This window comes from Megalobrama amblycephala, linkage group LG23 (assembly GCF_018812025.1).
Source record: "Megalobrama amblycephala isolate DHTTF-2021 linkage group LG23, ASM1881202v1, whole genome shotgun sequence".
Classification (NCBI taxonomy): Eukaryota; Metazoa; Chordata; class Actinopteri; order Cypriniformes; family Xenocyprididae; genus Megalobrama; species Megalobrama amblycephala.
The window spans coordinates 4049999-4122087 of record NC_063066.1 but is presented as its reverse complement, the minus strand read 5'-3'; the positions used below and the strand labels follow the sequence as shown (position 1 = coordinate 4122087).

Sequence of the window (72089 nt, the reverse complement as noted above, 5' to 3'; positions counted from 1 at the left end):
TTATTTAAGTTGATTTGACAAGAGAAAAAATGTTATAACAAATCATGAATATAATTTTTTACAGTGTACTTAACGAATGATTATCGATAAAAGTACACTGCAGATCGATATATCCTTGCTTTTCTCAGCATTCAGAGCCTTTCAGATGTTTAGTGACTTCATTCTAATCAAGATAAATTTTGTCCAGGTGTGTCAAACCTGTTAGTGCCTGTCTTGCTCCTTATTGAAGGAAAACGTTCATTCCTTCTGGCATTTCTTTAGACTGAACATTGAACATGCCTTCAACATTAAATTTTAAAAAATGACCTTGGTCAAGGTTTGACTTAAGCGATCATTATAGCAGAGTACTTCCTCAGCCTAGGGGAAGACATTTTGTTGTCTACAATGGTGGGTGTGTGTGAGTTACCTTGCAGGGTGAGAATCAGATGGGATACAGGAAGCCGTGCTCCATTTTAAACATTTTTGGGAAACATTAATGCCTATGAGTTATGGGATGAAAAGCCATAAATGTCAAGGCCTGTCTTTGCTTTGGGCTAGCGGAGAAGATGAGTGGCTGTTCAGGCCGATCAGAGAGCGCTCTGCTGGACTTTGGTTCCCATTCTGTGTCAAATTTGGACAAGAACCAAAGTGACAGGCCAGAACCGCTTACCATGACCGTGTTTGGTCCCACGCATTTCCCATGCTCTCTCACACCAAACAGTGAGGTTTACCACAACTTGCTCTCTCTCCTCTCCAACTTCCTCCGCCGGTCCATGTGCTTGCTTTGTGCCATTGCACAAAACCCCCATTCTCAAGCCCAAGGTTTTTACACATGGGAAATCATTATCAAATGAGGACACTGTGTCTTAGGGTCCTTTTTTTTGCTTGTTCATTTGTCTATTGTCATCTTTTTGCTTGCTGTCTTTTTTCCAGTCTCTTCCGTACAATGGTTTTGTGCCGGGCCCTAGGCGGAGAGTATGTGCGTATACTGCTCTCTGCCCCATTGTCCCCTAATTGTACATGTTGTCCGTGAACTGTGTTTTCACATATAATGCCATGATCTCACACACAGAGCAGAGAAGAACTAATTAGCACCTGCTCCTCACACACAGGGACCTCTGTGTCAATGTCGTCATGACCTCTGACCTTCTTAATTGCAGTAATCACAGAATCATGGATAAGAACTCAATCAGCCAGAAACCACACACCGCAGAGACCCCCCGAGAGAATAACAAATACTGCGCTAGAATCCAATGGCAAATATTTGTACTGATTATTTTGTTGCAGTTTTTCTTAGCAGATTCATTATCAATTTTGAACAATATTTGATTTGCCTGTAAATTATCGAAACTTTGCTTAAAAAACTGTGGTACAGAATCTACTACATGCCTTCTGTCATCTAATTATATAGTTTAGCAAGTAAATGAGCTTTTAGCATAATTGTAAATATGTCCACATTCAGGTCGTGATACACCTGTGTTTTTGCTGTGAAATTTCTGATTTTTATTAAGTAAATGTCAGAATAACTTTCATATTGTATGTAATATTTCAAGATGAACACTTCCTGGACAATAGTAACTTTGGTTTACTTGATTATCCATACATTAGGGGTGTAACAGTACACAAACATGACGGTTTGGTACAGCAGGGGTAGAAAACTAAACATAAAATTGCTTCTTTTTTATTAAACAATAGTTAACTGAACAATTAGTGCATCTTTCTTTGAAAAAATTCAATTATAATTAACATCTTTTTCAGCTAATGCTGTAAACTATATACAGGAAACCTTTCTTGCACATTACTATAATATTAAAGATTATAAATTAACAACAGAGCCCAAACTATTAAATTCAGTTGCTATTTATTTTTAGATATAATAATCAACACTCAAATAAAAAAACGTAAATTGCAAAATTCTAAATCTAATTATATAATTCTTTTTCAATTATTTTTCTACTCCAATTCGTTTTTAATGATCATTTACACAGATACAGTCATAACTTGTTTTCATGACAAATTTATTAAAAAATATTTAATAATTAAGACATTACTAACAGGTATATTAAATATAATGAATATATAAGCTAATATAGTGCATATATTTAGACAAATGCTTCATTTATCTAGTGAACTAACATGCTGTGGACACTAAATGACTTGCCTGAGGTAAATGTAATGCTACGCAAGATATTGTTGAGCTGTTTTATTGTCTTTCTGAGGTTGAAACACTGGTTCAGAAATTGCACGTAAACATATTTATTCATAGATCTAGTCCTGTTGTGTCGGTTAGCAAACAGCATTACCGCATGCGCCCCTTTCTGGATTGGAGTGTGGATCGCCTGTGACTGACTGTATTCGCCGTCTGACTGTATGCACCAAACCGCGACACCTGTACTGTGACGGTTTGGGACGAATACATGTACTGTTACACCCCTATCATACATAATTGTAGGTGCAGGAAAGGTTTGATGTCTTTTCGATGTATTTATTGACATGTCACTTGAGCAGAGGTGCGTATTTACCTGTTAGTTTTCCTGTGCATGGCATGGAGGAAGGGGGTGAGTAGCTGGGATGCTCAGTTTCTGTTGACCTATCATTTCATTTCATTTCTGTTTATTTCCCATTTTCTACCTTACTGTCTTCATTCAACATGTTGCTGTTCTTTTCAATATTGTAAATAAAACCTCCTGAGTTTGCACCAAAATGCATCATGGATTCTACTACATAGCCAGCGTATGTAGAATTTTTCTGTAATTTTTCTCTGAGGCATATTCTATATATATATATATATATATATATATATATATAAAATATGTAATATATATGTAAAACAATTTGACATATCGTTCATGTCTGTAGCATAAACATTTATATAATTTTTCCTCTGTGTACACTAACTGCTGTAAATCATAAGTTTGTCAGTGTAATTTACATTCTGTGAGTGTGTATGACCTAGTTAGCGCATGAACAACTGGTCACTCTGAGGCCAGTACGGGATCAGCGCTGTCAGGCTGGTATTTCACTCTCTTGGCTGTGGAGAATGTTGTGTATGGCGGAAAGGTGAGGATCCAACACCCTTCAGCCTGCAGCAATCAATCCTTGTCCCTGCTGGGCATATTTCACATAGCCGAGCCTGATTCTCTGCTCGCTGCAGTGAAGTCTGCGCTCTGCCTCTGGAAGCAAAACGGCCCTTAAGTAGGTGTACGTGTTCAGTGGCCACTCACAGAAATGAGGCATGTATGTGCAAAAACGCAAGCTTCTCCTCCAAACACTGGGGTGGCACGCAGCTCAGGCCAGAGGAATGCGTTGTCCGTCTGTCAACAGGAGAGATTTTACACCCTGGCAGAAGCAGAGGATTTCATAACTTGGAGGATTTGGAGGACACCTTTTGCCATGGACCCAGCGCTCTGTTCCCCTCTGCACTGGAACATAAAGATCACTATGAAATAAAAACACGCATGGATGTGTTCTGCCACATATTTTTTTGAAGGGGCAACAGTGGCAGTTCTGGCTCACTTGAATTCTGTAAGACACCTGAAAGCAAAAGAAAAAAAACTACTTGGTTCTTCAAGTTTACGACAGGATAGTTAAAGGATTAGTTCACTTCAGAATTAAAATTTCCTGATAATTTACTCACCATTTCATCTAAGACGTTTATGTCTTTTTTTCTTCAGTCGAAAAGAAATTAAGGTTTTTGAGGAAAACATTCCAGGATTTTTCTCCATATAGTGGACTTCACTGGGGTTCAACGGGTTGAAGGTCCAAATGTCAGTTTCAGTGCAGCTTCAAAGAGCTCTACACGATCCCAGACGAGGAATAAGGGTCTTATCTATAGAAACGATTAGTCATTTTCTAAAAAAAAAAAAAAAATCATATACTTTTTAACCACAAATGCTCATCTTACACTAGTTCTGTGATGTGCCACGCATTACAATCACGTCGGAAAGGTCACACTTGATGTAGTACCTCTTTTACCAGAGTAACATTAATGAAGTGAGTAAACAGAAATACATTACCACAAATTAAAATGTTAACAGTTTCAAGTTGATCAATTATGATTCCATTTTGTCAATTATAATTGTTTTAGACATTTCAGTCTATTTTTTTAAATAGGTCAGTCAGAACCACAAGTGGTCATGAACCACTTGGATTCCTTCAGGTTTTGTTTTTGTTGTGTTATTTTTGTTTGTTTGTTTTGACCATGCATTTTGTTCACAAAAAGTATCTCTGTATTTATTTATTTCACAGGTAAATATAAGATTTGTAGAGACATGAGGGAGAGAATACGATGACAAATTGATCAAATGATCTATGGACTTGACTTGAGTGACCATATTTAGAAATGTGAACGTGATTTCTGCCACAGTTTTTAACACTTACAGTACAATAATAACACTTACACCTACAATAATCATGCTTAATTGTTAAAGATTCAAACATTTGATTTGGAAGTTGTATTTAAAATCCAATTGGCCAAATCTGACATGTCACGTGCCTCTGATGCCCTATCACTCTCACAATCTAAGCACTGATGAAGAAACTGTGGTTGCATGTGCAACCTCAGGACACTCAAAAGTCTGTTTGGTGTTTTCTGGCTTTCGACGTACAGGCATCACATTGGGTTCCCTCCTCTTACTCCTCCTCCACAGAAGCCAAGAGTTGATGAATGCTGTGCTCTATGTGGGGCCGCTGAATGTGGCCTAGGCCTGGCCTGCACCACCTGAGTGATGATTCTGTCTTCGACAGAGCGTCTCCAGCATGCCTGACCTGCTGGGAACACAGACGCACTCTGTGCTGCTCCTTCTGTTGCAGTGGCAATTAGAAAGTTCGGCACAGGGAGCACAAGCCCTGCTCTCATGCTGTCAGGCTGCATTAGGGAGAAGTGCTGGATCCAGGGACACTAGCTCCCCTGTGGATCCCTGCGAGGTCAACACTTTACTGTACAGGACGTGCTTCCCCAAAACTGCCCGGTGACTCCACAGCACTCACCTCACACAACGCTTACTGTCAGCCTCAATGTTTATTATTAGCCAAATGAACTTAGCATGCTTAATACTGGTTGTTTTTGGCACAATCTGTCACCACATATTATTACATTCTGTTCTCTCACTTCAAAAAAAATTCTAAATTTCTTGTTTGCCACAGAATTGAAAATTTTACTATGATAACCATAGTTTCTGCCAAAATACTAGAGTCACTTGACTTATTGTTAACTTCCTAAGCCTTGATAATAATAATAAGTTTGGTCACACTTTATATTAGGTTGCCTTAACTAAAGTGTAAAACACTTTTGCTGCTATTGGGGTGGATACGGTGGATAAGGTTAGGGACAGATAGGATTAAAGGTGAGTTAAGGTGTAAGGCATACAAGGGCGTAGCGGCCATGACATGACGAGACGCTGGCGTGGTGGCCATGACATGATGAGACTCTGGTGTGGAGACCATGACATGACTCTGGCGTGGCGTCCATGACGTGACGAGATGCTGGCGTGGCGGCCATGACGTGAAATGACACTGGCGTAGTGACCATGACATGATGAGACTCTGGCATGGCGTCCATGACGTGACGAGACTCTGGCTTGGCGGCCATGACGTGATGTGACTCCGGTGTGGAGGCCATGACGTGACTCTGGCATAACAGCCATGACGTGACGAGACTTTGGCGTGGCGGCCATGACGTGAAATGACACTGGCGTAGTGACCATGACATGATGAGACTCTGGTGTGGAGGCCATGACATGACTCTGGCTTGGCGTCCATGACGTGACGAGACTCTGGCTTGGCGGCCATGACGTGATGTGACTCCGGTGTGGAGGCCATGACGTGACTCTGGCATAACAGCCATGACGTGACGAGACTTTGGCGTGGCGGCCATGACGTGACATGACACTGGCGTAGTGACCATGACATGATGAGACTCTGGTGTGGAGGCCATGACATGACTCTGGCGTTGTGTCCATGACGTGACGAGACTCTGGCTTGGCGGCCATGACGTGATGTGACTCCGGTGTGGAGGCCATGACGTCTGGCATAACAGCCATGACGTGACGAGACTTTGGCGTGGCGGCCATGACGTGACATGACACTGGCATAGTGACCATGACATGATGAGACTTTGGCGTAGCGGCCATGACGTGACATGACTCTGGCGTGGCGTCCATGACGTGATGAGACTTTGGCTTGGCGGCCATGACGTGATGTGACTCCGGTGTGGAGGCCATGACGTGACTCTGGCATAACAGCCATGACGTGACGAGACTTTGGCGTGGCGGCCATGACGTGACATGACACTGGCGTAGTGACCATGACATGATGAGACTCTGGTGTGGAGGCCATGACATGACTCTGGCGTTGCGTCCATGACGTGACGAGACTCTGGCTTGGCGGCCATGACGTGATGTGACTCCGGTGTGGAGGCCATGACGTCTGGCATAACAGCCATGACGTGACGAGACTTTGGCGTGGCGGCCATGACGTGACATGACACTGGCATAGTGACCATGACATGATGAGACTCTGGTGTGGAGGCCATGATGTGACATGACACTGGCGTAGTGACCATGACATGATGAGACTTTGGCGTAGCGGCCATGACGTGACATGACTCTGGCGTGGCGTCCATGACGTGATGAGACTTTGGCTTGGCGGCCATGACGTGATGTGACTCCGGTGTGGAGGCCATGACGTGACTCTGGCATAACAGCCATGACATGATGAGACTTTGGCGTAGCGGCCATGACGTGACATGACTCTGGCGTGGCGTCCATGACGTGATGAGACTTTGGCTTGGCGGCCATGACGTGATGTGACTCCGGTGTGGAGGCCATGACGTGACTCTGGCATAACAGCCATGACATGACATGACACTGGCGTGGCGGCCATGACGTGACAAGACTCTTGCGTGGTGGCCATGACATGACAAGACTTTGGCGTGGTAGCCAAGCCTTGATGTTATTCACACAATCTAGTATAATTTTTCACGATGAGCATAAATTGAGCAACTCATGAACACCCATGTGACCAAGGCAAGGCTGGCGTCACCCACAGCACTAGAACTTTGGACAGGAACTCAAATAAAAGTGCCAAGGACTTGACGTCCACACACACAGAGTGGGTTGTGGTTAACAATGCCCTGTGTGGCTCTGGAGAGCAGTTAGGGACCCAAAACAGAGACGTGCTCAAAGTCCAGTGCTCTCTCCAAGCCTTCTTTGACGTGACTATGGTGTGGAGGCCATGATGTGACTCTAGCGTGGCGGCCATGACGTGACGAGACTTTGGCGTGGCGGCCATGACGTGACGAGACTTTGGCGTGGTGGCCTTGACGTGACATAACACTGGCGTGGTGGTCATGATGTGACAAGACTCTTGCGTGGCGGCCATGACGTGACAAGACTTTGGCGTGGCGGCCATGACATGACGAGACTTTGGCGTGGCGACCATGATGTGGCAAGATTCTGGCGAGGCGGCCATGACATGACGAGACTTTGGTGTGGTGGCCATGATGTGGCGAGACTCTGGCGTGGTGTCCATGACGTGACAAGATCTGTCTGTCTGTCTGTCATTGTCATTCATTCATTGACGTGGATGCTAGATTTATTTTTAACAAATATTTGGCATATACTACATACAGTATATTTGGCATATATTATTTTTTTATCTGATGGTGATAAGAAAAGAAAATTAATTCATTCATTCATGCTGTGAAAACTAAACACATTTTGTGAGAAAAGAAAGAAGCTGGAGATGCACCCAAACATATTGAAATTCATCTGAATATGTTGCACATGTTAAAGCAAAAATATTCCTTGACAAATTAACATTTATTTTGTTATTAACATAATAAATTAGCATACCCTTTGTTTTGTCCAAATACTCTAGAATGAGTTTATAATGAATTTACCATGCAGGCTACACATTCCAACAAAGTCAAGCCTTGATGTTATTCACACAATCTAGTATAATTTTTCACGATGAGCGTAAATTGAGCAACTCATGAACACCCGTGTGACCAAGGCAAGGCTGGCGTCACCCAAAGCGCTAGAACTTTGGACAGGAACTCGAATAAAAGTGCCAAGGACTTGACGTCCACACACACAGAGTGGGTTGTGGTTAACAATGCCCTGTGTGGCTCTGCAGGGCAGTTAGGGACCCAAAACAGAGACGTGCTCAAAGTCCAGTGCTCTCTCCAAGCCTTCTTTTGTCTCCTTATGAATAATCTATAGTCAAATGTGGTCATCAGACCTTCTAGACAAGACAAGCCTAGTTACAATGTGCATCATTTACCCCCATTAGCAATGCCGTTACCTCATTTCTTGGTTAAATCAAATTGCATGGAAACAAGGAAATGCCTGCAATCTGGACTAGGTCTACAGCGGTACATTATGACGGGGGCAATTACTGTTGGATAGGTGGACTTTGCCATTGTACGCCTCCTGCGTGGTCTGTGTGGCACTGGGAACCGCAAACAGAAGATGATGAGGTCATTATTGTGCAAACCCACATTTATTGGATATGACATAAACGGCAACACGATCCCCTACATTCACACACAGTTGCTCCAGCTTGTGCAGACGATGGCACAAAACCACACACACATAAACAGACACACATACAATCAATCAGTCTGCGCAAGAGTGGTTTACTGCATGGTTTACTGGCAATTCTTAAAACTTACGCTGTGCCATGGACTGTGCCAACTCATTTTTCCAACTGTCTTCATACTGGCTTGTTTAACAGAACACACACTTAAACGATTATAGTGTGGTTTTAGTGTCACTACTGAGATAAACAAACAATGGGACTAAAATATGTTTGTTTTTGGTTGCATGTCCTTGTGAAAAAGAAGTACACTTTACTATATTTTTAGTACTAATTACAGAAATAAAATACTTTAAAAGAATAGACTTAAGTGTGAACTCAATGGCAATTAAATGAAAATGTATTATAGTTTAAATCTATATTAAATGCAATTAGCTAAAGTGATTTTGACCAACTGAAGTAGGACTTAAAGCAATAGTTCAGCCAAAAATGAAAATATATTCATCATATACTCACCCTCATGTTGTTCCAAACCTGTATGAGTTTCTTTCTTCTGTTGAACACAAAAGAAGATATTTTGAAGGATGTTGATAACCAGACAATTGATGTAGCCATTGACTTCCATAGTATTTTCTTTCCTACTATGGAAGTCGATGGCTACTGTTATATTAAACTTTAATTAAAAAAACAGAGACATGTACATAGCAAAACATATAGATTAAACATAACAGATCCCTATAATGCCCCGGGGTGCTTTTAACGTGTATCAATAAAGGAATGGATAGCTTTTCTGATCTGCAGTATCCTGATAACTACCTCATCAACTTGGAAATATGAAATGAAAATATCAAAATGAGGTGTCATTAGTTGCCCCTTGAAATAAATAATTATTTTTTGAAATTTTTATGGAAATGTGTGTGGAAAAATTGTGTTTTATGCCACAATTGTGACCTGTGGAATAATGTGTAACATTACGTTATACTGAAAATATAGTTATTTAACACATTATAATAATATCATTTAATATCATTTTAGCGTTACTATTAAACATAAAAACCCTTAAAGGAATACTGAGATAAAACCATCTGTTGTTTTGTTGTGTTGGTTAGCACGTTTTATTGCAGTGAACCATTTCAGTTGTCTATGGGGATCATTAGGAATATGATAAAATGATTTCCCCTTTGCTTTCCCCCACCTGTTCTGGCATCCTGACACACAGCAGCTGTCCACCAAGTTGAAATAGTAAGGTTTGTAAGGTCTAAACATGTCTGGTTTTACATTATTGTTCGACCACTATCGATACCAATGCTACAGCCGCTCTAGCGCTCTCCTTTTGGCCTGCCAAAATGGCGGAGTTTAGATTGCGTGACGTCAACCTCCAGAGCTCTATACTTGAACTTAATACCTATACTTAATTTTTGTAACGGCACAAGGGTGTAAATTGAGGAAAATATATTTCTTTTATAATGGATATTGATCAAGAAACAAAACTTATGTGAAAAGAAGTGACAATAAAAGACAAAAGAAGATAGTGATGCAGTATCTTAATTAGAAAGATTATTTTAGGAAAAACACAGTTTCCTGTCCATTTATATTAGTTAAACTAATATATCTTGGAGTATACACTACAGACATAATGTATCTTATCAAATGAATCTCCATCATAATTTCAGTGTGAGCTCACTTTGCACATCCTTTGCAACAAATCAACAAATTCCAAACCCAAACCCAAGCAGTTTATTGCACTTCAGGCTTTCTCCTCTGCAACCTAAGAAGCTTTTTGGTGATCTTCCTGAACAGAGAAGTTATTTTTATGCTTTTATTTACCAACTATTTCCATTTTTTAGACATAGTGGCCCCTGCAATGTTTTAAAAATGACTAAATGTTCAAATGACCTTCAGTTTCATTTATTGACTTTTAATTTTTTTTAATATTATTATTTTAAAAGATTGTCAAATTCTACACTGACCTTAAAAACTTTGGGGGAAACAAATTTACCAACAATCCCCCAGCTACCACTAGAGGATGCTGTCTTACTTATTTTATATACCTTGACAATTCTTGGGCTGAATTTGACCATACTACTCTTGCTATTTGTGTCTCTCTATATGGCAGAAATCATAAAAGTACTATAGCAGTGTGCTGTTGGTAATTCAGTAAAATAATGTCAGCCCTGAGCATTTATGGCTGCAGATTTACTATGAAATGACAGCTCATTGTGTGTTTGGACTGAAATTTTGGACAAAATGATGTGCTTCATAGATTATGCAGTGTCTTTTGTATTACATAATCTAAGGCAGAAAAGCAATGTATTTTGCGCAGCTGAATCAGTCCAGTGAATCTGCAGTAAAGTGTTTGAAGTTAATGATATTAGCCTGCAGCCTACATGACTCTGCATGACTGTATATTGATTATGCGCTTTCCTGCTGATATTCTTCACAGAAAAATTGCCAACAGGGGCAATTTAACTTCAACACACATTGTTTTGCCATTGCCCACGACCTGCAAAAGCTGTTTTTTTTACAGTTATGAAGGTTAACATGGCCTGAGATCATCTCTAAACGAGAGTGTGCCAGAAAGAGGTAATGAAAAGGAGATGCATGTATTAGAAATGCATTATTGAACATCATTACTCACAGTACAGAGTGAAATAGTCTTTTTGTGTTGCATTTTCAACAGAGTGATTAAAAGATGACTCATTCTTTCATATTGTAGCTGTCACGGAATGAAGGGAGGATGCAGATGCAAGTTAAATCTCTTTAATAGAGCTTCACACCGAAGGTAGTCAGATTCAACATACACAAAGAACATATAACAGTCAGCAGGAGAGTGGTAACACAGGGACGTCGATGGGCGGTGAAGATCCGTGATGAGTGGTGACCGAAGAGCAGTGTCCGTGAAGTAATCCGTGAGTGAAGTCCAGAGAGTAATCCAATGAGAACACGAAAACCAGGAAGCAATGAATCAAAGTCCAGTCCAGGGAAACACACAACAAGCAACACAGGAAACAACACGCGGACACCGCACAACGATCTGACAAACAAGAGATGAAAGACAAGGCGTTATATAGGCAGATGGTAATTGCTCACAGCTGCCGCTGATCAACAATCAGCGGCGACGCCCACACAAAACAATCAGGTGACACACCCACACCATCACACAGACACCAGAATGAGACAGCGGATTCATGAACCGTGACAGTACCCCCTCCCCTAGGAACGCCTCACGGCGTTCCCAGAACTCCTTACCTGTCGATTGTAATCATCGATAAGGGAGTGATCCAGAATGTCTCTAGCAGGAACCCAACTTCTCTCCTCCGGACCGTAACCTTCCCAGTCTACCAAGTACTGGAATCCGCGTCCCCTCCGCCTCGAGTCCAGAATGCGATTAACCGAATAGGTTGGTTCCCCGTCTACGAGCCGCGGCGGTGGGGGAACCGGAGTAGGCGGATTAAGATGTGAGTGAAAAACAGGCTTAATTTTGGAAACATGGAAGGCGGGATGAATCCTCCTGTACGCCGGAGGCAATTTGAGTCGGACTGCCACTGGGCTAATAATTTTAGTGACAGGAAACGGGCCAATGAATTTGGGAGCTAACTTATTGGCAACGGAACGGAGCGGAATGTTCTTGGTAGAAAGCCACACTTTTTGACCCACGACGTATACGGGAGGCTTTGACCGGTGGCGATCAGTCTTAGCCTTGGTGCGCGCCCTCACTTGCAACAGAGTCTCGCGGGCTCTGTTCCAAGTGCGGTGGCACCTCTGGACAAAGGCGTGAGCACAGGGGGCACCGCGACTTCGGATTCCAGGCTGGGAAACACAGGTGGCTGGTAACCTAAACTGCATTCGAACGGAGAGAGGCCCGTAGAAGACACTGGTAACGAATTGTGTGTGTACTCAATCATAGAGAGTTGTTGGCTCCAGGAGGAAGGATTCTTGGACGCCAAACATCGCAACATACGCTCTAAATCTTGGTTGGCTCTCTCGGTCTGTCCATTGGTCTGGGGATGGAACCCAGAGGAAAGACTAGCCGTCGCGCCCAGCAGTCTACAAAACTCCTGCCAAAATTTGGACACAAACTGGGGACCCCTGTCGGACACCACATCTACCGGGAGGCCATGTAACTGAAAGATGTGGTCTACGACAGTAACCGCTGTCTCCTTGGCAGAGGGCAATTTGGTCAAGGGAATGAAATGAGTCGCCTTCGAGAACCGGTCCACTACGGTCAAAACGACCGTGTACCCCTGGGAGGGTGGGAGGGCGGTGACAAAATCTAGAGCGATGTGGGACCAGGGTCTCAAAGGGACAGACAGCGGTTGGAGTAACCCATCTGGAGGGCGGTTGGACGTCTTACCAGTGGCACAAACCGAGCAAGCCAAAACAAAACTGCGGATGTCCCGAGCCATAGCAGGCCACCAGAATCGTTGCTTAACCAAAAATCTGGTTCGATTAACCCCTGGATGACAAGCCACGTTGGAACAATGCCCCCACTTGATGACGCAGGACCTTAACTCCTCCGGCACAAACAAACGGTTCGGTGGGCACCCGGGCGGAGGCATTACCCCTTCTAAGGCTGCCAGGACCTTCGATTCGACCTTCCATGTAAGAGTGGAGACTACTAATGTCTCAGGAAGAATACACTCGGGAGTAGACGGGCGCTCGGATGGATCAAAAATACGAGATAAAGAATCGGGCTTGATGTTCTTGGAGCCCGGGCGGTACGATAGAGCAAAATCAAAACGTCCGAAAAAAAGTGCCCACCGAGCCTGCCTGGAGTTGAGTCTTTTAGCCGATCGAATATATTCTAGGTTCTTGTGATCAGTCCAAACGATGAAGGGTACCCCCGACCCCTCCAACCAATGACGCCATTCTTCCAACGCTAATTTGACTGCCAACAACTCTCTGTTACAAATGTCATAATTGCGTTCAGCGGGAGACAAACGATGAGAAAAATACGCGCAGGGATGCATCTTACCGTCCGAGGGCGCCCGCTGGGAAAGAACTGCTCCTACCCCCACCTCTGACGCATCGACCTCCACCACGAACTGACGCGAAGGATCAGGGGCGATAAGAATGGGAGCCGAAACGAAGCGACTCTTCAGTTTGGCAAATGCAACCTGAGCTGCATCTGACCACCTGAAGGTCGTTCGTGGTGAGGTCAAGGCGGTCAGAGGCGCGGCTAGCTGGCTGAAATTGCGAATAAAACACCGGTAAAAATTGGCAAACCCCAGAAACCGCTGTAGGGCCTTACGGGAATCTGGACTTGGCCAATCCACCACAGCCTTAACCTTGTCAGGATCCATGCGAATTCCCTCGGACGAGATGATGTACCCTAGAAAGGAAACAGACTGTGCATGAAATTCGCATTTCTCCGCCTTGACAAAAAGCCCATTCTCTAGCAGACGCTGGAGCACTCGTCTGACGTGTTGAACATGTTCCTGGAGAGACGACGAAAATATCAATATGTCATCCAGGTAGACATAAATGAACTGATCAACCATGTCTCTCAACACGTCATTGACGAGTGCCTGGAAGACCGCGGGCGAGTTGGAAAGCCCGAAGGGCATAACCAAGTATTCAAAGTGCCCTCTAGGGGTGTTAAAAGCGGTCTTCCATTCATCCCCCTTCCTGATGCGGACCAAATGATAAGCATTCCTCAAGTCCAATTTAGTGAAAACGGACGCTCCCTGCAACCTCTCAAAGGCTGAAGACATCAACGGCAAAGGGTAAGTATTCTTTACCGTGATGTTGTTCAACCCTCAGTAATCAATACAAGGTCGCAGAGATCCGTCCTTCTTCCCCACAAAAAAGAACCCCGCCCCCGCTGGAGAAGAGGAAGGGCGGATGAACTTGGCTGCCAGAGAATCAGAAATGTATTTCTCCATGGCCTCCCTCTCGGGAACAGACAGAGAGTATAATTTGCCCTTAGGCGGAGACTTACCCGGAACTAAGTCTATGGCACAGTCATAGGGACGATGAGGAGGGAGAGAAGCAGCACGGGACTTACTGAACACTTCCTTCAGGTCCAGATACTCCGCGGGCATGTTAGACAAATCCGCAGCCTTTTCCTGTAACACAGAGACAGACACCGTGGGACAAGCAGACACAAGACAAGACCTGTGACACAAAGTGCTCCACTCGGTGATGGTGTTGAGTTGCCAGTCGATCCGAGGATTGTGCTTGGTGAGTCAGGGGTGTCCGAGAACTACGGGTGCTTGCGGTGAGTCCATAAGCATAAACTGAATCCTTTCGTTGTGGTTACCGGAGGTGATGAGGGTGACGTAATCCGTGATCTGAGAGATGTTAGGAAGACGTTGACCGTTGAGTGCGTTGACTGTAACCAGGTAAGTGAGTGAAGAGATGGGTAGTCCGTGCTGTAGTGCGTAGCTGGTGTCCATAAAGTTCCCCTCAGCCCCGGAGTCGACGAGTGCATTGCAGGTGATGTTGTGAGACGCCCATCTCAGTCTTACCGGGAGAAGAGGTGATGGTGAGGACTTCTCAGCGGAGATCCCGCTTGGTCTTTTACTGGACAAGACCTGAGAAGATGTCCCGATGCTCCACAGTAAAGGCATAAGCCCAGGGATCTCCGCCTTTCTCTCTCCTCCCGGGAAAGCCGAGCTCTCCCTACCTGCATGGGCTCAGGATCTGTGGCGGGACCGACCGTATTAGCAGCGCTGGCCGTCCGGCCCTCCGCTCCCTGTAGTCTGGTGCTGGGGGCCTCCAAAAACTCCAGTTTCTGGAGGCGGGAATCCACCCGTAAAGCGAGATCAACCAGCCCGTTGAAAGTCTGAGGAAGGTCCAGGGTGTAAATCTCGCGGTGAATACGGCCGGCCAGCCCATGCAGGAACACATCCCACTGCGCCTCCTCGTTCCAACGGCACTCCGCCGCGAGGGTGCGGAACTGGATGGCATAATCCGCGACCGTGCGGCTGCCCTGCTTGAGTTCGGTGAGCTGGCGAGCGGCCTCCTTGCCTGCAACCGCACGGTCGAACACCCTCTTCATCTCGGCGGAGAGTGCCTGGAACGAGGAACAGCATGGGTCTTTATTCTCCCACACCGCCGTTCCCCATAAGGCCGCCTTCCCAGTCAACAATGTAAGGACGAACGCCACCTTGGATTCCTCATGCTCGGACGTACGAGGCTGCAGAGAAAAATGCAAGGAACACTTATTCAGAAAAGCTCTGCAAAACTCTGGCTCACCGGCGTAACTCTGGGGCACAGGCAGGCGGGGCTCCGGTAGATCGAACAGGCGGTGTGGGTGGCGCAGTGGGAGCGCGAAGTTGTTGAAGTTCCCGGGAGAGCTCGGACACCTGTGTTACCAGCGCTTGGACAGCGCGTCCGGTGGAAGTGATGCTCTCCTGCTGCTGGTCCATGCGGGAGATGCTGTGGTTGATGAACTCCGTTAAAGCTGCTGAACTCGCTGCATCCATGTTGGTCAGATCGTTCTGTCACGGAATGAAGGGAGGATGCAGATGCAAGTTAAATCTCTTTAATAGAGCTTCACACCGAAGGTAGTCAGATTCAACATACACAAAGAACATATAACAGTCAGCAGGAGAGTGGTAACACAGGGACATCGATGGGCGGTGAAGATCCGTGATGAGTGGTGACCGAAGAGCAGTGTCCGTGAAGTAATCCGTGAGTGAAGTTCAGAGAGTAATCCAATGAGAACACGAAAACCAGGAAGCAATGAATCAAAGTCCAGTCCAGGGAAACACACAACAAGCAACACAGGAAACAACACGCGGACACCGCACAACGATCTGACAAACAAGAGACGAAAGACAAGGCGTTATATAGGCAGATGGTAATTGCTCACAGCTGCCGCTGATCAACAATCAGCGGCGACGCCCACACAAAACAATCAGGTGACACACCCACACCATCACACAGACACCAGAATGAGACAGCGGATTCATGAACCCTGACAGTAGCCTGATCATGAATTTAAACACAAATGTAATGAAGGAAAATGACAATGAACATTTCTTTTGCATCTGTGTGCCCACATACACACATTTTAAGTCATATTTTTATGATATTACTTTTATGCAATAAAATGCTATAGGGGAGAGTTGGGTAAGATGAGCCATTTTACTTAAGTGGTCCTTGAGATACGTGAAAATAAAGCTGAAATACAATGAAAGTAATTTCAAGATGTTTCCTATCATTTTAAATGATCTGAATAAATCTATGACAAAGGGTTCTAAAAATATGGCTTTTTATAAAAAAAAAGTGTTCATGTGGCTCAATTTACACCAGGTTAGGGGTAAGTTGAGCCGAGTCAGTAGGTGGGTGTAAACTGACCATCTAACTGAATCTGAATCAAACCCATGTGAAATTGTAAAGATAATTTACCTATTTTAACTAATTTGATAAATGTCCTTTTACAGATATTCATATTTCTTTTCTTAAATAAGCTAACTTAAACAACATAAAACCAACCAAATTAAGTTGAAATTTCAATATCTTTAATTGTTCGCATTTCTGAAAAAAAATATGTTGAACACCAAAGTTGTAACCTTCCCAAAAACAGACTAAATAAAGAGTTTGTTGAATAAAATTAAAACTGAATTAGAATGAATGAAAGTCACTGAAACTAATAAACATTTTAGTCAAAAGGTTCTTGGCATATGGTAGTTTTTCTGCAATGTCGACCATGTTAGGCCTATAGGGACATCAGGTGAAAAGATATATATGATTATATATATTTATACTTCAGACATTTAACATAACTTCAGTGCCTTATGGTGAGTTAAGTTAAAACACTGGTTCAATTTACCCCACAGCATTTGGCTCACTTTGCCCCATAGCTGCCATTTTGGAAAAACAAGCTAGCTTACCAATTCATGCTATTTAGCTAAATGTTTGCATGGTTTTATACATTGCTACATCATCAATATGCATCATAATATTTTTAGACCTGGACAAATTTGCTTAGATGTAACATCTTTTACATCTGTTATGCTAAAATCTTACTTTGACGAGCCAAAAACTGTTTTTAAAGTAAATGGGCGCCTTTCACTCCTCCCATGTGCTTCTCCTTTTCACAGTCTGGCAGAAATTATGGGCGGTTCCAAAATATATGGTCACATGACAATAAAAGTGTACGGTTGCCAGGATACAGGGGTTGGCTCATCTTACCCCACTCACCCCTAATATTATTATTTAATGTTTACATATTAAATAATATATTATATTAATAATTTTTAGCTAATCTCTGATCACTGCAGATGTACGGTTTTACATGAGCAGTTACTTGTATGAGTGTATTCCTCAGTTGTGCGTGGGGCGAACAGGACTCAGAGAGTGACAGATGCTGAGGCTGCAGTGAGGGGTTGTGTGCTGCACGGGCTGCCAGCTGCTTGGCTGCTTATCAGTCTTGGTCTCACGTTGCCATTCTGAATAAGAGAGGACACTGTTGCTATGGCAGCCATAGTCCCATCAGGCATGACAGATTCACAGTTCCGAGACAGGTTATTATAAGGTGTGTGATAGTATGCATTTTAAAATGAAATGTGGTTGTGATTTATTAATGGCAAGGTGGATGTCTGAAAACGATAAATTCAATTCCTAGTTGATATTCCTAGTAGGAATTTTTTGTATTATTATTTGTCACTGTTTTCTACCCAAATAACTGAAGTGATACTAACCCATCTAAAACTGTTACTTAAACTTCTCCACAGCAACTGTTCTTTCAGAAGTTGTGAAATAAAACATGCTTTCCAAAGCACAGCCCTCCCTTGTGTACGTCTGTATAAAGATGCTATTTTAGAGTACAGATGTTCCCTCCCTTATACTTGCCCTGGTTTGCTCAAAATATCTCTTCATTTATGCTACGAATTAAACATCTGTGTCATTCTAACCACAAAATAATGCATTAATCTACAATTGTATGTGACTAAGCTTGAAGGTTAACTATGATAATCATGACAAGGTTTCCAAGGAAACAGTTTCATTTTGCCATAGACAAGGATCTTTGGTTCTTTCCCTCTATCATTTACTGTAAAAAATATGGTTACACTTTATTTCGGTGCTCCACTTTATGCTCTACTAACTATAAGTAAAACTGCATCTTCATGTCACATAACTCTCTTTAGAGTGTTAGTAGACTGTGAGGGATAGGGTTTGGGTTAGTAGAATAATTTGAAATGTAGTTTCAAAGTTACTTAGTAGAATGACTAAAGTGGACTTAACAAAATGTGATTTTTCTAAAATTATTTTTCTTCTTTGTAATAATTTGTCAAACTTGGCAGCAATTTCCAAGTGAAATCTGTTTCTACAATTTTTTTTATTTATTTATTTTTTTGTTCTGTTCAATATATAAATAATCATGCTACACTCTAAAAAATGTTGGGTTGAAAATGGACAAACCCAGCAATTGGGTTGTTTTAACCCAGCAATTGGGTTAAGTGTTTGCCCAACCTGCTAGGTAGTTTTATTTAACTCAACTATTGTTTGAAAATTACTATAATGCTCACTTAAAATGAACCAAAAATAGGTTGGAAATGAACATTTATTAATAAGTTTAATAAATAATAATTAAATAATAAACATTTATTATGGTGAAGTAATTAGTGTCTGATTTTTTTCTAACCTATTTTGGGTTCATTTTAAGTAAGCCATACAATAATTTTTAAACAATAGTTGGGTTAAATAAAACTGCCCAGCACGTTGGGCAAACATTTAACCCAACCACTGGGTCAAAACAACCCAATCCATGTTTTTTTTTAATGGTTGGGTTTATTATTATTATTTTAAAAACTACTATTATTTTAAAAAAATACAATTCAACATTTTCCTACACTCTAAAAAAATGCTGGGTTGTTTCAACCCAAATTTGGGTCAAAAAAGCACAAACCCAACCATTGTGTTAATTTTTTTAATTAAATTTTTAATGCAACTGTTGGGTTTGTTCATATTTGACCCAAATTTGGTTTGAAACAACCCAGCATTTTTTAGAGTGTATAATGTATGCCTACTCCTAATTTGCTCCATGCTGTGATATTTTATTGTTGTCGTGTTATGATGAAAGAAGGTTTGACATTGTCATCTACTTCACTCCACTATTTATGGTTTTAACTTCAAAACAGAAGATCCCACATGCTCTCCTTTAAAGAACACAAACATCCTGACACAGCAAAACATAGTTTTTGCTAAGTAAAACACACAGAGGAAAGGACACATGTTGTAAATCAAAGGCCTTTCGGAGAGAGAGAGAGAGAAACTAAAGCTCCCAGGATCTACATGGGCCATGAATAAGTGATTAGGAAGGCCTGATGAATAATGAAGGTGGTTTGGAGATAAAGCTGACAGCAGCTGAAATCCCATTGTTCTCAGGTCTGAGGGTCAAAGGTTCAGAAATAGCCGAGCTATTTGTGTTTGTATGTTTACTTGCTATTTATTTTAATTTTGCGCATGCACAAACCAGGATTCCCCATGCCTTCACTATTATAGATCCCAGCTAAGACCTTAGCAGGTCAAAACCAGTTCTTGACAAGATCACTTCAAGACGTTTGACCAAGCCAACCACTTAAACACTGTCGATTATGCACAAACACTAAAATCGGAGACATTTCTGGGGGCATAGACTCAAATCTGAGTTTGAAGTCCAGGTTTATTAGGATCTTGATTTACAGATGTTTATGTTTGCAGTCATAAATCTGGTCATACATGTGCCATTATTCTGCCCTATATGCAGTCCATTAGTGTGTGTAATCAGTTCTCACACGGCGCGAGTGCTTCTGCAGGTGGAATCTGCAGACTAAAGCAGAGAGCAGTGCTTCCGTTGAGCTATTTCTGTTCTGTTCACGCACTCAACCCAGATAATACAGCACACGCTGTCTGGCTTATGCTCCTTTAGTCTACATGTCGTCGGCCAAGAAAACGGCATGCATGTGTGTCTGGGTGTTGGTTTTCCACCAATAGCTGAGGAATAATAAACATTTATAATATAAAAAATAAAAATTCTACAATGGCTTTTCTAATGACTAATAAAATGGCAAATCTGAGTTCAAATTTCCTGTATGGTTAATCATATATTAAGAATAGTTTGCACATGAAACTTTGGTTAAATGAAAAACAATTTTTGTTAATGGTTTTTAGAAGACTTCTCATATCAGTATCATGTGCATGTTACCTGTCAATCCAAAATTTGCTGAGTGTGCATGTATTCAAACCCAGTTTTTCTCGCTCTCACTGCACTACTTCCTAGCAAAAGTAAAAAGAGGCCACAAGCACACTCTAGTCGTAGCAAGACTGGAAAAACATAGGAACGCAAGCCAGTTTGTGAGCCTCGGGCTTAGGTGTGTGGCTCTGAGAACACTGAGAGAAATCGTTGCGTTCCACTTGAATGAAATTAGACAATATCAGCACTTTTGAAGGCAGGCTGAAACAGTACAACATATCTCTCACTTTCCTTTTCACTTCCTTAAAACATTCACACAGACAGATAGATTATCGCTTTTTCAGTATTACTTAGACTTAACCTACTCTGTCTGCAGGGTTTAATACTTTGGCCTGGGTTAAAGTGGACTTAGATGTACAATACTGCTGTGTTAGCTTCAAGCCTGAAGACTGAGAAACCCAGTCAGGTGTAAAGAATAGAAAAATGGCCTGTCTCCATTGATTAGACCTTCTAGAGGAAATGAGTGCTCAGATTCAACAGCACATCCACAGGGACAGTGAGGCGTTCCAGGTCAATTGATATAATTAGCCACTGCAGCTATTTATTTGTATTGCATGCAAGTAAACAATTAATGAAGTATTTATTTGTGTAATGGAATGTTAGTTTTATAATGAACTAACCAATGGGAAACAGAAGCAAACAGGGCTTGACATTAACTTTTTTGCTTACCAGCCACTGTGGCTAGTGGTTTTCCAAAGTTTCTAGCCACTCAGCATTTTCACTGGCCACAATTTTGACATTGATACCATTGGGAAAACTGCCATATAGATATTTTTAATATTATCTCATAATTTGGCAGCAGGTATATTAGGCTGCTGTCACTTTAAGACCTGACACACAGATCTGTTACACATGCGTTTTCTTTCTCAACTGTTTACGTTCACTTTAAACATAACTGACTGTGTTTACGTGAATACTCACCAAGAATGGCATTTTGACATTGTTTTGTGTGTATTTGACTGTTTAAGCAAATAAAACCACTCAATTTAGTACTGAGGGGTGGCTTTATGTGTGCACACTTGTGTGAGCACAAAATCTGCGGGAGTGAGTAAAATTATGCGCAATACGCACAATCCCACAGCGAAATTAAAGCCCTGTAACACCAACAATATTCATCCGGAGCAAATGAAGTGGTTTGTGTGTCGACTCGCTGTCAGAGAGATGAGAGAGAGAGAGAGTGGCTGATATTGTGTATCTATTCTGCGGAAAATTATTATTGGAGGCGTTTCAAATACTTCACTATTGTTGTGTACCGAAAAATCTATATTTTTGACAACACTACATTGCACTTAGTTTATTTCAGATGCCTTTTTAAAAGACTACAATTGAAAAATTTATATATTATATTTAAAATTCCAATATACTGTTACACATGTGTTTTCTTTCTCAACTGTTTACGTTCACTTAAAACATAACTGACTGTGTTTACATGAAGACTCACCAAGAATGGCATTTTGACATTGTTTTGTGTGTATTTGACTGTTTAAGCGCAATATTCAGCAAATAAAACCACTCAATTTAGTACTGAGGGGTGGCTTTATATGTGCACACTTGTGTGAGCACAAAATCTGCAAGAATGAGTAAAATTATGCGCAATACGCACAATCCCACAGCGAAATTAAAGCCTGTAACACCAACAATATTTATCCGGAGCAAATGAAGTGAGTGAGTGAGGGGAGACGGGTTTGTGTGTCGACTCGCTGCCAGAGAGATGAGAGAGAGAGAGTGGCTGATACTGTGTATCTATTCTGCCGAAAATGATTACTGGAGGCGTTTCAAATACTTCACTATCGTTGTGTATCAAAAAATCTATATTTTTGACAACACTACATTGCACTTAGTTTATTTAAGATGCCTTTTTAAAAGACTACAATTGAAAAATGTATATATTATATTTAAAATTTAACCCACCAAAGTGGCTAGTAGGAGTGACTGTGTTACACACCACTGCTAAAATCCACCCGCATTTGGCGGGTTGGCAGGTGTTAATGTCAAGACCTGGAAGCAAACATTAGATAACAAATTGGCAACACAGTGAAGTACATTACATTAGTATAACAAAGGTTGCATGCTCTCAACAAGGCACAGGGAGTGAATCAGTGGTCAATAAGTACTACGCTGACCTCCCTTCAGAGATATTGACTGACCCATCCAAGTTCCAAATTGATTTTTTATGGCCACAAGTTCCATCAATGCTGTTCTCTTTCATTTTCTGATTGAATTATCTGATTTGTTCTGTATCATTTGAGCACAGAGAAACTGATGCTATTGTGTTTAAGAGATCTATAATCTTTAATCAGAGGAGATACTACAGTATAACTTGACACAAATGAAAATGCACAATCACAGCTTATTTTGATAACTCAAGAGTTTTTGTCTTCTGCAAAGACATTTTTTCTCTGATTCATGAGCTGAAAGAAAACCAACAGTACAAACAATTGAATGGATGTACGTATCTGCACAGCCTCATTTGCATTTGTGTTTATAACATCTGTCATTACTGGTGCATTCCACTAAATAAAATATATGCTGGATTCATATAAAGCATATCAATTTAAGGATTTTGTCATGCACAGAGCTTTGTTGCTCAGTGCATGACTTGTGAAGTGGATATTCAGTGCAAGAACAAAACTGTCATTGTACTCCTGCAGTGTGTCTTGTTGCATTGCGCTCGGTGTGTGTGTGTGTGTGTGTGTGTGTCTATGTGTGTTATTGTTTATCCTCTTGCGCTGTGACTCTCCTCTCTGCTGCCAGGCCAAAGCAGAAGTTCTCACATGGCCAAAGCCCTTAGTCACATGGCCTGGGCATGTGCCACATAGCGCTAGCAGTCAATGCACACCAACACTAAAGCTTCTCCCTTTAACACAGATAAAGGACGGTTTAAAAAAGAACAGGAGAGAGACGGAGACCTGAGGCCAAGAGCTCGAAGATTTTAATTGAAACCGAGAACCTGAAAAAGGACTGCAGGGGAATCGATGTGAGAAACTGAGGAAGGTCAAAGGAGGGGGGAAAGAGAGAGAGAGAGAGAGAGAGAGAAAGGCATTGCATGCTGCTAAATTGCGTGGTCATCTTCCCAGCTGTCCCTGTACATACATTGACATCGGCTTAGCTTTAAGCCACACATCAGAAAAAGACAGAAAGGGAGGGAGAATGAAGAGTGTGTGCGTATACGTGTGTGTTTTGTTAGTGTAACATTGGAGGAACAAGAGGGAGGGGTCCTTTCCCAGCTGTTGCAGTGTTTGCACATGGTTTATGACACTGCAGTAAGTGTATCTCAATCCCTCTTCTAGCATGGCTCACTGTTTACCCATCATAGGCTGAAAATGTGGCAAAGATCTGCTGAGGGTCAGATGGGAACTTTGGAATTTGGGTTTAAGAGCTTATAAATGCCTTTCTGATTGATATGCTTTAATCAGACTATACCCTAAAGATGCATCTTCTACCAAGCTCATTTTTGCTTTTCAAAGCTTGCATTTTAAGAAATTTAATAAGCTTGATTCATGAAATTGTGCCCTTCACATCTTTAACCTTGAGGGCTACTGCATACCGCGTGCTATTCTCTGCAGCCTACATTTCAAACCAAAGTCAGTCATACTGTTGCCATGGAGAGATATTAATTGCTTTATTATTTCAGAAACACCCATGCTGGCAAGCATTGAGATATACGACATTACAATAGCAGCAAAAGGAAATGTATCTTTGTAGTTTTATGGCAAATCTTTTGAATTAAGGACACACGCTCTTCTTGAATCATTGAGCAGCATGTGAAATAAGGTAAAACTGATTGCATCACCTGGGGCGATGTCTAGCGAGCACCTACAACGCAGCTGTGTCAGACAGAACAACACTGTGAACTACAAGTGAGGATAGCTGCCTTTTTAATCCTCTGAGCAGCCCCCTCGCTCTACTTGTCCTTCTGCAAGATGACCTTGTGCACAGTATCTTGTGACAGACCCACAGACAGACTGATGAAAGCAAAGACCACAAATGGTTATTCAGGTCCCGGCTCGGCCTGTTTTCTGGGAAACAGAAAGTGAGTGATGTCAATGATGGATGCATTTTAAACACGGCTGATTCATATGAGGCTGTTTATGCCTGCTTTTTTAATATGTGCACTCTAAAAAATCTTGGATTATTTTTTCTACCCAAGTCCATTTTTTGGGGGTTTATTTTTCCAGTGTTTGGGTAGTTTTTGTGTTACCTATGTCCTGGGTCAGTCGTAACAACCCAGTGTTTGGGTAATTTTTGTGTTACACAGATCCTGGGTCAGATGTAACAACCCAGTGTTTGGGTAGTTTTTGTGTTACCCAGATCCTGAGTCAGACGTAACAACCCAGTTTTTTGTGTTACCCAGATCCTGGGTCAGACGTAACAACCCAGTGTTTGTGTTACACAGGTCCTGTGTTACACAACCCAGTGTTTGCCCAGCGCCGATACGGTGGAAACAAGACAATAGAGAGTGGTTGATTACACTTGAATTACTTTTCCTATTCAGTTTTTACTTCTAATATTTGTTAAACGGGCTTAAAAGTAGGCAATATGCATTAAAAATAATATAAAATATACTATACTATAAAATATGATAAAAAATAAAGGAATTTTTGACACAGGAAGTTTTTGTGTTATCCAGATCCTGGGTCAGACGTAACAACCCAGTGTTTGGGTAGTTTTTGTGTTACACAGGTCCTGGGTCAGATGTAACAACCCAGTGTTTGGGTAGTTTTTGTGTTACCCAGATCCTGGGTCAGATGTAACAACCCAGTGTTTGGGTAGTTTTTGTGTTACACAGGTCCTGGGCAGATGTAACAGCCCAGTGTTTGGGTAGTTTTTGTGTTACCTATGTCCTGAGTCAGACGTAACAACCCATTGTTTGGGTAGTTTTTGTGTTACACAGGTCCTGGGTCAGACGTAACAACCCAGTGTTTGGGTAGTTTTTGTGTTATACAGATCCTGGGTCAGATGTAACAACCCAGTGTTTGGGTAGTTTTTGTGTTACCCAGCTCCTGGGTCAGATGTAACAACCCTGTGTTTGGGTAGTTTTTGTGTTATACAGGTCCTGGGTCAGACGTAACAACCCAGTGTTTGGGTAGTTTTTGTGTTATACAGGTCCTGGGTCAGACGTAACAACCCAGTGTTTGGGTAGTTTTTGTGTTATACAGATCCTGGGTCAGATGTAACAACCCAGTGTTTGGGTAGTTTTTGTGTTACACAGGTCCTGGGTCAGATGTAACAACCCTGTGTTTGGGTAGTTTTTGTGTTACCCAGATCCTGGGTCAGACGTAACAACCCAGTGTTTGGGTAGTTTTTGTGTTACACAGGTCCTGAGTCAGATGTAACAACCCTGTGTTTGGGTAGCTTTTGTGTTACCCAGATCCTGGGTCAGACGTAACAACCCAGTGTTTGGGTAGTTTTTGTTTTACCTAGATCCTGGGTCAGATGTAACAACCCAGTGTTTGGGTAGTTTTTGTTTTACCTAGATCCTGGGTCAGATGTAACAACCCTGTGTTTGGGTAGTTTTTGTGTTACCCAGATCCTGGGTCAGATGTAACAACCCAGTGTTTGGGTAGTTTTTGTGTTACCCAGCTCCTGGGTCAGACGTAACAACCCAGTGTTTGCCCAGCGCCGATACGGTGGAAACAAGACAATAGAGAGTGGTTGATTACACTTGAATTACTTTTCCTATTCAGTTTTTACTTCTAATATTTGTTAAACGGGCTTAAAAGTAGGCAATATGCATTAAAAATAATATAAAATATACTATACTATAAAATATGATAAAAAATAAAGGAATTATCATGCAAACCAGTGGTTGTGTGGAGTATTTAAAAAAAAAGTTTAGAGAATTTAAGTTAATCTATAAACAATTCATGTGTGAAGTAAAAATAAGCAAGTATTATAGTAAAAATGATTCTGGGTTAAATAAACAACCCAATTTGCTGGGTAAAATGAACCCAACATGTGTTCTGTCCTATATTTACCCAGCCCTTAAGTTGAATACAACCCAAATTGGGTTGTATTTAAACTGAATTGAATTGAATTGAATTGTAATTGCTCAATTTGTGGAGAACATATTAAATATATGTAATAAAAATATGTGCTATTCATTAGAGAATATAAACAATTAGTGAATGTTAAGGTCATTAATTATCTAACTTAATTCAACATTATTTTAATTTCTTTAATTAACATGAGCATAACCCTGCACATACATGGTTAACTTTAGACAAAGGTTTAAATTAGCTTTATTTGATATATTCCCATTTCAATAGACGGACCAAATATGTCATTTCTCCTTCACGTAAATCATTAGTCTGCATACAAACTGTAAAAACACTCAAATTGACATATACACAAAAATGAATTACTTGAGTCAGATTCATCCAATGGATGTTGCACACTTTTTTAATCCAGTGCTGCAGAGAAATGGATTGATTTTGATCTGGTCCAGGCATGAATAGTCAAGCGCTAAAACTCGATTACAGGCTGAAAATAGTAGCAGCTTACTTTAATGGGATTGCAGGCTGCAGTGAGCACTAGAACTGGCCTACTGAAGGCATCCCTGAGCCTCTAAACCCATCATTAAAAAGATATAGACTGTGTCTACCCATTAATAACAGCAATGTGCAGACTGAATGAATGTGAACAAAAACAAGGCAGGGATCTATCATCCAATATTTCCTCTTAAAACCTGATAGAAAATTAGGCTGTAAAGATGTCTGAAGCATACACTTTCCAGATAAAGAAAATGCTTAAGTTCATATAAGCTCATATTTCACTCTAAACTACAAATGTGACAACATCTATAATGATTAAAAAATAAGATGCTTTTCATTTATAGACCATATGAACACAGTACAGGCACTCAGTAAATGAATTATATATATTTTATATTGTTATATATCTTATTGTTTAGAGAAAGACTTGGTCTAGGCAGCAAATATTTAAACATTTCAAAGACGGTTCTATTAAGTATTTACATTCTGGGCAGGTACAGTCACCCTTCTCTCAGTGATACAAGGTAACTGGTTGAGAAAGAGGTGTGGTTGGAATTCTCCAGTCCAATCAGAGGCCGCGTTTGCTCAAACCTGGGCGGAGATTCTACTATACAAGGGCGGGGTTAAAGACGGAAGTTCAACTGGATTGGTTGGTCGGTTGCAACACTCACAAACCATGGTCATCCGCAGCCCGTCCTTGCAACTTGGAAACGTAAGAAAACCTGTATCATTCTCAATGTAGATTCTGACAAATCTTTAGCAAAGACAACCAAAATGTGTCGAGTGTGAATTGTTGGCCGACGATGACGCGTGATCGTTTTTAGCCGCTGTCTTTATTGTAACGCCGACTGCGATGCACGGTGTCATTAAGTAACCAGAACACGAACGCTGTCGTTTGCAGTGTGGGATCTGAAGTAATTTAGCGTTGCTTATGAAGCAAATGTACCAGAAATCCACCGGCATCACAACCGTAGGATTTAATCGACGCGTCAATGTAAATTTGAGAATTTATAAGGTAAAATTTGGACTGAGGGGGGACCCTATCGCACATAGACTGAAACGTCATCAACATTTTCCTGTATTTAAATGGTTGAGAGAGAGGAGGTCATTGCTGAAATAAGGAAGAACGCCGGTAGGTCAATTGCATTTTCTTGAATCATTTGCGATGACAATGCTTTAAATGCGTGCGTGAAAATCCTCCATCGGCGAGCGTGCTGAATTATTAGATAAGGTGGCCTGTGTCATGATGACTAGTCGTGATGTGTTTAAAGACGACCCCGTTTTGCTTGGAAGATGAAATCAACAATGCACTCCCCATGGCGTTTCTCTTTTCCTCTTGATTTTTATTAAGATTGAAAACAAAGTGCATAAATCCATGGCAAAGGTCGTAAGTGTATATTAGAAAATGCATATGGCCCTGGACCACAAAACCAGTCATAAGGATCAATTTATTTAAAATTGAGATTTATACATCATCTGAAAGCTGAGCTTTCCATTGATGTATGGTTTGTTAGGATGTGGCAGAGATACAACTATTTGAATATCTGGAATCTGGGGTTGCAAAAAAAAATCAAAATATTGAGAAAATCGTCTTTAAAGCAATGCATATCCACTCACAAAAATAATTTTTTTATATATTTATGGTAGGAAGTGTACAAAATATCTTCATGGATCTTTACTTAATAGCCTAATATTTTTTTTTGGTATAAAAGAAAAATCGATCATTTTGAGCCACACAATGTATTGTTGGATATTGCTACAAATATACCCGTGCAACTTATGACTGGTTTTGTGGTCGCATATGAATGTATTAATGCTTGGATGATATGATTCTTTAGCTGTTTAGTATTCTAAATATTTCTCAAAGGTCGTAAGTGTATATTAGAAATTGCATATGGCCCTGGACCACAAAACCAGTCATAAGGATCCATTTTTTTTTTAAATTGAGATTTATAAATCATCTGAAAGCTGAGCTTTCCATTGATGTATGGTTTGCTAGGATGTGGCAGAGATACAACTATTTGAATATCTGGAATCTGGGGGTGCAAAAAAATCAAAATATTGAGAAAATCGCCTTTAAAGCAATGCATATCCACTCACAAAAATAATTTTTTGATATATTTATGGTAGGAAGTGTACAAAATATCTTCATGGAACATGATCTTTACTTAATATCCTAATGTTTTTTGGCATAAAAGAAAAATCGATAATTTTGAGCCACACAATGTATTGTTGGATAATATACCCGTGCAACTTATGACTGGTTTTGTGGTCGCATATGAATGTATTAATGCTTGGATGATATGATTCATTAGCTGTTTAGTATTCTAAATATTTCTCATCTCTCTCTCTCACACACACAAGGGTATTAAGAGAAACTGAGGGAATTACACACAAGTGAAGATTTACACGATTAAGCTACATAAATGGGGGATTACGGCTTTCTGGTTAAAAACAACGCTGCAAACAAATCAGTTTTTCCGGTAAGAGTTCATCCACACCTGCAGCATACGGTCCACCACCAGAACGCTCCTCCAAGCCCTCCAGCTTTCATCAGCAACAACAACACTACCAATGGTGGAAGTGTTGGGTCTGCTTGGCTTTTCCCAGCTGTGACGACCCACTCTAACATGCAAGATGATATTTTGGAGTCTGAGACGTCCAAGGCTTCACAGCCGCAACTGGAGAGTCAGGAAGGACAAGACAAGCAGACACTCTCTCCACCGGGTCACCAAGAAGCACCAGGAATCATATCGGATTTGGACAACACCATGCCAGAGGAGAATCAGTTGGAGAAAGGGACCATGGAGAATGCTAACGGAAAAGAGGCACTGCGGCTCGAATCTCCAGTGTTATCAGGCTTTGACTATCAGGAGACGTCTGGTATTGGTACTTTAGCACAGTCCAGTAGCTCTTCTTCATCGTCCCTTACTGGCTTCAGCAGCTGGTCCACTGCTATACCCCCTAACCCTTCTACCTTGATTGAAGAGGTTGGCTTTTTCAATCAGGCTGCTACTACTAACAATGCTCCTCCTCCGCTGCTATTTCAAAGTTTCTCTCATCACACCAATACAGGATTCGGGGGGAATTTCTCTCACCAGATAGGGCCTCTATCTCAGCACCATCCATCTCATCATCCCCATTTCCAACACCCTCATAATCAGCACCGCAGGTCCTCACCGAGCCCCCATCCGCCTCCCTTTTCCCACCGCAGTGCTGCTTTCAACCAGCTGCCCCATTTGGGAAATAACTTGAGTAAGCCTCCATCACCTTGGGGAAGCTATCAGAGCCCCTCTTCCACCCCGTCTTCAACTTCGTGGAGCCCAGGTGGAGGGTATGGAGGCTGGGGGAGCTCTCAGGGACGGGAGTATAGAAGAGGGCTGAATGGAGGGGTCAATCCCCTCAACTCGATTTCGCCTTTAAAGAAGTCTTTCCCAAATAACCAGACACCAACGCAAAAGTATCCCCGCAACAATTCCGGCTTCAACACTAAACCTTGGATGGAGGATACCATAAATCGCAATGATAGCATCTTTCCATTTCAGGTAACTAAACCTCAGTCTCTCTTAATCGTTAGCTATTGATGTGGGTCAATGACGTGACGTTTTTTTTTTGTTTTGTTTTTTTGTCCAAAGGCCTTAATAATAATAAAAAACAAAGATATGACATCCAAAGTATGTAAGGTAGTACAAATAGATCTCTTTTACTGAATCCAAAAGGTTTTAATTATATTTTGCTACATATAAAGGTATTTTAAAGATTTTAAAGTGTCATTCGGTTTAATCGTCTAAAGGCCAGTACAGCCATTTCATTTGTGATTTAAAATATCTTAAAATGTAAGAAATGTATATATTTTTTACTCTGGCAGGATTTTATAACATCATATATCAAGAAGGTATTAAAATTATGTGTAGAAGTCGTTGTTTTGTTATGAGAAAGAATGTCCGGAAAAAATAATTTCATTGATGTCACTCGGAAAAAACAATATAAAGGGACCATTTTGGATCAAGTCATGCGGTCAGTATCACGTGACATCATTCAGACACCTGCAAAGGACCACATGGTCGTGAAGTAAAGTAACTCTCTTTTAACTATTTGAAAAATTAATATTTTCACTTGCTCATACGCATGTCCCGAAACATCAGGTCATTCGGTGCAACCGCTATAAAACATGGAAAATGTTGTAATATTTTAAAAATTTGTACTAAATATAAAATGTTTGACTGTCCTTTTGCTAGCTAGCTAGATGTCAGCCTGTTAGCACTGTTTGAAAATATCGTCATTCGGTATAACCAAAAGCATCATTTGGTAAAACCGAAATTTTGGTTAAATTAATGACCTTTTTGGTGACAAATTTTGTCCATCTTGTAAAAAAAATGACAAAAGTAGTGTTAATTGATTATTAAAAACCACATAATCTCATTGTTAATGCTTAATGAAACTTCAAAATTAATTATATCTCCATTATGTTTTTTGTTTTGTTTTTTTAAACGCATTTAAAAACCTTATTCGTCAGTAACCCGTGTATTGGGGATGAGATTCTTTCTGCATTTGCTCCCTTTGGCCTAATCTAATCTGATAGTGACAAAGCACTCATGTGCCTGTTTGTTGGATAAATGTGATAGATCAAAGCTTAAATGAGTAATGCAGTGTTCAACTCCGTGTTCAGTTGCTCCACTTCTGCAAGCTGTGATTGTCAATGATATAAAAAGACATGGATGAGTGAGTCAAAATCAGGGGATGGCACACTGCACAAGCAACAGGAGGGGAACTGGAAAGTCTGATACTCGTTTAACCACTCATCATGTTAACACAATTATCAAGATATTAACATTTATAAATATCAGAGAGGGATGTTGCCAAATTTAGTCAAAGAGGCTATTCTGATTCCTTTCATATCTTTCGTAACAGTGGATGATTTGATAAACAATAACTTGTGATTTGAATTTGACTACTTTTAGAATTAGTATTTCTTATCTGGCATTATTTGTGGTAATTGTATGATTTACCTGTTACCAGTGAGAGAACTGTATGTTGTTGTTTGAACCACTCGCTGTTTCACATGCTCAGTGTGTCCTCCCTATTCAGTTTGTAGCCTAATACCAAGAACAGACCTTGTATTGTTTGTAAGGCTTTTTCTGTTGGTAAGCGCAGGATTGTTGTGCTGAAACACCCATGGGTAATAGTGCATTTCATCAAAATAAGTGTTTGTGGTCAATCCAGGCTATGAGGGCACCCTAAATCAGGTGACTACAGACGGCACGTACATTTTTGAATTGTGAAAACATGGGTTCTTTTGCAAGCAAACAGACTTGTTACACAGAGAATTAGGAAGGAATCCTTGATTGACGTATTCATTTATCTAATGGCACTATTGTTGTACACATCAAGTGCCCAACTGTGTCAGTCTCTGTATGTTAATGTGGGCCCTAGCTGGTGGCATGATGAATATCTGCAATTTTACTGATATTCAAGTTCAAAACAAAATTATGCGAATTATGGTGAGTTTCATAAACTGTTAATGTCGCTTAAACAGAACTTTGTCCATATTATTTTATAAAATCCATTTATTGCTTTTAAGACAGAAAGACAAAGTCTAATCACGTCTCCCTTGTCGTTTTTGCAGGAGCGCAGTCGGTCCTTTGATGGTTTCAGCATGCACTCTCTAGAGAACTCTCTGATCGACATCATGAGAGCCGAGCAGGATTCTTTGAAAGGTACATTACTCACTGCCATCATTACAGATCCTGCCTCACATTCTGTCTGAACGAATAAATTGAGTATCTTTTGAAAATAAAAATGATTAATCATTTAAAGTTTTAGGCCAGGCACAGAAAGTCAATTGTCAAGTTTATGACTCAATGTTATTCATAGCAAATGCTCAGTATAGCATACTTAAATGCATTGTATTGATAGCCTTGGTTTACTTGGCTTAATGCTTATATTTGCAGCATCATGCCTGCTTTTATTTTTATTTTTATATATTATTTTTTTTTGGATTCCTTTTTGATATTTTGGGTCTTAATCTGGATTCACGGACAATCTCATCTCAAACACACATTAGTCTCAGTGTGTATGTTGCATCAGGCTTTGCAAAATAAATTTTTTTTGTTCATATTTGCTGTATTATAATGCTTGATTTCCCCAAAACTATTCACCAACCAAAGTAAAAAAAAATACGTTTGTTATTTCCATTCTTGTCATAACCGATATGACAAATAAAAACTGTCCCCTATACTAACATTTTCCTTGCGTTCAAGTAACCCACATACACAACCCAGTTCTATGTTTAGTTTTGAAATATTTTAGGGATTTGTGATGTATTTGCCATAGGATGTGTTTCAGAAAGCACAGCCACAGAATAGGTTGAAAGAAGGGGCATTGAGACGCTCCCAATATATCACCTAAGCTACCTTCAGGATTTGAAGGCTAATCTAGGACAAACACTGGGGAGTTTGACGTGGATTTTGCTCAGAACTGGTTTGGTTGTTTGCACATTGTTACATAATTTATGGTACTTTTTTTAGATCAAGGTGAAGAATTCTTTATAATATAGGATTATATATTTGAATAGCACAATGTGGCAAACCAAATGATCTTTCAGTGTTTGCTTAAGGTTACCTTATGCTTTCTAATACCTGTGGACTTATATGTCTACTAACAGTATGTGCTATTGTGCTTTTAATACAAATATCATCCATTTTTTTTTTTTACCAACAGTGTTTTAGACCAATAGCATCTGATTGCAATTTCTAAGTCTATGCTTAAGTTTATTCTGTCTTATTTCACATGCAGCAAGGAATTACGGGAGGCGACGAGGTAAAGATCTTGGAAGTGTATTTATACTTTGTCTGTTTGTTCACGTAATTCTTCTCAAGTTACAGCATGCCTTTGTGTTCAATTGTGTTGGTTGCCAGGCAAGGTTTCTGTACTCTGTTGTGTTTATAAACTTTGATCTCTCATTGTATTCAAATGTAGATGGGTGTTAATTCAGGGTTCCTTCACATTTTCCATTTCAAAATTCCAGTTTTTCATACTCAAATTCCCAAACCTTGACCATATTTAACATTTAAATGGTTCATACAGCATTATTATTACAAATATTTTTATATTATGAAATTCTTAAAGAAATATCCTACTATTGCAATAAATTGTACTGTTAAAAAAAAAAAAAAAAAAATTATCATAACAGCAATAACATTTGAACCTGTGATAACATGGTGTCCCACAGATGGCACTGCGAGCTCGTGCAGCGCTGTCGGAAGCAATCTGTGCATGAAATAAATGTACAAGTAAACGTAGCATTTTGCAGTTTTAGTAATTGTTTCTCATTTCAATGGAAAAATCACATCCCTGCTGCACATATTCACCTCTGACACATCAGTTTGATACTGTAAAGCACCGTTCACACCAAGAACGATAACTATAACGATATTTGCGTCCACACCTATGAACGGTCTATAACGGTCTGTTTATTCTGCGGCTTCAAAGTGTGTAACGTACATGTTTTTAACCAGCAGATGTCCTCGGCATGCTATGTTTCTAGTGAATAGCTAGTGCGGAGGTCAGCAACCTACGGCTCTTTAGCGCTCCCCTAGTGGCTCCCTGGAGCTTTTTCAAAAATGTATAAAAATGGAAAAATATTTTTTGTTTCATATGGTTTCTGTAGGAGGTATGTTGATAATAACCAGTCTCATGACACAAACATTCTTAACGTTTTCCAATGCTGTAAAAATGTGCATAATAAATATTAAATTTCAACATTTCTGTCAACGAAGATTTGCGTCAGCCTGCGACACGTTTCAGCGCGGCGCAATAGAGAGTATGCATCGACGTCACTTTCCCGTCGAAAGCGCGCTCCCTCAGCTGGACTGAGTGGCAAAAGAACTGCTGCATGACTGGATTTAACAGGGGAAACTGAGAATACGCGAGTAAAACAAACGAATTACACTAAAGGTTGGACTCGAAAGTGTTTCTTACAACTTGTCAAATAAACCTAATCCATGGATATTGACATGCAGCCAGGAGTCGTGTTTCCTGACATTTATATGTGCCCGATTTGACGCCGGGGAAATACATAAAGCAAATCTGCCTGTGAATATTTTATATAACTACAATATAGGTAGGTTTAAATCCGCGTAATCACTTATATCAATGTTATATATATTGTCATATTGTCCAGCCCTAAAACATATAGTTTTATAGTATAGTTTTTGTCAGTGTTTATTTTAAAACACAAAATTATGCAGAATATAAGATGGAAAATATTTAATTGATGATTTGTCAACATAATATATTACAATACAATATATAGGGTATGATTTTACCTTAAAATCCAACAATTTGACACAAAATGATAACTGCAAATCCTTGTTTCTCTGCCTGGAGTCCAGCTGTTTCTGTGAATTGCATCGATCCATTTGCTTATTTTGTTCTGTAGCTTTCAGCAGTTTTTAAATATATACCTCGGGGATACCTCATTATGTATCTGTACCCTACTTAGTCATTTTGATAGTAGGCTAATATAGCTAATATAGCCTGTGTTGCCTTCATATAAGGCTTATATAAGGCTTTTAATTTTTTTGCGGCTCCAGACAGATTTGTTTTGTTTTTTTTGGTCCAATATGGCTCTTTGAACATTTTGGGTTGCCGACCCCTGAGCTAGTGTAATCGATCTAATCTAACAGTGAATTTAGCTGACGAATTCAATATAGTGAATTAAAAGCAACGCCTAGTCTTTTTCACTGCAACTTCAAAGGAAGCAAGGCAATGTTGTCGAAATACCTGAGATAATTTTATGTTGCACTGTTTGCTAGCTTGGTATATATTGTTAATACTTCTCACCATTTATTCCGAGGGTATTTTCTTCAAAGTATCCTTGAAAAGAGGGTTTGACTTGTCAAACAGTGGTGGCTTTTTCTGGACCTCAGCAATTAACTTCTCCGCAATCAAAGTCCCTTTAAGACAAGTCATTTCACTCGGCGGCCATCTTTGAAACGCCTCTCGGGCATCCTGGGCATCATGCAATCTCTTTGAATGGGGAAACATCAAATTCTCCAAAACTGTTTGCCAACCTTACGATTTAAATTTCATATTTGAAACCACTAATGAAATCTAACAACAACCGGCTTATAAATTTAGTTTCTAAACGCTCGAATCATGACAAAAAAAAATATTTTTCAGGCTGGATCAAGCTAATGCGCATGCGCAGACCTAAATGCGCGTCTCTTCGGAGGCGTGCATCTGACTGTTTCTATAGAAACCGGTGATTCTAACGGCCGCTTAAGTGACGCTATGACTTTACCAGTCGGCGATTGGCTCTTATTTAGAAGGCGGGACTTATTCCGCCATATTGCGCGTTACACTTTCTCCCATTCAAAACAATACGAGTGACACGTCTTGTGTTATTCTATAGTCTTTGCCGCAATGTCGACAGCCATTTTAAATGTGTGAGCCCTTAAATTAGAATGGATTCTGATTGGCTGTCAGTGTTTTATTATTCAACAGCTTGAAAAAAAAACATTCTGTAAGTGATCCCAACAATATCGTTTTGGCATTTAGGCCCCGTCCACACAGACACGTTTCTGTGAATACGCACAATTTTTTTTATCGGATAGGCATTTCGTCCACACAGATCCGGCGTTTTCGAAAGGTGAAACCGCTATTTTTTTTTTTTTTTTTTTTTTTTTTTTTTTTTGAAACTGGGTCCCAGAGTGGAAAAATTTGAAAACGGCATCTTTGCGTTATCGTGTGGACGGGGCAGTCCGTAAATTTTCTGAAAATATGTCATCATCACCCCACGTGTCGACCCTAGTCAGATGCGCTAACACCACAAAACAGCACCAACAACAGCAAAAGCAGACTCTACATGCTTCCGTTCGTACTGCAGAAGCTACTGAGCCAAAATAAAGGGTTATTTCGAAGCTTTGCTATAGTTTGTATTCCGCGCACAAGGTTTATGCACATGCTCCAAGTCTTCTTCGCTGCTTTAAGTGCATTTCTGTGACAGAATTACAGCGCCACATAACGGTCTGGCATGTATACTACTTCATTTTGAGTCGTTTCAGTGGTTTCGTGTGGACGCAAAATTTTTTGAGACGAGGAAAAAAAAAGATCGGTTTAGGGTAAGCTCCGGCTTCGTGTGGACGTAGCCTTAGTGAAGTTCAAAAGAGACTCGCTTATGGTAAAGACAAACGTTTTTGCATAATGAAAATGTGCACCTTAAATTCATTCAGTCATAAACTTTTGCTATGAAATCACTCTGCTTGTATGATTAATTTATTTTTAGAGATTCTTAATTTTTATATTTCAGCAAACTGAATAAGGGAAATACTCTGGAAACACTCCATTTTCTCTTTTCCATACTTTTCCAGATCTGGAAATTACTCAAATCAAATTCCATACTTTTCCAAACTGCGTAGGAACTCTGTTAATTGCTTCTCTATGAGATCTACAGCAGCTTTTCTATACATATAAAGGTTTGTTAGGCGACTTCAGCATCAGTTCCACTAAATGGCTTTTGGGGCTCTTGTGTGACAGGTCACTCATCGTTGTTTCCCATGGAGGATGAGCGGAGTTACGGAGAGGATGAGCGGTCTGATCAGAGTCTGAGTGGACTGGGCTCACCACACGGTTTCCCTCACCAGAACGGTGAACGCATTGAGCGATATTCTCGTAAGGTCTTTGTCGGTGGTCTACCTCCAGACATAGACGAAGGTACTACGGGATAAGAAGGGTTGCTCTCCAGGTTTTTTAAAGTGCGCAACAACAAACGCGTCACGTGTATTGTGTATACAATTTCAGATGAGATCACCGCCAGTTTCCGACGCTTTGGACATTTGTTTGTGGACTGGCCTCACAAAGCAGAAAGCAAATCTTATTTTCCACCGAAAGGTGAGTTCATTTGCAAGGACATTTATGAAGAATTGAGTCATGCAGACATCAGCTTCTCATTTTAGCTGATTAATTCTGTAATCCTAAGTAGATGCAAACCATTGTTTAAAGCCAAGCTCAAGATGAATAGCATCAGTGGGCCCTAAGCAAAGGCTACTCGTGAAGGTTACTGAAAGTGACTGCTGGTTGCTTTTTGCATACATACCCTCAGTGAACCCGTTGTCTTCCAGGTTATGCATTCCTCCTGTTTCAAGACGAGAGCTCAGTCCAGGCACTGATTGACGCCTGTATGGAAGAGGACGGGAAGCTCTATCTCTGTGTCTCTAGCCCTACAATCAAAGACAAACCAGTAAGACATAAAATGAAGTTACTAATGTAGGTTCATGAGGAGTCCAATCATTCAGTCCTGTCAATCATCATTACAAGCGTAATGATGTCTTCTAGCATCCCCTTCTCTTCCTCTATTTCTCTTATTATACGTAAAACAATTTTGGGGGTTCGAGCCTCCTTTGAAGACCATAAGCCAAGTTCGTTTACCATTAGCCATCAGGACTGGATGGGCAGGCGACCTCATAAAATGTCTGTTGTTCCTGTCTGATTTTATTTTTAAGCTCTTATGCAAGTCATGAATAATTAGTAGAGCATTTTAAAGTTAAATATAAACCTGAAAGTTGTAACCTGCTCCAACACATAGACCAGTGGAATTTTGTAGAAACACAAAGTGATATTTGCCGTACAGATTCTGTTATGTTAAATGTGTATCTTTAGGTCCAGATACGACCCTGGAATTTGAACGACAGTGACTTTGTGATGGATGGCTCTCAGCCCCTTGACCCCAGGAAAACTATCTTTGTTGGGGGAGTTCCACGACCTCTACGAGCTGGTTTGTTTGGCTTTCAGATAATCCCATGAATTAAAATGTTTTAGCATTTTTCTTTTTAGTTGTCATGGTATAGGTTTTTGCAAAGTGTTGTAAGCACCATCTAGTACATTTTATTCAAGCATGTTGTAGTACAAGTATTGCATTATGCACTTGATGTTTTGAGTATGAGAGTGTTTTTGGGAGCCATTTTTAAATTATTATTTCTATTTATTAGGGGTTCAAGCGCATAGTGCTGAAACTTTAATTGTTAAAATTTCCAAGGATCATCTTTCTCCCCTAAATGCTGGCACAGAAAACCGAAAGACACTTGAAACCTTGAGGGATGAAAATTTTTGGGTGTGTTCATTCGACTGGCTACTCGATGGCGCTATAAAATGGAAAAAAAAAAAACACGAAAACTGCTATAGCTATGCAACATTCAACTGCTTCACTACCATAGTATGATGCATCGTTGAACAAATCAACTAGCTAGTCACGACTGTTTCCTGAAACCGTATTGTCGTTCAGCCACGGTGAACGATGTTATGCATGTGGTGGAGTAATAACTTCTTTAAAGGTGCCCTAGAATTAAATATTGAATTTATATTGGCATAGTTGAATAACAAGTGTTCAGTACATGGAAAAGACATACAGTGAGTTTCAAACTCCATTGTTTCCTCCTTCTTATATAAATCTCATTTGTTTAAAAGACCTCCGAAGAACAGGCGAATCTCAACATAACACCGACTGTTACGTAACAGTCGGGATCATTAATATGTACGCCCCCAATATTTGCATATACCAGCCCATGATCAAGCCATTAGACAAGGGCAGAACATCTGGATGTGCACAGATGAATCATCAGACTAGGTAAGCAAGCAAGAACAATAGCGAAAAATGGCAGATGGAGCAATAATAACTGACATGATCCATAATAACATGATATTTTTAGTGATTTGTGAATTGTCTTTCTAAATGTTTCGTTAGCATGTTGCTAATGTACTGTTAAATGTGGTTAAAGTTACCATCGTTTCTTACTGTATTCACGGAGACGAGAGCCGTCGCTATTTTCATTTTTAAACACTTGCAGTCTGTATAATGCATAAACACAACTTCATTCTTTATAAATCTCTCCAACAGTGTGTAATGTTAGCTTTAGCCACGGAGCACCATCAAACTCATTCAGAATCAAATGTAAACATCCAAATAAATACTATACTTACATGATCCGATTGTATGCAAGCAGTATGCATGACGAACATCTTGTAAAGATCCATTTTGAGGGTTATATTAGCTGTGTAAACTGTGTTTATGCTGTTCAAGGCAAGCGCGAGCTCCGGGGGAGGGGGAGCACGAGAATTAAAGGGCCAGTAGCCCTGAATCGGCTCATTTATAATGATGCCCCAAAATAGGCAGTTAAAAAAAATTAATAAAAAAAAATCTATGGGGTATTTTGAGCTGAAACTTCACAGACACATTCAGGGGACACCTTAGACTTGTATTACATCTTTTAAAAAGAAATTCTAGGGCACCTTTAAATGAATCCGTTTGAGATCGTAATTTATAGCAAAAAAATCTAGCATTAATTCGGACATGGAATCTGAGAACTAATTATCATTTTTCTCAGTTATTTTGCTTTATTTCCAGATTCAATCATAGGCTCATTCTTGCGTACCAGAGCACGTACGCATGTGCTTAAAATCTCTTGACAAACTAAAATATGTAAATGACACTGTACTTGATGTCAGCTTGCTTATTTTGCTCAAGATTTCAAATTAAGTCCACATGTCATTAAAACAAGAAACTATGCTTCTAACCACAGCTCGAGAGCTGTCGTTCCAACTGCACAAGTTTGCGAACGTTCGTTTGAACTATTGTTTTGGGAAACGCCAAATCGTTGAACTGTTTGTAATGACGATGTTAGTTGGCTAACGATGCTTTTGGGAAACGCACACCAATCCTATTGACTTGAAAACTGGTGTCTTTGTCCAATGTGCCATGATGTTCTACAAGGACATTCGCGTTTCTCGAAAAACACAGTCACCGTCGGCCAATTAAATTCGAGCGGCTATCAGACAAGGTTAATAGAAGCTGATTGGAACGAAACTCGCTGGGCCTGTTTGACTCACGCCCCTGGAGGCCTGTGAGAAATGTGAAAGAAATTGGCCACTGGGGGGCACCTTTGCATTTTGATAGGGTGGTATATCACGCGATTTTTCGCACATGCCCACGACATTCATACCATATGGTAGAACTCCTCATTCTGAGCAACTTTGCCTCTAGGACCACTGCTGTCAATTGGGTCGTTCATTAAATATCGGAGATTATTTTAAAAACCTACTTTTGCAAACTAGTCCTGGATTTTTGGCTCAACCTCAAAAACTGTTTAAAAAGCTTTAAAACAGATTTCCTTAGTAAATTGCATGTTTTGGCTGAACATGGTCTTTTATGATCTAGGTGGTAACAGGCTTGCTAAATAATACATAAAACCTTTTTTTACGAGCCCTTAAAGCACTTGAACCCCGTTAATTGCTGCTCGCAGCTATATTATTATTATTATTTTTTTAAATTGATGTGTTGCCCCATGACAGTGGAGCTCGCAATGATTATGGACAGACTGTACGGCGGGGTGTGTTATGCTGGCATTGACACTGACCCTGAGCTGAAGTATCCCAAAGGGGCTGGACGGGTGGCCTTCTCCAATCAACAGAGCTACATTGCTGCTATCAGCGCTCGCTTTGTGCAACTGCAACATGGAGAGATCGATAAACGGGTGAGTGGGGGTTGGAGCTTTAAGCAATGTATATGCAAACTGATATAGTCAATCTCATTTTGCTTCGCTGAACAAAGTTCTTTAGCTCTTCCATATATCAAATGTCAGCACCATGTACTGCAGCGTTTTCGTCTGCAGACATTTTTATATGGCCTGATTCTATAAACTGCTTGATTTTTCTTGCGATGTCTCTGTCTAGATTTTGCGCAGAGAGTGCAATGTGGTTCGCATTTAAAGATCTGCAGTCTAAATTCAACCCATAGTGCAAACTTAAGCTCCAAGTTCTCTAGCCAGTCCCTTTTGAAAGAGTTTATGTCTGGTCCCTGAACTTAACTCTATGTATTATTTAAAATAAACACAGTAAGGTTGTTTAGTTTGGTAATGTCTCTCATGTTAAAGTGTTACTTGCAGTGTAAAAAGAAAAGCCTCTAAAAGAAAAAGCCTGTTTCTGCCACTAAATAAAAAAAATAAAATGGGTAATTGTGACTTTTTATCTTGCAATTGCGATTTTGCTTCTCACAATTTTGACTTTTTTTCTAAGAATTGTTTTTTTTTTTGTTTTTTGTTTTTTAAACTCGCAATTGCATCAGAATTGTGTTAGAAATTTAGTTAATCAGAATTATGTGATTTAAAAACTTGCAATTGTGAAAAAGTCAGAATTGCAACTATATATATCAAAATTCTGACTTTTTTTCTTAGAATTATGAGATATAAACTCAACTCTGAGAAAGTTTTTATATCTCGCAATTCTGACTTTATCATGCAATTCTGACTTTTTTTCTCAAATATGTCTTATAAAGTCAAAATTGCGTGTTATAAATTTAGTTAGTCTGAATTGTGTGATAACTCGCAATTGTGAGGGGGGGTGAAAGTCAGAATTGTGACTATATATTGCAATTCTGACTTTTCTTGCAATCGAGTTATCTCACAAATTCTGACTAACTAAACAATTTATATCATGCAATTCTGACTTTATAACTAGCAATTGTGAGTTTATATCACGCAAGGAAAAAAAATTAAGAATTGTGAGATTAAAAAGTCGCAACTACTACTTTTTTTTTTTTTTTTTTTTTTTTTTTTTATTTAATGGCGGAAACAAGCTTCCATAGAGATCCAATCTACTGTATACTACAATAATGTCAGACTCTTTGCCTTATTTGTTTCAATGGTTTATGTTCCTAATTCTTTTGTTCTTCATGGCCAGGGCCAGCCTTCCTTTACATGTGCTAAGCTAAAAGTGTCTACCTTTCCCAGGTGGAAGTGAAGCCATATGTACTGGATGACCAGCTGTGCGATGAGTGTCAGGGCACGCGTTGTGGGGGCAAGTTTGCTCCGTTCTTCTGTGCTAATGTCACTTGTCTTCAGTACTACTGTGAATACTGCTGGGCAGCCATTCACTCGCGTGCCGGACGGGAGTTTCACAAGCCTTTAGTGAAGGAGGGAGGAGACCGGCCTCGCCACATCTCCTTCCGCTGGAACTGATCTGGGAGGCCAAGGCTGTGCTATTCGTATACATGCACTTTTCATTTTGCTAAGTCCTTTTATTTAGAGTTCTTTTTTTAAGTCTAAAATTGTATTTATTCTTAAGTTTTTAATTTTTTTTTTTTTTTGCAGAAGAGAATGCTAAAAGAAAATGGTGTAATCCTGATTTTTGTTGAAAAGCTACATTGGTGCGCATGAAGACTTGAATGCATTAGATTTAAAAAAAAAAATATAGATGTTTAGCCTGACTTGAATTACTGTTCTATCTTTATTCTCTTGGAGCGTCATCTTCTGTTTGTGATGGGTCATATTTTCACTTGAATTTGTTGAAGGCTATCCACAAAGAGGCTGGAAATGTAAGGGTTCAAGCCTCATTTATATGACTTTAATGTTGAGATTTGCTATTTCACTGACTAATCTTAAATGGTTGCATGACAAATGTGGAATCATAGTTACTCCTTTCAACAAAACACACAGTAACAACTAACAAGAGACTGCAACCTGTTGGATTGGATTATATGGACTGGTTCTAACGTGTAAGGCAAATCTTTGTGATTTAGCCAAAAAAAAAAAAAAAAAAGGATGTAGTTATTAAAATCCTTTTAGAGGTTCTAATCCTAACAATGCTCAAAACACTGAAATATTCAGGATACAAATCCTGAAGCATTCTGTAAAGATTACTATTAAACTACATCCAATTTACCTATTACTTAATCGAGCATAAGACTTAAGGACAACAACTCACAACAGCAGAGAGGCAGTTGTGCTTGATACACAAGTTTTTTTGGTCGGGCAAACCAAAGATGAGCCTTAGAGATGTCCTACTGTTTATGATACATTTGAATATCTAATATATATATAAAGCTTAAAATGATAGAAAGCTTAAAAACACAATTGGTTTTGATGGGTTTAAAAAAAAAAAAAACTGAATTCTATTCACTAGTATGTATGATTCTTGTAATGGTTATAGCAGTAACTTTGGCTCATTTGTCAGGGATTTTGTGCTAAAAGCTAACTCAATGTTGTATTTGCTAATGAGGAAGTACCATGTGTTGCATTGATAGTGTTTTACTGCATGGGTTTTGCCATGGGTTAATCGGTGTTCTAACTGAGCATTGCAGTAGCTGAGCACATTTCAAAGAATTTGAAAAACAAATATTATTTTTTACATGGTCTGCTGATTTTTGTACTGTGTTTTATAGCTAATTATTTTGTCATGGACGTAAAACCATTATGCACTACTTTTCTAAATATTGTTTTTCAAGTCACTTTTTTCCACAAATGGAAAGTCCTTTTGTGATACTTTTTTTTTTTTTTTTCACTTGTTGAATATAGATTTTGTACCTTTTGTTACTAAGAGATCTGGTTAAAATGCAAGCATACCTTAAGGAAAAGAAAAAAGATAATATAATTTTGTTTAGGTTTTTATGTATTTACGTTCTCAAATCCCTAGATTGTCGCATATATATATATATATATATTTAGGTGACTGTATTGTTGAAGCTAATATCTAATATTTGCAAAATGCAAAAGTGTTATTTTCTATCTTAATGGACAAAGTAAATCTAGCATGACACAAATTCCTTAAAATGTGTGGTACATGTAGAAATATATACCTATCCAGTACCTACCCTCTATCAGTTATGAGAATGATGATACCTCCCTCATTATTGGCTGTAGAAAATAAAATAATTAACAATGTAAATTAGAGTAACGTTAGGATGCACCTTGTATCACAATGATGAATGTTCCATATTGAAATATCAATGTTTACTGTTATGTATAATTCTGAGAGGCAACAAGGTTAATTTCTTCATTAGGTACGCATGAGCTAAATTAATAAGGTTTAATTATTTTCACTTGCTTTAACAGTAGTTTTGTTTCAACCCTTTTTCAACATTTTGAGTTATGTACCTTACCCATGCACGAACCGTGCATACCCCACTTTACTGTGTTTACTAGTTGACAAAAAGAAGAGGATGATTTAGTCATATATTGATTCAGGGTTTACTTGAATACACTTTCAAAATATTGACAGTGAGATCTGTGCAATACTTCTTTCCCAGAGACCTAATATAACCACGTATGTGCAAATCCATTACTTTCAACATGTCTCACCTCACAAACTCTCCTTCAGCCATTATAACCTTTATACAGTAAAAAAAAAAAATAAAAAATACCACTGGAATTATAGGTGTTTTTACTTTTATGTATTCACATATTTTCCTACTTGAGTTCATGCTACTGTGATTACAATGTAAATATTAAGTGAATAATGTTTCAACCATTTACTGATATATTTTTAATTGGAATGTAATAATTGTCATTTTGATTATAGTTTTTGATCAGTACACTTATTAGATTTTCTAGTTTTAATAATCACTATATTGTGCTTCATGTCTACAGAAGGATAAGAAAAAAAAATATCAGAAAATTCTCTATGTAACTGCTTATTTAAATTGACATAGTTTATAACTGTATGGGAAGGTGTATTTATCAATAGATTTTTATAAGAGGAACAATTTTTTTGCTATGTCATTTAAAAGTTTTAATTTTTATATTTTACATCCATATGGAGTTTATGTAAAGAAAAATATCATTTAGTCATACATGTGCTTTGGTAGTCGAGTCTTGATTATTTGCGGTTAAATATTTATAACAGAATGCTTCAAGTATTTGTAATGTGAAATGTTGAATGAATAAACTTGATTGCAGGAAATGCTGGGGGTCTTTGTTTTAACCATGAAAGTTAAAATTGAATCCTTTGGATCTGTAATTCATGTTGTGTTTAATTGAACTCAACCTACATAAAATCAAAGTGTTAGGCATCGTCTTTTAACACAGTGCAATAGGAAATGCATGTAAGCTTCTGGCACACTGACTGCGAATGGGGTCAAATCTATTTTTAGCTTGTCTGATACAGCGCATGCTGCCTAAAAGACAGTATTATGATTACGAGGAGGACATCAGGGTGAGGCCTTGGTTATTCTGGAATTACTAAGATTGATTACTGTTTTTACTACAGCTTGAAGGTGTTTTAATGGAGCTGACCTCATGATATATGTACAGACGTACATCTAAATTGTCTATTCAGTTGCATCACTTAGAGCCTCTCATGCTGCAATGCAATGCATATTAGTATCTGTGAGTCATCTAGTGCAACAGTATAGCATTTGACCATGGTACTTAATGCAGGCACTCTGATCTAGAGGTCACTTACACACGATTACTGCAGAGACACACACAGCACCCTCTGGCGGTAGTTTAGTATAATCAATACCACACAAAATTGTGGTTTAGAAATGGAAGTCCTTTTGTTGTGTGGTAATTAAATTTTGATATAAATATATTTATCAAAATTAAAAATGTTTTTTTTATATGGATTTTACACCAGTGGCTCCTCATCTTGGTATTACGATTATGATAAATTTAAAAAACTTTTGACTATTTTGGCATTTCATACATTGATATCTCAGACAAAATCTAACTTTTGAGGTCAGTTAGAAAGAATATAATTGATGTGTTTGTGTTTCGTTGTCATTGCTATAGGCTATATTAAGCAAATTACATAAAGTCATACGGGTTTAGAAAAAGAAACATGAGGGTGAAAAAATAATTAAAGTCCCCCTGTGGTAAATTCAAGATTTCAGTGTTGTTTATATGTCTATGTGGTGATATTTTTCTGTTGATATAAAAAATTGGATAGATAATTATGTAAATTACGATGTTATGATGAACTATATATATTACTTACATTGATAATGTAGTCAAGCAAAAGGCTAATCATATTAATTATCGTCATATGTATGACATTGTAAAATGCCATACCATTGTGCAGTGTTTACCTCAGTTGACCGAGTGGATCTCTGAGTGGAGGCGGAGCTAATTAGCATATCATAGATCCGCGTATAATAAATGAAGCAAGGGTGTAAAGCAGTGTTGCCAAGTCCACGGTTTTGGGCTACTTTTACACTGTTGCCGCGGGTGTTTTTTCATGTCCGCAGGTTGAATCGACTCAAAATAATGTGATATTTAGCCTCTGGAATGCGAATTTTACCAGGGGAGCCCATCTAAAAACGTGAATTTTACCCCTGGAAAGTGATTTTTACCCTGGGATCCCCCTGAAATGCAATTGGGCTAGTTTTGAGGAGCAATTGATCTTTTGCTGGGAGTTTGATTGACAAGCAATCTAACCAATCAGAACACCGAATCTGCCATTTTGTCCAACAAAGCAGCAGCCGTTAGAAGATTAACCTCAGTGGAAATGGTGTGTACTGACATCTTTGCGCATTTGAAACAACATTCCTTCTGATGTTCATTCATGTTTATTTGATGCTATAAATGAATTAGTAGGAAGAGATGATCGGTTTACGAGCCTCTTGAGCTGAGGCGCTACAGCAATCTGTCACGACACATTAAAGAGCGACAAAACGTGTTTTTTTTGTTCGAATTTCTTAAAAAAATTACATAATTTGAAAGCTGGGACTTTGTTTAATATCATAACCTACTATGTCTTGTCTGTCGACGTGTTGGCAGTGTCCTCTTTGCTCCGCCATATATTTTTCACTGCGTGTGGCGTGACAGTTAAACACATTAATAAGTTTATATTGTATGCATTCTTTATGTATTGTATTAATTTTAGTATCTTTAACTCTTGTGTCCAAGCACTTTTAAGACAATGATCATATGCATTTAGCGCCATCCCCTGACCATTATAATGAGATGAATTCATTAAAGAATCCCTGCTTTCTCATTTATTTAATTCTGAAATAATATTTGACCACAGATGTTTTTCGTGACTTTTCTCTCTGTAAAATTAGGTATTGGCAATTAGCAACATTGATAAGCTACTCATCAAGTCCTCTCTAAATTGGACTAATCAGTTTAGCTAAACGTGTGTTGTTTTAATGAGGGGATTTTAAGGCTTCGCGTCGGGGGAAAATAAATTGTGTAAGGACTGCCATCTTGGCTTATTTATGACCCTGTTTTGATTTACAGTAAATGGAGTCGAGGAGTCCATTCCATTGACTCCTACAGTGGGAGTCGGGAGTCGGAGTCGACTCCAAAAAACCTGGAATCGAACACCCCTAGTAACTAAAGGCCCCGATATACTTCAAACAAAGTTCTTTTTCATTCTTCGATTAGGGGTAAAACGAAGTTCGAAATGCGTGACCAGCGATATACTGTAAACGAACATCTGACACCACCCACAATGCTGAGAGCGACAGTTAGATTAATAAATATGTGCCGTGTACTTTCTTCTCAGTAACAAAATAAACACAACAAAAATGAGAAAACAGCAAGCATTTATTATAGAAATCATAAGAAAAGCATCTGATCATAACCAAAGTCCCTTTAAGACAAGTCATTTCACTCGGCGGCCATCTTTGAAACGCCTCTCGGGCATCCTGGGCATCATGTAATCTCTTTGAATGGGGAAACATCAAATTCTCCAAAACTGTTCGCCAACCTTATGATTAAATTTCATATTTGAAATCACCAATGAAATCTAACAACAACCGGCTCATAAATTTAGTTTCTAAACGCTCGAATCATGACAAAAAAAACTATTTTTCAGGCTGGATCAAGCTAATTCGCATGCGCAGACCTAAATTCTTTGGAGGCGCGCGTCTGACTGTTTCTATAGAAACCGGTGATTCTAACGGCCGCTGAAGTGACGCGATGACTTTACCAGTCGGCGATTGGCTCTTATTTAGAAGGCGGGACTTATTCCGCCATATTGCGTGTTACACTTTCTCCCATTCAAAACAATACGAGTGACACGTCTTGTTATTCTATAGTCTTTGTCATAACAGCCTGTTAGCACGAGCTCTGCAAAGTAGCACTCCAGTCACGTCACGTCTTCAAATAGCACTTTATTCAATAGATTGCTTAAAATCAAGCAGCTTTACAGTATCAAACATGAAAAACAGTGTTAGTGCCTCATTTCCTGAAAGTTCGCTTTGGCGTGCCGTTTCGAACATCCAAAAAGAACACAAAATGAACTTCGTTTTGGCCTGATTTTGTTCGAAATGACGTCACATCAGTTCGTTCTTCGATTTCGTTTGAAGTATAGACCTTATGTAGCCCCGCCCCTTTTCAGCGCTGCGCTCATTGTCTTTTGACTTCCGGCTTGTATTTCCACAGCGATCTTATGTATATGAATGAACTGCTCATTTTAAAATCCTCCCGTTCTACTGACATTTGTTAAGACACCCGCTTTAAACATTACAATGCTCATGATAACTTTTGTTAACTCTACAACACGTAAATACACTTCATCAGCTAATTATTCTTCAACAGCGACGCCATAGAAATATACAGGGCTACCGCGAAAACGGAAGTTCAAAGACAGTATTCTAAAGATGGCGGCGCGCATGTTTCTCTGGAAAATAAGGTCTATACCAAGCGGCAACCTCCCCCATTTTCTCGTGAAGCCAATACGGAAGTAACTTAAACTGCGATTCATCGACTGGCCGCTAGGGACAGGCTGCAAAAGGGAGCAGAATCTCATTGACCATAATGTTAAAACAGCCAAGTTTACAGCAGAAAAAAACATGTTTACACTCTGGTTCAAATTGTGTTTTGGTCTATACTGCTAATTTTGCCCTTCATGTCAACTCTGAGGGGGGTGAATTTTTTTATAACTCATCCGTTTAAATTATATTAAGCCTTAAAGTTCTGCATAATTAAGGGCGTGGTCACTTGAGTGACAGGTAGATTGCGCTGCTGTCTGTGAGCCGTCACTTTACCTCAGCAGCTAATTTCAGCCACTGAATTTGGCATCTCAGTCTGTGTACATGTGCTCGCATGCAGAACACACGTTGCTGGATCGTCTAAAAGCATTGGCTAAAAGTTTTGTTCCTGAGATTTACTACAATGACAATACCAGGAGGATATACAACTCCGACAGCACTGCTTGGATATAACTAAAACTGCTTCACTATTTTGAAAAATTATACTTTGGACACGTGCTTATTAGTTTGAGAGAACATTATACAGATATCTGGTACCTATATATGTACATATAGAGCTTTACATTATAAACGATGCTCAGATTGCATCATTTCTTGAGATATGTAATGCAAACGATGGATAATATATAAAGATTTCATGGATTTAACGCTTTCATGAACAAAAAGTAGTTTTTTTATGTTTTGAAATGGACATTTTACCCAAGTGCAACGGATTGGATTCATCTCGTGATCTCTATTTCATTAAAGGTATGAAGTCCCAGTTGATTTTGTTATTTGCACACCCCACACAAATTAATTAGCCTACTGGTGTTAGAGCATCTATAACGTTATCTTACAAAACACCGTAGATTGACAGTAAACCTTTAGTACTTTCTAATGATATTGTTATCTTTTTTAATATTTTAGATAGTATCTAAGATAGATAGCTAGGGCGGGCGTGGTTTCAGCAACAAGTCGCATGGGCTCCAACTTCGTCCCGCCTCTTTGCCCATTTTCAGTTATCCGGGAGTGACGTGCGGTGACGCGCAGCTAAGATGGCAGCGGCCTCATTTGCGCGTCAAAACTGCTGTTCAGAACTCTATGGGTGACAACACGGACACTACGTCCATATTTTTTTACAGTCTATGGTCTATACCGGGGCCTTAAGGGGGCGGGTCTTGTTGTGAAAACCTGGCAACCCTGGTGTAGAGTTACATTAAAGCTATTTTATGGCATTAAGAATTTTTTTCAAAGGAAAAAATGTTTAAATATATCATTTTGGTGATCAGAGATAAGTTTTAATGGATAAAATTATTGACTACAGGGGGACAACGAACTCTCGTTATTATGTTAACTGTTCCTTTAAGGGCATCGGGTTATTTCTGCGTACAGTTCGCGCCTCAATTTCAAACGTGAAGTGACCGTTTATAAGCTGGACCTCTTCTGGTGGTAGGCTAATAAATTTGAACAGTTTAAGTTTCACATTAAGAGAAACAAAACTTTTTTTTAAATAACTTAACAATGGCAACTTACCGTAAATTACTCTACACACCGAACTTCAGCTCTCAGACGTCCCAAACGGACAAGACATCATGGTGGACCGGGGAAAATAACAAACACAAACTGAGTAGGAATATTAACAGGCTAACTGAGGCGACTCCCTCACCCTTGCTCTTCACCAAAAGTCCAGAAATAACACCTCTTTTTTTAAAAAAGATGAAAACAAACCATCTTTTGAGGTTTTACTCGAATATGAGGACCTCGCAGAAATCTACGGTTAATCTGAGGGCATCCGAAGGCGGGAAAATACAGCGCGCCGAACGTGACGCTCATACAGGTGCGCGCGGAGCACAACCTTTTATACAGTCATATAAAACGCGCAAGTCTTCATATAAGACTCAGTTGTGTTCATCAGAATGAATGCAATTACATTTCTCTGTTTGTGTGTGTATAGGGCCCTCATGTGATACTTTTGGATTCCCACAAAGAGATGCTCAAGCTGAGGAAATGGTGGGTTTGGTATAGGTTTTTTCTTTTTTACCATTTTATTTTCATTATCATGACCCGTGTTGTTTTTCCACGTCAGTCCCAAACAAAACAGGATGTATTGAGGACAATCAAGAAAATGGTAGAGGAGAACAGGGTCATCAGAGAGCGGTTACTCACCTTGAGGCAGCTGAGTCAAAGCAAATGAGGTTTGACCATTGTCTGCAGTTAAAGGGACAGTTCTCCCCAAAATAGAAAGTTCTGTCACTGTTTACTCACCCTCATGATGCTCCACACTGAAATGTTTTTTTGTTTTTTTTCATGAAAGACAAAAGGAGAATTTTTGAAGTTTTTAGTTCATACTGACCACGTGTGTCAATCTCCAAAAAGAACAAAAATAAAAGTCTATGACTCTGTGACTGCACTTGGCTATATAAGCCTTCTTTAGTGTAAAACTGAAATTATGTATGAACATTAGGGAGAATAAATGATGACAGAATTTTTTACTTAAAGGGTTAGTTCACCCAAAAATGGAAATTCTGTCATTTATTACTCGCCTTCATGTCATTCCACATCCGTAGGACCTCCATTTATCTTCGGAACACAAATTAAGATCTTTTTGATGAAGTATCAGAGGTTTCTGTCCCTCCATAGAGATCCGAGGCAACTACCACTCCAAGATCCAGAAATGTAGTAAAGACATCATTAAAGTATGCCATGTGACTCCAGTGGCTTAAACTCAATTTTATGAAGTGACGTGAGTGCTTTGTTTGTGCAAAAAAAACAAAACAACATAATTTACCACTTTATTTACAAAATAATATTATCCAAGGTGTGTTCACGCAACAATGTCAGCTCTCACGTGAACACAAAACGCATGCGTCATGATGCTCTTGTGAACACTCGCACATTTGCGTTTTGTTGCTCTCTTGAACACTCGCTCTTTTGCGTTGAGTTGATGCGAAAGTTTGAACAAAAAACGCATGCGTTGTGATCTCGTGAACACTCGCGATTTTGCGTTGAGTTAACACTCGAGTCTGAACACAACGCGCATGCGGCGTGATGCTCTCAAGAAGCATTCGCATGTGCGTTGAGTTGACGCGCAAGTTTGAGCCCAAAATGCATGTCGTGACACTCGCTCGTGAACACTTGCGTATGTGCGTTGAGTTGACGTGAGTCTAAACACAAAACTCATGCGTCATGATGCTCTTGTGAACACTCGCATGTGCGTTGAGTTGACGCGCAAGTTTGAACGCAAAATGCATGTTGTGACGCTCGTGAACACTTGCGCATGTGCGTTGAGTTGACATGCGAGTTTGAACACAAAATGCATGCTTCGTGATGCTCTTGTGAACACTCGCGCATGTGCGTTGAGTTGACATGCGAGTTTGAACACAAAATGCATGCTTCGTGATGCTCTTGTGAACACTCGCGCATGTGCATTGAGTTGACATGCGAGTTTGAACACAAAATGCATGCTTCGTGATGCTCTTGTGAACACTCGCGCATGTGCGTTGAGTTGACGTGCGAATCTGAACACAAAACAAAACTCATGCGTCATGATGGTCTCGTGAACACTCGCGCATGTGCGTTGTTGACGCGAGTCTGAACACAAAACTCATGCGTCACGATGCTCTCGTGAACACTCGCGCATGTGCGTTGTTGACGCGAGTCTGAACACAAAACTCATGCGTCACGATGCTCTCGTGAACACTCGCATGTGCGTTGAGTTGACGCGCAAGTTTGAACGCAAAATGCATGTTGTGACGCTCGTGAACACTTGCGCATGTGCGTTGAGTTGACACGCAAGTTTGAACGCAAAATGCATGTTGTGACGCTCGTGAACACTTGCGCATGTGCGTTGAGTTGACACGCAAGTTTGAACACAAAATGCATGCTTTGTGATGCTCTTGTGAACACTTGCGCATGTGTGTTGAGTTGACGTGCGAATGTGAACACAAAACAAAACTCATGCGTCATGATGCTCTCGTGAACACTCACGCATGTGCGTTGAGTTGACGTGCGAATCTGAACACAACACGCATGCATCTTGAAGCTCTCGTGAATGCAGATCAATTTTTTGTGAGTAAAGTGGTAAATTATGTTCTTTTTGTGCAAACAAATCACTCGCATTACTTCATAAAATTGAGTTTAAGCCACTGGAGTCACATGAAGTACTTTAATGATGTATTTTTCCTACCTTTCTGGACCTTGGAGTGGTAGTTGCATTGGATCTCAATGGAGGGAGAGAAACCTCTCAGACTTCATCAAAAAGATCTTCATTTGTGTTCTGAAGATGAACAAAGGTCCTATGGATTTGGAACAATACGAGGGTGAGTAATAAATGACAGAATTAACATTTTTGGTTGAACTAACCCTTTGAATGCCATTTGAAACAGCCTGCTGGCTTCTAAAATCCTTTGAATATACAAGACCTTCATGTCTTCTGAAGAAGTCAACATTCTTGAGTGTCGAGTATGATTTACAACTGATTTTTATCTTGTTATTGTTTTAATTTCAGGTGGTACCACTTGCAGTGAATTTTAAAGAGGATTTAAAGAATGCTGTTCACATGGCAAAGTCATTTATAGGGCAACAGGATGAGCTTTTATTTGTGCACCTTTTAATATGATTGTTCACAAACAGTTATATTGCCTAATAAGTTCCATATATGAGTTTAAAATCTAAATTCTCAGTACAAAAATGGAAAAAGTACTTACAGATTACCACTAGATGGTGATATTTCCAAAATTAAGAGCAGCTATAAACTGCAGTGAGGCTCCAACATCCATGCTTTACTTTTTAATTGTATTTACTAGTTGTTGTTTTGTTATTTATTGATATTCACAAAGAGAATGGCCTTCCTTTGTGTTTTTTGTTAAAGTGTTAATTCATGCCAGTAAAGTAGTAAACCTATGTTGTTTGATAAATTAACATTAAATGACTTAAATGACACTGTTCCTCTGTTTTGTTTCCTTCTCAGCTGTAGTGTGAACATTTGTTAAACTTTATAGTGACAGCATTTATTTTATTTGTTTTTGCATGTCAAGTCGTTTGTAAAAGAAGGAAAGAAAAGCTCATAATTTTACCTATTCTGGAGGCTAAAAGCAGCAAGAAAATTTATTGGAGACTTTTAATTTAATTTAGTGAAAACAATTGGCAGCAAATGTTTTACCCACATTACCCACAATAAAATTGCATTACATTTCCAGTGTAGAATGAGCTCAAAATCTTGCTTAGGCAGGTTGTGGGTTTGTGGCAGAAGTCATCAAATAGAGAAGCTATTGTCAAAAACTTGTCTTTAAATTGAGATATATTAATCATGTTGTCAAGTCAAGTCTGTATAATGGGGCAATAAACCCAAGGCTTGATTACAGACAATGATGCTTATAGTTTATTCCCCTCTCCAGGGCGCCTGTGATGATTATGTGTTTTCCTTGAGCATCAGCTAAATGGCAGTGGTAGATCTCTAAGATTAAATGCCGGTTAAATGCAACTTCTGTAAATGTTTGTTGTAGATTAGGATAAATTATAGAACTCAGGTAAGAAAAGGAATAGTTGCTCAGGGATGTTTAGATCTCTCACAATAACCAGCTAAACATGTATTTCACAATAGATTATATGTCCTTTACAACCTGGTTCTTGAAATCAAATATCTCACGATGAATCAGCAATAAATTGACAGCAATATGTCATAAAGTGGCATAAAGTGTTAAGCCAAGAACAATGCACTGCAGTTGCATGACTGCGTGACTTTCGGGCCTTTAACATTTGATATGGATTCCAACAATGAATTAAGCTGTAATTATTTTCACCACCAGGCTCATTTAGGTTCATGTGTTGAAACATGCTAAACAAGTGGAGCCACACCCTCTCTTTAGCACTGTTATGAGTCCTTAGCCACAAGCAGGGGTTGCTTAAAGTAATTTTTGTAATGATGTGCGGATAAACAGGGAAAACACAAATTATCTCTCAAAGGATGACAGTAATATTGGACCACACTGCATCAATATACACAATTTCCAAATGCTGAATGACAATTACAGCTGTTTCACACATACAATTTGTTCGGTTTAATTTTTCTCTCTTTTATTTTTATGTCTATACTGTAAAAAATGCTGGCTTGAAAATGGACAAACCCAGCGATTGGGTTGTTTTAACCCAGCAGTTGGGTTAAATGTTGCCAGTTTCGTTTAACCCAACTATTGTTTTAAAATTACTGTATTGCTGGCTTAAAATGAACCCAAAATAGGTTGGAAATTAAAAATCAACAATAATAGGCAACAATAATAATCAAAAGGCGAACATTTATTAATAAGCAAGTTAATAAATGTTTTTTGTTTAATTATTATTCACTAAACTTATTAATAAATGTTCATTTATTAAATATATTAATAAATGTTCATTTCCAACATATTTTGGGTTCATTTTAAGCAAGCAATACAGTAATTTTTAAACAATAGTTGGGTTATATAAAAGTACCCATATTGCTTGCTTAAAATGAACCCAAAGTATGTTGGAAATTAACATGTATCAGTATGTTTAATAAATGAACATTTATTAACAAGTTTAATGAATAATAATTCATAAATAAACATTTATTAAATTGCTTATTAATAAATGTTTGCTTTTTGATTATTATTGTTGCCTCTAGTAATTATGTGTCTGATTTTTAATTTCCAACATATTTTGGGTTCATTCACAAGCCAGCCATATAGTCATTTTTAAACAATAGATAAATAAAAACACATTTAACCCAACCGCTGGGTTTGTCTATTTCCAACCCAACTTGGGTTGTTTTTAACCCAGCATTTTTTAGAGTGGTTGAGTTAAAACCCCTGCTTTGAGTTTATCTTCAAAGGGCTCATTGAACTTCAATACAGTAGTTTTTCATTTTGTTTGGTTGTATTTCCTTTTCTCCCATTTGAATCACCATAAAGCTATATTTATCTTCTTTTTGTCACTTCTTTGGCATTCAGATTTAATATATTGTGTTTAATGACACATTATGTTATAACGAGCTCCAGCAGACAGATAAAATCTCTTTACTTCTCTGTCTTCGGTTCTCAACTTTGCACAGGCTTGATGTGGTTGGATGCACACAAAGCAGCACGAAAAAGACAATGACACCACACACACCTTATGCTACTCGTTACATTTGCACATCCTTTGCCTCACAGCTTATTCCTTTTAACGACAGCATCCATAATTAATGAAATATCACCCCTTGAATAGCTGGAATTAGTAAGCTCTTTGTTTGACGCACATGGGAGGAGATATTGTGAAAGCATAGGCACTTTGTAGCTGCTGCTCGAACACTGTTAATACCACCAATACAGAGTGTATAGCTGTAAAGTATTGCACTGATTCAGCACAACCTGAGAAACGCATGTTGTAGCTCATGGGATGTGGTCTTATCCTTTATTTGGTGAGGCCAACAGTGACCAAATTCCTGATTGTGAATGATATACAACTACAATTTAAGACTGAGAACAGACAATAAGGCTTCATATAATAGATGTGAACCACTGACCCTGGCTGATGGCAATCTCATTAACCAATGCTTTATGGCTTTTAATTCACAATGTGACAGAGAGCAATAAAATGTCCTCTACCTCTTGAATTATAAAACATGCTGTAAAAAAAGTCCTTGGTTGAAGCAACCGCAGAGTGCAGTTCCTCGTGTGACAGCTGAGAAAAATTCGATACTCAGAAGCCACACCAAAAAGATTCTTGGTAAACTTATCAAAATCACATCTTACTTTTCGCAGAAATGATTTTGTCATCTTAACTGCTAGCACACAGGTATAATTGCATATTGCCTTGAGGAAATATAACGGTGTCAGGAAGAAGCCTTAAAGCGCTTTACACTGTGCAACCGCTGATGAGGGAGTAATAAGAACCTGGATACATAAAGCCAAGTGGGACACAGACAGGCCGATCAGCTGTGTCAGAAACATTCGACTCACTGCGCATGTGTCTATTATATGTGAACTCACACTCAACAGCAGTTGCAGTCACAGTATAGTGGTTTCCTTCTTGACCGCACTACATATTTCACTGTATGGGGTCTAATGGAAAGAGCTATCAAACGAAACGTTTTCCGCGTGCAATTGCGCTGAAAGTCATTCTTGCCACGTGAAGAGCCTCATCTGGTGGGCTTTTTTCTATAATCAGAAAAATGGGGTCAGGTTTGATATTGTGCTGCATTTATGAACTGAATGTTCCCGTAGTGCAGCTCAACCCTAAAAGTGGGGTTGTCTGCTGCATCAAACACTCCATCTCTAGGGACATGAATTGTACATAATGGTGTGCTTACATTTCATGAGAAGAAATGGACTGTTTAAAGGCACTGAACAGCGAAATTGTTACGAGGTCCAAATTGAAATCTTTAATTTTGTTTATTTAAAGAATTTCACAATGAATGATGCAATTTTAACTTCTTGACTTTTTAGGATTATTTATTTATTTAAGAAATGGTCATTTGTGGAGGTTAAATAAATGCAAATGAGCAAATTATGTTCAAGCTATTTTAATTAAGCAGTCTGGTACAAAAATATCCTTAAAGGTGCCCTAGATTCAAAAATTGAATTTATCTTGGCATAGTTAAATAACAAGAGTTCAGTACATGGAAATGACATACAGTGAGTCTCAAACTCCATTGTTTCCTCCTTCTTATGTAAATCTCATTTGTTTAAAAGACCTCCGAAGAACAGGCGAATCTCAACATAACACCGACTGTTACGTAACAGTCGGGATGTACGCCCCCAATATGCCAGCCCATGATTGAGGCATTACACAAGGGCAGGACGTCTGGATCTGTGCACAGCTGAATCATCAGACTAGGTAAGCAAGCAAGGACAATAGCAAAAAATGGCAGATGGAGCGATAATAACTGACATGATTCATGATAACATGATATTTTTAGTGATATTTGTAAATTGTCTTTCTAAATGTTTCGTTAGCATGTTGCTAATGTACTGTTAAATGTGGTTAAAGTTACCATCGTTTATTACTATATTCATGGAGACAAGAGCCGTCGCTATTTTCATTTTTTAAACACTTGCAGTCTGTATAATGCATAAACACAACTTCATTCTTTATAAATCTCTCCGACAGTGTGTAATGTTAGCTTTAGCCACAGAGCACAGCCTCAAACTCATTCAGAATCAAATGTAAACATCAAAATAAACACTGTACTTACGTGATTAGACATGCTGCATGACGAACACTTTGTAAAGATCCATTTTGAGGGTTATATTAGCTGTTTGAACTTTTTTTATGTTGTTTAAGGCAAGCGCGAGCTCTGTGGGCGTGGAGCACGAGATTTAAAGGGCCACACACCCTGAATCGGCTCATTTCTAATTATGCCCCAAAATAGGCAGTTAAAAAAATGAATTAAAAAAAATCTATGGGGTATTTTGAGATGAAACTTCACAGACATATTCAGGGGACACCTTAGACTTATATTACATCTTTTTAAAAAAAAGTTCTAGGGCACCTTTAAAGGGTTAGTTCACCCAAAAATGAAAAAAATGTCATCAATTACTCACCCTCATGCCGTTCCACACCCGTAAGGCCTTCGTTCATCTTCGGAACACAAATTAAGATATTTTTGTTGAAATCCGATGGCTCAGTGAGGCCTGCATATAGGGAGCAATGACATTTCCTCTCTCAAGATCCATTAATGTACTAAAAACATATTTAAATCAGTTCATGTGAGTTCAGTGATTCAATATTAATATTATAAAGCGATGAGAATATTTTTTGTGTGCCAAAAAAACAAAATAATGACTTTTTAGCAATATCTAGTGATGTCCGATTTCATAACACTGCTTTTTGAAGCTTCAGAGCTTTACGAATCAAATCAGTGGATCAGAGATTTCAGAAGTTTGGCGGTTTGATACGTGATCCGAATCCCTGATTCGACTCAAAAGATTCATAATGCTCTGAAGCAGTGTTTTGAAATCGGCCATCACTAGATATTGTTAAAAAGTTGTTATTTGTTTTTTTTTGGCATACAAAAAATACTCTTGTCGCTTTATAATATTAATATTGAACCACTGTACTCACATGAACTGATTTAAATATGTTTTTAGCACATTAATGGATCTTGAGAGAGGAAATGTCATTGCTGGCGATGCAGGCCTCACTGAGCCATCGGATTTCATCAAAAATATCTTAATTTGTGTTCCGAAGATGAACGAAGGTCTTATGGGTGTGGAACAACGTGAGGGTGAGTAATAAATACAAAGTTCAGTCATGAAACTCTAACCGAGCGCTGATTGGTCATTTCCAAGCCATGGCATCAGCCAATCAGAAGTAATTCCATATCCACGCAACCATATATATCGTACCCTAGCCTGCGATCGACAAGCTGCACAATGTGAAATGCTGTTTTCCCTCCTCCTCCCCAGCGCCACCTGTAGAGATCTTCTATCATTCTTGCAGCAGCCTTTTCCTTGTTGTTTTATTTGACTAAGCTGAACAATTTGTATTTGCTCAGCAGCAACAGCAGCAGATGTAGCAGATCTCATACACCAAAATCAAGCCATGTATACTTCATACCCCATGCCAATAAATGCTGGTTGAATTTAATCCACTCCGAGAGTTGTCATGATTGAAATAGCATTATTTTCATTTTTAGGTGAACTAACCCTTTAAAGTCCCCCTGTGGTGAAAATAAGTTTTTAAGTAAGTAAAAGCCCTTTAGGCTGATGCAAAACCTGATCTCCCTGTCGAGGTTTATTCTGTGATAACAATCGGCTGAATGTACATTATCCCGCTTATTACACGGCTGCTTGCCACAATTTTACATGAACTACTGATATGAGTCAAAATATTTTATTAGCTCTTTAAACACAAAGTTTCCGCGGAGAGAGCAGTTGCTAGCGTGGCAAGTTCAAACTTGACGGACATTTGAGAGATACGGTACAGTCATACCACATATTACATGACATCTCGCCACATAAATAATGATGGGCATAAGAGATATTGATCTGAGATTAAACTGATTTAAAATCGTACCTGTTTGTTATTTTATAATCCATTACAGTGAACAAAATAGTCCCAAAATGAGAGAGCGATACCGGATGACATAATTAAATAACTGTTCACAAAATATTGATTTGACTGAGTTTTAATATTTTATTAGCTCACCCATCGCTAAACTTTCACAAGGAAAAAACGTTCCTAACAAGCGCTGCAGACTTCAGTTACCCGGATGAGCCTGTGTTATCAGTTTTTAGCGGTTGTTATCAGGGAATAACATACCGCTGGATGCCGCGATTAACCAATCAGAATCAAATATTCCACAGAGCTGCGTAATAATGTTGTTTATATGTCTGTGTGGTGTTTTTTAATATGCTTTAAGACAAACCATGAAAAACTGCAGTGATCTAAAGAGTTTCAAAAATGCGGTGGTGTTTCTGACGTCATAAACTACCTTGTAACCAATCACATCAGCGTGGGGGCGGGCTTTAGCATATCATTAACTATGACCGCTCTGAGTTATCCCGGTATATTTTTCTGTTAATATGAAAAATCGGGTAGATTTAGCAGGTGTATGGTGTATATTACGATGCTGTGATGAACTATATGCCTCTCTCCAATGACGTTTGTTCAAAGTGTTACTAAGAAAACTGATTTTAAGAGGGCTGCTGTTTGACTCTGAGATGAAGAACATGGTTTGTAACATTAGCAACACATTATTAGCAGCTCTTTGATAATGTAATCAAGCAAAAGGCTAATCATATTAATTATATACATGAATTGTGTCCGACATTGTAAAAAACATTACCTATTGTGCAGCGTTTACCTCAATAAGTTGACCGAGTGGATCTCTGAGCTCATGCGAGTGAGTGGAGGTGGGGCTAATTAGCATATTCATAGATCCCTATACACTGTTTTTTAAGCTGTTTTAAGGCATGAAGAATTTTTTTCACAGAAAAAATATTTACATTTTTAATTTTTGTGATCAAAGATAAGGGATAAAATTATTGACTACAGGGGGACTTTAAATGCTTTAATCAGTACATTTAGTAAGCCTACTGATCAGTACAAACAGTACAGTTCATTTATAAAAATTATTGTGTAAACATCTATAGCATTATATTTAGAAATTCCTTTAACCTTTATGGGTACGAAATTACAATATTTTCTAAATCCAGCTGAACTTTAGTACTTAAAATAATGTAACTGCAGTTCGAATTGTGTCGTTCTCTCTGCCGGCGCAGTGTCATTTTGGGTCCGTTGTTGAATTACGCACCAAAGCAAGCAATAAACCTGATGGGAAAAGTGATTATAGTATGTCCAATTATCCTATGCATTCTCTAACATGGATTTGTTGCTCTTCACTTCTGCTAATTTTGCCATCCTCATACTGAAATAGAAGTTTGAGTTGTTTACGGGTCTCTGTTTCTCTATCATTTGCTCACTGACCCTCAAAAAGCAATTTGGGGCATACAATTGAAAAAGTAAATCCACTGTAAAATATGTTGCGAGCAGTGCAAGTACTAGACGTTTAAATGTGTGTTGTATTTAACATTTATTTGGCATTTCAGTTTTGTCTTAGTTTGGTCTTTAGTTCATGTTTATATACAAAAGTAATGAAGACCAAATTGCGTGAGCATTGCTTTCAAATTAAAAACATGTAGCCGTGTCAGTTCATGTCATATCTTATAGACTCCATGTTCTTTTCGATTTCTTTTTTACAGGAAAAATGTGTCTCGACTTAATTGGGTCTTCCACTTTAATCAAATCGTAATCACACAATATCTTCTGAACAGTTTTTCCAATCCAATTCTGAAACAGCCATTCGTTTTGGCCCATGCTGAATAACAATCTGCCTTACAGCGCCACAGGCCACAGCAGCCAAATCCTTGTCAAGGACTATCTGTTCAATTCCCTCCAGTGTTGACCCTGTACATAGAGTTTGTATTGCATATTATGTGACAGTATTGGCAGGAATGAACTTCCTGACGTTTTCTCTTTTTCCACTAATGAGCACAATATGCTGTTCCTGCTATAGTCTTAATGACATTTGTTTCTTCCACTTAATTCTCTAGTTTAACATTCTACACGACTTTAAAGATGAACACAAATTAGCCTGACTTTTAACCCCAGGAGTGCACCTAATCACTGCTATTACAGAGGGGAATATGTAAAGGTGAATTGCTAAAATGATTCCCATAGCATTTAAGTATAGAACGCAAGTGATGCGAACACAGTGATTCATAAAGCTTAATGAAGCCATAAGCCAAGGCCTTTGCCACAGAATTAAACCTGTCACGATTACAGAGTATGACTCCTCTGGAGAGCTGTAATAATGGTGCAGGAGCCCAGACTTGGTGGAGACACTTAAGTGTTAGTTTTGACAGGACTGACTTGTACTTCTGCATTCTCTAGGAATCAAATAATTACCACAGTGCAATGTAAATTCTGCAGTGGGAAAAAGGGAGTTGCATGTTAAGTTTGTTTTGCATTGCGTTTGTTTCGATTTCTTGCACAAACATCACTGACAAGCCTGATTTATGCAAATATCCTAACATTAAATGCACATTTAGTTTCTTAGCAAAGCTGTTCCATCATTTTTACTTTGTCAGTGTGACGAAACTCTGATGAAACAGAGAAGAGTTCATAGCCTTTAAAGTGACAGACTCGGGCTATATGAGTGGGCGCCATACACCTTGAGAGGGTAGCAATTTTCCGGTATTACGTTTAAATCCTGGTAAAAAAGAACCGGATTCCAGGAGCCTAATTACAAGGTGTTAATAGCAACAACAATATAATTACTGTAATTTACATGCTAGCCTGAAACATTTGGTCCCCTCTGAATGTATGTCACAAATGTGATCAGTTATCAGGTTTTGCTGTTGCTGTTTTTAGGTTTTGATAAATGTTATGTTGATTTTGAAAAATAAAAACATTAAAGTGTTAGTTCACCCAAAAATTAAAATAATGTCATTTATTACTCACCCTCGTGTCGTTCCACACCTGTAAGACCTTTGTTCATCTTTAGCACACAAATTAAGATATTTTAATGAAATCCCAGAGGTTTTTTTTTTTACCCTTCATTGAAAGCAATGAAATGACCACATTCAATTTCCAGAAAAGTAGTAAAGACATCGTTAAAATAATCAACGTGACTGCAGTGGTTTAACCTTAATGTTATGAAGTGACGAGAATAATAAAAAATAAATAATAATAATAAAAAAAAAATAACGACGATTATTCAACAATATCTAGTGATGGGCGATTTCAAAACACTGCTTCATGAAGCTTCGAATCTTTTGTTTCGAATCAGTGATTCAGAGCGCGTATCAAACTGCCAAAGTCACGTGATTTCAGTAAAGGAGGATTCGATAGTGTTTCGAAATTTCAATGGTTCTCCACTGGGGGGCGTTACTTTGGCAGTTTAATACGCGCTCTGAATCACTGATTCGAAACAAACGATTCGTAAAGCTTCATGAAGCAGTGTTTTGAAATCGGCCATCACTAGATATTGTTGAATAAAGTCGTTATTTTGTTTTTTTAGAGCAAGAAAAGTATTCTTGTCACTTCATAACATTAAGGCTGAACGACTGTAGTCACATTGACTATTTTAACGATGTTTTTACTTCTTTTCTGAACAATGAATGTTGTAATTTCATTGCTTTCAATGGAGGATAAAAAAACCCTAAGATTTCATCAAAAAATCTTAATTTGTGTTCTGAAGATGAAAGAAGGTCTTACGGATGTGGAACGACATGAGGGTGAGTAATAAATGACAGAAATTTCATTTTTGGGTGAACAAACCCTTTAAAACTTTGAAGTCAGTCCAAAGATTGGCTATATCGTTTTAAAATGGTTTTGTAAACAAAAACGTGCCTATATGAATAGTCAGCAGGCTATATGAAGTGACAAGCTTTGATTAATGTACAAATTATTGATGTGAGAGTAATATGAAGAAACTTAAAGTCTAATTTTAACTTATGTCCCCACTATTATGGTCTAAATATAACCTCTTTATCCGGGAAGAGTATCATTTAACGGCTCAGGATCTTCACTGCAGATCTTTTGATGAGGCAATCACCCTACAAACACTCATTTTGTGTCTCAGGATGTCCAAAAAGGCTAAGTAGGCGGCTCTTGAGTGATTTAGACGCAGCCTCTGACTGAACGATGATTGGTTCAAACTTTGGATACTCTCGAAACTTTTGTCAAGTTATTGTTAGTCATGTAAGTTAAGCAACGAAGAGCGAGCCCACAGGTTAATGGTTCGTTCTCACGTTTCCATGTGGAATATAGATATAGTTATTTTACGCGGAATGATTTCAGCTCATTATAAAGGTAAAGTGTCCTCCGATGAAGATGATGATGATCACGGTTCACGGTCATCTCCGCCGGAGCCTTCGGTTCGGACGCAGAGACTCCCGTTCAGCGTCGAAGCCCTTATGTCGAAGAAAGGAAGGAGTGAATCAACTTCACAGGAACTGATTCAGATGCCATGCATGATAAATAAGGATGATCGATCCGTGATATATTCAGTGGATTCGACCAAACGTTGTGAATCTGTGAAAGAGGACTTTTCCTGGATCAATAAACCCAGATTATCAACATCACCACGTAAGTTACCAGATTAAAAAACACTAAATTATATAAATTAAAGTGTCTGAATGACATTATATATTAGATATGAAACAATGTAGCATCTTCTTGAGCCTTTCTCAGAACTAACTTTTTTGTAATCAACTAGTGTCAGTGTGATTTTTAGTGATTCTAGCAGAATAAATTGTTTGTTTTGTCATTTAAATGATAAATAAGGGAGAAAATGGATCGATGTAGTGAGAACTGTCAAGCACATAAACAAGAGAAAAAGACATTATTTACAAACATAACAAGAAAGTCTAAGTACACTCTAAAATATCCTGGGTTAAAAATATCCCAAGTTGGGTTAAACATGGACAAACCCAGCATTTTTGCTGTTTTTACCCAACCTGCTGGTATAGTTTTATTTAACTCAACTATTGTTTAAAAAATGCTGTATTGCTTGCTTAAAATGAACCCAAAATTGGTTGTAAAATAACATGTATTAATAAGTTTAATAAATGAACATTTATTAATAAGTTGAATAAATCATAATTAAATAATACACTCTAAAAAATACTGGGTTAAAAACAACCCAAGTTGGGTTAAATATGGACAAACCCAGCGGGTTGGGTTAAAGGGCACCTATTACACCTTCTTTCACAAGATGTAATATAAGTCTCTGGTCTGGTCAAGTTTCAGCTTAAAATACCCCTCAAATTTGCCCCTATTTGGGGGTGAGCAAAAACATGCCTTTTACTATATTACTATATTGCTGGCTAAAAAAATAAATCCAAAATTGGTTGAAAAAATGGCTTGGTGAAAACAACCCAATCCCTGGGTTTGTCCATATTTAACCCAGCATTTTACGTTTATTACATTGCTTATTAATAAATGTTCACCTTTTGATTATTATTGTTTCCTCTAGTAATTATGTGTCTGATTTTTAATTTCCAAACTATTTTGGGTTCATTTTAAACCAGACATATAGTATTTTTTTTAAATAATAGTTGAGTTAAATAAAACTGCCGCAGGTTGGGCAAACATTTAACCCAACTGCTGGGTCAAAAAACCCAATTGCTGAGTTTGTCCATATTTAACCCAACTTGATTATAATTTTAGAGTGTATTCAGGCATTCTATACAGCAGAAATGATCTGGTTCACAATATATTTTATGATTTACCCTTGTGTTAAAGCAAATTAGCCATCTGCCCAACCCATGCTGTTTTACAAGCTAATTTATGAACTAATTTTACAGGACCCCCGAGTCCCGCAACATGCACTCTCAGGAAGCACAAGACGAACCGTAAACCCCGAACACCCTTCACCACGACTCAGCTCTTGGCCCTCGAGCGGAAGTTCCGTCAGAAGCAATATCTGTCTATCGCAGAACGCGCTGAATTTTCCAGCTCTCTCAGCCTGACGGAGACACAAGTGAAGATCTGGTTCCAGAACCGAAGAGCGAAGGCCAAGCGACTGCAGGAGGCAGAGCTGGAGAGGCTCAAAATGACCAGCAAACCCATCTTGCATCCTGGCCTCGCTCTACCGTTTCCACTCTGTACGCAACCCCAGACAGCAGCTCTATTGTGTGGACAGTCTTTCCCTTTCAGCAGACATATGCTGCCCTTTGCACCTGTAGGAATATACTCCATGCCGGTGGGTTACAGTATGTGTCCTTTGTCCAAAGACGGCTACTCTGTGGAGCCAGTCTAGAGGATCTATTTGCATCAATATTATTCACGGAAACACTTCTGGTTTATCTTCTGGACTGACATTTGACTCATCAACATGGGTTGTTATAAGATTTTATATATGCACAGGATTACTTTTTATGCTAATTTCTATTTTTAATTTTTGTGACATTAATTTACTTTGGAAAACACAAAGAACAAATGAAACGTAGACTTGCAGGTTTAAAGTCCCCCTGTGGTGAAAATCATGTTTTTAATGTTGTTTTCATGTCTATATGGTGTTTTTAATATATTTTAAGACAAACCATGTGCAGATTCATACTGTAAGTCAACACCATTGCTGAATATTTTCTATTTAAAACCAACCCAATCTCACATCAATTTGTACGTATTTTACGAGGTGGCTAATTTGTACCCCTAATGTCCTACCCCTAACCCCGCCCCTAAACCTACCCGTCACTGGGGTTTAGACAAATCGTATACGTACGAGTGAGGTCGTACAAATTAGCCACCTCGTAAAATACGTAGGAATTGGTTTTGAGATAGCATTGGTAAAACTGCAGTGAAGACAGTTTCTTAGTGTTTCTGATGTCACAAACTACCTTGTAACCAATCACGTCAACGTGGGGGCGGGGTTTAGCATATCATTAACCTACCGCACAAGGGAGTCTTAAGAGAAGCCATGGTTGTCCCAGTATATTTTTCTGTTGATATGAAAAATTGGGTTGATTTATCAATATAGCAGCTATGATGAACTATATGCCTTTCTCCACTGACAAGTTGTTCAAAGCGTTTATAAGGATATTGATTTTTAGAAGGCAACTGTCTGACTCTGAGATGATGAACAGGAACATGGATTGTGTGACATTATCAACACATTATTAGCTGTTTGATAATGTAGTCAAGCAAAAGGCTAATCATATTAGTGTCCGACACTGTAAAAAGCGATACCAGTGTGCAGCGTTTACCATCGACCAAGTGGATCTCTGAGCTCGTGCGAGTGAGTGGAGGCGGGGCTAATTATCATATTCATAGATCCGCGTATAATAAATGAGGCAAGGGTGTTGATTTACCTTCAAGCTGTTTTAAAGCTATTTTAAAGCATTAAGATTTAAAATAATTGACTACAGGGGGACTTTAATTTTTCTGATTTTTATGTGTTCTTGTAACTTTTCTTAAATTTCCAGGGTATTTTAGGATATTATATTACCAAATGTTTTGCATTAAAATATTGATCTAGGTGTGATTTTGAGTCACACTAAAGAAAATGTCAAATATATTAATTATTCTACCACATAAACTTAGAATAAAGAATATTTGTATAATGAATCCCAATTCAGATGTGTTTATGAGAAGCAAATGTAACATATTTTACGTTGATTCAGAGTCACACTAAGGCCAGTGCATTTTTTCATTTCCTAATTGGAAATTTTAGAGGAAAAAAACTATTAAGATTAAACCTTTTTTTCCTTAAATTTTTGAGGTGTTTTAGTTAAACATTGGAGAAGGAGATCAGCTCTTTAAGTCGCATGATTGCTAATGCTTTTTAAATTGAGCTGCTGAAAAGAGGCTTTTAAGCGTCCATGCTCATAATCAGTGGAAATGTTGGTTGACCTGTGAAGCTCTCTTCATGCTGGTGGTCCCAGGAAAGTTAATTAAACGGTGTCATTACATGACGCACTAAAACACTGGGTTAGCCGCGTAAGTATTTCAGTTCGTAAATCTCTCTGTGTGCTGCAACCGAGGAATGTGTCGACCTGATGCATTTCTAAAATGATCTTAAGAAAATCAGTGTTGCATATAATTTATGATGGATTAATTGGCTTTGTTGTATCGCCTTTCCATGAAATAATCTATAATCTTCTACTGGTGTAATTACAAATATGTGGGTATCTACACACAAAAATAGCCCGATATAATAGCCCCCTTCAGTCACAGTCCCTGAGTCGGAGTGATTGAGCGCAACTGCTTATTTTCCATAGACACCAACCGTGTCTTAGCATGTCCCTTGATACCACTGAACAGATAGGTCTTCTCCCCCTGGTCTAGCCTTTTAAAAATACCCTTGGCTTTGTATTGCAATTTGACTTTGAGCCTTAACTGATCGTGAATGCCGAGCTCTACATCAACCAGACCCTTTACTAATTGTCCTTACCCTCCAAGTTTAACTCCACCAGTGTGAAATGGTGTATGAGAGCTCAGTGATAAAAAGCAAAAGCATTACATGATTGGCTTCACCTTCTTTTGCTCACTTAACTGTGGCATTGTCTGGCATAGACAAAGTGTTTCCCATTACTGTACACCCATGTTACAATTAGCAGTCATTTCACAGTCCATTTCTATGTCTTTGTTTTTAAAACAAGCTGCAACATTAGTTTGATAACAGATCTTTCTGTGGCACAAAATTGACTTTCGACCCGAGAGGGTTTCACTTCATCTTGGTCGAAACTCAAAAGATCCTCATGCCAAGTTTTTCTGACTGTTCAGTCTATTGAGTGGAAGGCTTTGATCCTTAGTGACGACGACCAGGGAGGTCTAAAAAAGGTGTTTTTACTGTATTTATTCATGCACTTTAGACTATTAAATGAGTCTGAGAGAAAAAAGGAACCATTTACTAAATAATAGACTCTCACTGACCTTAAAACTCTTACATTTATTCATTTACACATAGCAATATATTTTTTCGTAATAAAAAGACAAAATAGAAATGAAAAAAAGTAAGTGCTAATATTAATGGGTTTTGACTTTTAGCTTTATTTATATTATAATATAGCTGCAACAAATGAATTCATTACAAAGTCACTAATAGGCACATCTATAGATATTGTGTTTAACAATATATGTACATCTGCATTTTCTGTACGCCCTCCTAACGCATGAAAAACTGTTTAAACCTTATGCATTGCAGGGTCTGTTTGGACCCGGTGGAACATATGCTTATAAAACAGTCAACTTACTATTTTTAAACTAAAACTATATTGTATTTAATCAGTAACATATTGATAATGAGTGAATGCACAAAAGTTTTGAATGTTTCTACCATGCTATTACTTCATTTACGCCCTTTTTATTAATTAAAAAAGTTGAGAAATTTCAAATTTTTCAAGAACTACAGCAAAAAGTGTAATGCAAGAAAAGAAATTTCACATATTTTTATTTGAATGAATCATTAGATGAAATTTATATGAACATATAATATGAGAATGACCAGTATGGACTCCATTGACCAATGGATTAAAAACTGATGTAATATAAGTCTCTGGTGTCCCCAGAATGTGTGTGTAAAGTTTCAGCTTAAAATCCCCCACAGATCATTTATTATAGCTTGACAAATTTGCTCTTATTTGGGTGTGAGCAAAAACACGCCGTTTTTGTGTGTCTCTTTAAATGCAAATGAGCTGCTGCTCCCGCCCCCTTTCCAGAAGAGGGCAGAGCTTTAGCGGCTCACGCTTCGGTCGCTCAACAACAACAAAGCTGGAGAATCTCACGCAGCCAAAATGAGGATTGTCAGTAACGGTGTTCAGCCTTACATTGTTCAAACCGGAGTCGACACTGATGGAGAGACTCAGGAAGAAGTTACAACTTTTAGACGTTTCTGAATGGTTAGTGGATAAATTTATGTAGTTGCTGTGGAGTTGATTCAACTCATCCACTAGCATGTGTCGTCATGTTAATCTTTTGTGCAAATCCAGCGTTGAATTGACCCTCGTTTGTGAAGCAGTCCGGCGTAAAATGACGGCATGTCAACAACACTCTACTACAACAACTCTTCTTCTTCTCTAAAGCAGCCCAACATGACCCCGCCCCCTTTGTTGCATGTTCTCGGGGGCGGAGTTTATGTAAATTTTGGGGTTGGTGATGTCACTAGCCCAGGATGAAGCTCGTTGTAGTTTGTTGTAGTCCTTAAAAAGCAATTTCTGTAAAAGAAAATATCTCTCTTTGCATTGAACTTTGAGCGTCGTAACTTTGCAGATGTTGTTTATGATCAAACAGCAACATTACACACTAACTAAAGTTAAAAAGGTGAAATCATAATCAACCACAATTCAAATTCATTTGAAACATACTGTAGGCTATAACTCATGAATGCTCAAAACAGTCTAAATTTATGAAACCTACATAATTGTTTTCTAACAAAACAAAATCAACATTACTCTGAAATGTTTTCAAACACTTGCACTTTTACTTTCATATGAAAAAATGATGATAAACAGCTTGAATCTCAAGCTGCAATGGTTCATCAACAGGTGGCAGCAAAGTGAAATGTTTGCTTTTTCTTTTTCAAACCCTCTTTCCTTTTCCAAATTTAGACTTTGATCTATATGAACTTTTGCACTACAAACACATTAAGACATTCATTTCAATGTGTGTGTATGTTTGAGTGTAGGAAAGAGGCTACATGTATTTTACAGAAGTAATTTGAGATCAAAAATCAAAATCTCGTTACCATTGGCTCCCATTATAAAGCTTGTAAGAGTATTTTTTTAATATAACTCTGACTGTGTTTGACTGAAAGAAGTCATATACATGTAGGATGGCTTGAGGGTGAGTAAATCATGGGATAATTTTCATTTTTGTGTGAACAAAAAGTCCCACATTAAAAAAAAAAAAAAAATGCAATAGCTTCAAAACATTATTGGCTTCCTATGCTGCTATTTACAGATTTATTTAACTTATCTAACTGATTTGGTCCTGCTGATCTTGTGCCAATATATAGAGCGACATTGATTGTTATCCAGCAGTGTTGGTGTTTTAAAGATGTCCACTAGATGTAGCAATTTCTTTGAGAAAATATAGGCGAGACAGTCCATTTATAATGCACATTAAATACAAAAAGCAACAAGACATTTTTTATTAAAGTTCACAATAAAATATTTTATAGATATTACATTATAATGTATCAATAATAGTATATTTATTGTAACACTGCACTTTTAACAGTACATTTTAGTGAAACAAAGGCGGACAAATTATTTTTGTGTTTCACAACAGAAATAAAAATGAATGTAAAGACATACAACCCCTAACATCTGATAGACCCCGGGTATATTTTATGTCACTGCAACGTTTTTACCTGTTCAAGGTTGCATCTGTGAACAAATCTCCGGTGCCTGTCATTTTTATAGACACACAAGTACGACTTCCATCTTCAGAGGAACAAATAATTTGTGTGCAATGTTTA

General features: G+C 38.8%; 3 protein-coding genes across 6 annotated transcripts; all 3 read left to right on the top strand.

Annotated features, from left to right (window-relative positions):
* Positions 1–27757: 27757 nt before the first annotated feature.
* On the top strand, positions 27758–45927 carry cpeb4a (cytoplasmic polyadenylation element binding protein 4a). Of its 4 annotated transcripts, none has more exons than XM_048175905.1 (10): positions 27758–27910; positions 29563–30743; positions 32825–32915; positions 33994–34017; positions 37738–37914; positions 38002–38091; positions 38322–38440; positions 38860–38974; positions 41545–41726; positions 42981–45927. In XM_048175905.1, exons 2-10 carry the CDS (start codon positions 29625–29627, stop codon positions 43206–43208), a joined length of 2145 nt encoding a protein of 714 aa, XP_048031862.1. In that variant the 5' UTR covers positions 27758–27910; positions 29563–29624; the 3' UTR covers positions 43209–45927. The 4 variants fall into 4 exon arrangements, with proteins under 4 accessions (XP_048031862.1, XP_048031860.1, XP_048031864.1 ...); XM_048175903.1 differs by lacking the exon at positions 27758–27910 and adding an exon at positions 27917–28330; XM_048175907.1 differs by lacking the exon at positions 27758–27910 and adding an exon at positions 27917–28330 and having other exon boundaries at positions 42931–43123.
* A 5101-nt stretch (positions 45928–51028) lies between these two features.
* si:ch211-277c7.7 (uncharacterized protein LOC100538111 homolog) lies at positions 51029–54602 on the top strand. Its single transcript, XM_048176629.1, has 4 exons — positions 51029–51500; positions 51618–51673; positions 51750–51858; positions 54171–54602. Exons 1-3 carry the CDS (start codon positions 51185–51187, stop codon positions 51855–51857), a joined length of 480 nt encoding a protein of 159 aa, XP_048032586.1. The 5' UTR covers positions 51029–51184; the 3' UTR covers position 51858; positions 54171–54602.
* Positions 54603–64686: 10084 nt separating this feature from the next.
* msx2a (muscle segment homeobox 2a) lies at positions 64687–67902 on the top strand. Its single transcript, XM_048176518.1, has 2 exons — positions 64687–65254; positions 66475–67902. Exons 1-2 carry the CDS (start codon positions 64903–64905, stop codon positions 66927–66929), a joined length of 807 nt encoding a protein of 268 aa, XP_048032475.1. The 5' UTR covers positions 64687–64902; the 3' UTR covers positions 66930–67902.
* The last annotated feature ends 4187 nt before the right edge of the window (positions 67903–72089 follow it).

Bases quoted from the DNA above. Each gene is read 5' to 3' on its own strand.
- msx2a (XM_048176518.1), top strand. From the start codon at position 64,903: ATGGTTCGTTCTCACGTTTCCATGTGGAATATAGATATAGTTATTTTA. The intron at 65,255-66,474 runs GTAAGTTACCAG...CTAATTTTACAG, and splicing joins CAGATTATCAACATCACCAC to GACCCCCGAGTCCCGCAACA.
- si:ch211-277c7.7 (XM_048176629.1), top strand. From the start codon at position 51,185: ATGGCAACTTACCGTAAATTACTCTACACACCGAACTTCAGCTCTCAG. The intron at 51,501-51,617 runs GTGCGCGCGGAG...GTGTGTGTATAG, and splicing joins CGAACGTGACGCTCATACAG to GGCCCTCATGTGATACTTTT. The intron at 51,674-51,749 runs GTGGGTTTGGTA...TTTCCACGTCAG, and splicing joins ATGCTCAAGCTGAGGAAATG to TCCCAAACAAAACAGGATGT.
- cpeb4a (XM_048175905.1), top strand. From the start codon at position 29,625: ATGGGGGATTACGGCTTTCTGGTTAAAAACAACGCTGCAAACAAATCA. The intron at 32,916-33,993 runs GTACATTACTCA...TTTCACATGCAG, and splicing joins CGAGCAGGATTCTTTGAAAG to CAAGGAATTACGGGAGGCGA. The intron at 38,975-41,544 runs GTTTGTTTGGCT...GCCCCATGACAG, and splicing joins TCCACGACCTCTACGAGCTG to TGGAGCTCGCAATGATTATG.